The sequence below is a fragment of the Aulonocara stuartgranti genome (genome assembly GCF_965226115.1).
Source record: "Aulonocara stuartgranti genome assembly, chromosome: 12".
Classification (NCBI taxonomy): Eukaryota; Metazoa; Chordata; class Actinopteri; order Cichliformes; family Cichlidae; genus Aulonocara; species Aulonocara stuartgranti.
In genome coordinates, this window is record NC_138948.1 from 19348746 (window position 1) to 19420834 (window position 72089).

Genomic DNA, 72089 nt, shown 5'->3' on the forward strand with positions numbered 1-72089 from the left:
CCCAATCCTCTGCTGTATCATCCATGTGCTCTCTGGCAAACTTCAGACGGGCCTGGACATGCACTGGCTTCAGCAGCGGAACACGTCTGGCGCTGCGGGATTTGATTCCCTGCCGTTGTAGTGTGTTACTGATGGTGACCTTTGTTACTTTGGTCCCAGCTCTCTGCAGGTCATTCACCAGGTCCCCCCGTGTGGTTCTGGGATCTTTGCTCACCGTTCTCATGATCATTTTGACCCCACGGGATGAGATCTTGCGTGGAGCCCCAGATCGAGGGAGATTATCAGTGGTCTTGTATGTCTTCCATTTTCTGATGATTGCTCCCACAGAGTTCAAACAGGTGCCATTCATACAGGTAACAAGTGGGGGACAGAAAAGCTTCTTACAGAAGACGTTACAGGTCTGTGAGAGCCAGAGATTTTCCTTGTTTGAGGTGACCAAATACTTATTTTCCACCCTAATTTAGGAATAAATTCTTTACAAATCCTACCATGTGAATTCATGGATTTTTTTTTTCACATTCTGTCTCTCACAGTTGAAGTGTACCTCTGGTGCAAATTACTGACCTCTGTCATCATTTTAAGTGGGGGAACTTGCACAATCGGTGGCTGACTAAATACTTTTTTGCCCCACTGTATGTATATGGCATGGGCATAAGGCTGCAAGTGGAACCAGGTCACTAGTGTTTATTGATGTGGTTGCTAATAGACGCAGCAGGATGAACTGTGACGTGCACAGGGCTTTACTCTCTGCTTAGACTCACTCCAATTCTGCAGAACTGATCTGATGATGCTACGCTGTGAAAATGGATAATGACCCAAAACATACAGTAAAAACAGCCCAAGAGTTTCTCAAAGCAAAGAAATGGGATATTAATAGATGGTCGAGTCACCTGATAACCCAATAGAGGAGCTTTTCAGTCACTGAAGACAAAAATGAAGGCAGAGAAACCCACAAACAAGGCCTGGCAGAGCATCACAAGGGAGTCCATGGATGTCCATGTTCATGGGTTCTAAACTTCAGGGAGTCATTGACTCCAAAGAACTCTCACCTTTCTCATTTTAAAGAAAGCTTCTGTTGTCTACCCAAGAAAACAGTACATTGAATATGCACTTCATGATTGGAATAAGCAATGATACAAATAATGTTTTATTCACTTTCATAAAAACTGTTTAGAGTGTCATGTTTCATTAGTGGGACATCGACTTTAAACTCAAACATTTCTCTGTTCTGCCAGTTCAACTCATCCTTTGGTCAGAGAAGAAACAAATGAGAAGAGACTGGTATCCAGTGTCAACAATAACAACTTTATTATCTTCTTTTTTCACCGTTTTGTCTTTGCTGTTTAAAGACAGTGTTATACGAGTATAAATTAAGGGAGAAAATACACAATTTTATTTTTTTTAAAAAGGGGGAGGAAAAAAGAAAAACCTCAGCTGAATACGCAGTAACACCTGAATACACCTTTGTGTATTTGGGAGTAAGAGTTATCAAGGCAGGTCAGTCACCTCAATCCTGTGCCAGGTCGCTATTGTGAAACATCTCATAATTTCTACCAATCGTATGGATTGTTAATATCACCATAATCTCACCACAAAGCTGCGAGTCACTGTCGAATAAGAAGCAAGGTTTAGTTTAGACAAGGCAAGAAAAATCTCCCCATCTTCGTCGTCATCATCAGCATCAGCCTGTTTCTGCCTCAAAACTGAGCAGCACTGAAAAGCAGGATATGTAATGCTGCACGTGCACACAAATCAAACTCGCTATGCACACAAATAGTATGAAAACACCAATATAGGAATAATGGCACCCATTGAGAAGGAAGAAATCAGATCAGAAAATAAAAACAAGAAAATTAAAGCCAAGAATCACATCGTAGTGAATTAAGCATCAGGTTCAGATGAGATGAGATAAACAGCGACGGGGAGGGTTTACATTTGAACCCTCTGAGATCGGGAAGGCAGATGAAGAGGATTATTTAGTCTACAACACACTCTTCTCTTACACTTTGGTTGTGTTTTTTCCCCTTTCTAAACGAGGCAGACAACGAGTCTTTGAACGAACAACAGCCACAAACTAACAAATCTACACCTCCACCGCTTTATTGCTACAGCTGTCCGATACTGTACAGGCCCTTAAAAGGGACAACTTCAGTAGGCAAGTCACCATCAAGTACTGAGGTCATCTTTTTGTTTGGAAATATATTGATTTAAACCTAAGATGAGCTCTCCATTATCATTCAAAATATAATATGTATTCTCAAATATAAAATAATCTCAAACACAATTTATTAAAGTAAATCTGCAGGGAACCTCCACATTTTCATCATGTTCAAGTGGCGATGTACAATGACAAGTCTTTGATACACATTTATGAAATAGAAAAGAAGGATAGCAGAAAGAAAATGTAAAGAAAAGGCTCAACACTTTGGGAAATGTGCTTATGTGCCTCCTTCTCTCCAACAGGACACATTGTAAGGCTACAGGCAGCAGTCACTTTTTAGGATTAAGAGGACTGGAAACAGGATATAAGCTACCAGCAGCTGGAGATCTGATAAACTAACATGGATCTTATTTGTTTCATTTTTCAAGACAGATTTTGGTACCAAATTTTGGGTACGTTAGGTTTAACTTCCATCTTTAGTTATGTGCAAGACTTCCTCCTGGCACCAAAGTGGCAAACTTCCAGCAAAGATGGAGGTGAAATTTAGAGGGACTGATGGGTGGTCAGAGCCGAGCTACCCCGTTTCCAGTGTTTTTACAGCTAAGCTAAACTGCCGTCTGTAGCTTCATATTTACAACAAGAGAAGGCTTCATCTTCTCATCCAACTCCAGCAAATTTCAAAACAAAATTAATTTCCAAACACTAAATTATTCCTTTTAACAAGTGACCATGCTCATGACAACCACAACTCCAAACTGTAAGAAAACCTTTTGTGTAAATGAGTAAAATTGCCAGAATTCACTTCTCACTATCATTAGTTCACTGCTAAAGAATCAGACAGGTAAACATTAAGAGCTCATATTATCACACTTAAAATTCACTCTATCGGCTAAATCCTAGCATTTCTTCCTTGTGTGAAGGAATTTCTTTTCCAGTGTGTGTGTGTGTGTGTGTGTGTGTGTGTGTGTGTGTGTGTGTGTGTGTGTGTGTGTGTGTGCGCGCTTTACATTTGCATGACCCACACATCAGAGGAAATAACTGAACCACAGCTAACAACATGTTAGTATTAAGAACTATATAAAAAAAACAACTTTATTTTCAGTGTGTTAACACAGTTTTTGGCCAAATTGAGGACACCTCTGAGTTAGTGTCTATCTTCAGGCTCATTTAGTCCCCCCTCTACCCCCTCCTTAACCTCTGCTGTACAGAGAACTCAATAGTCACATTAGTATAATTCTTCTTTTACAATATCATTGTTTTATCACAAAATATTCACACAAATAGGCTGGATGGTAGATACAATACCTCCAAATTCTACATTCCTAACAATAATTACAAAAAAATATCGACTGTTTTTTTTTTTTTTTCTTCAAAACTCTTGTCACTGTAGACTTGTAGTGCACAGGTCAGGGGACTCGTTCCCTTATTCAGTCAGTTAAAGGCAAAAGACTCAGTGTACCTCTGTGAGCTGATCCCAGATCAGCAAGTCCACAAATGGCAAATGAGCTGCAGAGAGCCTGGAGTGGCCGCTCTGGCTTGTCCTCTGTGGCTACAGCTGACTGCAAAGAGGAGCGCTACAGGAACCAGCCCTGTCTGCTTCTATAACCTTTGACCTCCTATCAACTAAAGCCACTGTGGGTTCCTTGGAGTACCCGCTCCAGTCTCAAATTCAGTAACTCCACTGGAAACATCTGGACTACAAACTAGTGAGGGATGGATGCTGTGGAACTAGTGAGAAGAAACCGGTGTGTTCCCGGGTTAATGTTTACTTGTTAATGCCTCAGTGATCGGGCGCAGACTTAATACTTTGTACGATCACTGAAGATGATACTAGTTAAATCGATCACTGATGATATGGTAAGTGTTGCCACGGGAGAGCACCAGAGGACAAGATAGTGTTCATGTACAGAGTGAGATTTTCTCAACATCAACACAGAGATATGTACTAACCTCTAGTCAACCACAGTGAAAAGTGCTTATTCAGGTCTTTGATGGAAATTACCGTGACAGTGATACAAGTGTTTTAATGTCACCACTGCAGTTGCACTAATGTGTTATAATCAAACTACTACTATATAATTTTTCCTAATCAGAGTCACAAATGGAAAATGTTAAGATGACTGAGATCCAATGAAGCATAGAGACAGCTCATATTTCTAATATAAATAACATGAACAGACTAATGGCACGTCCCTAAAGGGAAAACTTAATATCCAGTCCAAATGGAAAAAGGATTACTGCCTTGATGCATATTTCATTAGTTGACATAAACCAATCTCTAGTGGATCAAACAGCTGTAGATTATGGAGACTCAATGTGTTGAAAATGAAATACAAATATATTTAGAATGAATCCGTCTGACGAACCAATACAGAAAATATATAACAGAACCATAAAAATTTAAAACACACATGAATTTAGAAAAAAAAAGATAATACATCATAAAACCTAATATCTGGTTTTATTTCATTCTAGCAGCTTTTAAGACAAAAACCACTTTAACCAAACCTTTAATTTTTTTTTTAAACTTTTCCCCCCAGAATATCATCTTCTTCCATAACAACACCGAGTCTGTCAGCTAATTCTGACTTCTAGAGCCCGTTATATCACAAATCAATCACATGGGCTCTGCCCCACTTGTCCTCAGACTTCTTGATGAAAATAAACCTATTTATAAATAAAATATTTAACACTGAATAAAGTAAAACCTGTAAGCCGAGATACAGAGGTTAGTCTGATTCTTTTTCTCACTTTATGGTTATATTAGATACATTTTCTGTAGTTAATTATGTGATTATTTGTACGTTCATTTCTCTGTATTTAATTATGGGTTTTTTTATATTTACTGAACACGTTGACTCTCCATAGTTTATAACACATGCAATCAAAGCTGTGACTATTTCAGAGTCTTCATCCATTACTTTCTATACCTCAGTCACAGACATAGTTTGGCAACCCCCTGACAACTGCCGGTTGCTACGGAAAAATGTGTATCCCTCAACCAGCTTGCTTGCTATCGTCGGGTAAAAATCAGAGAATGCTATACCCACAGGCTCCTTGTGCCTGCTTTGGCTGTTAGCGAAACCCTCTCAGAGTTGTACTGAAAAGGGCAAAACAGACCAGAGAAGTGAAAGTAAAAATTGCATCTGGCGGTTGCAACCAATACAAGGTGCAACTTTTACTTTATGGTTTCAGTGAATTTTCACTCGCTACCACTTGGCAAGTAGTTGGCAAAAAAGTCAACACTCCCCCTTGCAAACTGCTGGTGACTGAGGCAAAGTGCTAGCACATGCTAGCAGCAATCACAAAGAGGTTTTCAATGCAGCACCGAAAACCTCTTGCATGAACCAATTTCATGCAAGCGTCTGCAACCTCCTGCAACCACTTGCCAACCGATCTCGTAATATACACGCTTCCTTAGTAACCAGTGGTTCCTGGAGGAGGGGTGACCGACTGGTCTCTAGGCCTGTGAATGGAGTTTTAGCAGTCGATCTCACAGCAACTGTCAGCGATCACTCATCAGCCGGTTGGGAAATAAACACACGTTTTCCCTGTGACCGGTGGTTGCTCTAAGCCCGGCTTTAACATATCAAAAGAGGCAAATAATGAGCACTTAAAATGTTTACCATAAAGAAAATGAGGAGGCTAATTAATAAAGTAGGCCCAGGTTAATCTCTGTTGTACTGAATAAAACTGAGGGTGAAGACATTTTTCTTACAAATATTGAAATACTGTTGTGTGTTCTGTTTTTATGTCCCTCTTTATTCTTTTTAATCAGTTTATAATCATGAGCAGCTTTGATGTGGGTTTCTATCCAATTTGGGAAACTCTGTAGTGGAGTGAACACAGAAAAGTGCATTGTGGGTAGCATTTCCGGCACACCAGAGCATCAGGACTGAGCGGGTTAGCTTTACTGTGTGGTGTTACAACTCTGTTACAACTCTGTCACGGCTGTTTGAGTATAGTGTCAAATAGGACTACTCGGGGAACGCCCATAGAGTGTACATTTGGAGGTACAGTGTAATCTGAGAGTGTGCGAAACATACACATTCTCATGTTCACACACAAAAAAAGAAAAAAAAGGTCCACATGGTGCTCGTTCGCTCCGATGCTTAAGGACCAGAGGTGGAGCGGTTCACTGTCTCATGAGGTTAGGTGTGATCCCAGAGGAGGTTCCTGGGTTAGAAGATGTCAGGACACAGGCTCCAGTCCTGTCTCTCCTTTGCCTCCCAGTAACCCCCCTTGTACACAAAGCTTGTCTCTCCAGTAACTGAGTCCCTCCTCTGGTAAAACCACAATGGCTGGTAGCCTTCATATTCTCTACCTGTGAGGGAGGAAAAAAAAAAAAAATCACAGGTATTAATCCATTGGTTTGATCCGATTATCCTCTAATGGAGAAGCCACACTCGCAGGCTATTCACACTCAGATCATTTCACCATCATACAATGCATATAGTAGTGATAAAGAAACAAATGAGCACACATTGTGCAAATATGTCAAAACCTGAAAGGCTCATGGTGAAGGAGCTATACTCAAACTTTTGGAAGTCCCTGAACTAAAAAATGAATCTGTTTCATAAAAAGAGCAGTCAAAACGAAAAACAAGCATATAAAAAAAAAAACTAGAAAAGTGCACCAGAAAAGTGTCCAATCGAAAAAAAAGAAAAAGCATAATGGCAATGCAGGAAGAAATCCAATCTAATCACTTGCTAATGTGGCTTCACCAGAGCACACTGAGAATACTTGTAATGTTAAATCATTTTCTTAAATGCAACATGTTACCGAGGCCAGTTCTGAATGAAAATGTTGCATGTGTGCAGGAAAAAGTGTTTTTTTTTTCCTGAGTCATTATTTGGAGAAATTGACATGAGAAGGGTTTCATGCAGTTCCCAACACTGAGGCAGACCACACAGAGTAACACAGAGGATGGCGTTTGTGTGTTTGTGTGTGTGTGTGTGTATGTGGGAGTGATGCACAACGGAGGGGTACAGGGCAACCCCCACTCACCAGAGTCATAATCACACTCTGACCATCAATAGAGGGAGGAAAAGAAAGACAAGTCATGGGTACATCAAAAACAATCTAGCCTACGCACAACACACAGACAGGAATGCCACGAGGATGAAAAGTGTCTGCTGAGGTCCCCGTAAGATTTAAACTCTTTATTTATTTATTATAACCATCTCTTCTTAGTTTTCTTAATGAGCCCTGCTTTCTTAACGTGAACTCTTAAAACTCTTACATCTAAATTATAGAGCTCAAGAAGCTTAGGTAAATTATTCAGTTACTGCTTATTAATCATTTGATCTAATACTTGGGTATGAGCTCAGCCTTGATTATGTAGCACAGCATGCCACAGATCCCTTTTAATCAAATATTTCTATTGAGGGATTTTCTAATTCAGTGATTTATCTGTTGTAATGATATTTGTAGTAAAATAATGCTCCAGCTCCCACCTGACATTGTCTAATCTAATAATGATTGGGACTTTTACTACCATACATGCATAAAATAACTTTATGCCCTGACTCTTGCTTTCTTTCTCCTTTCTCATCACTAGACGCAGACAGACACACACTCACTCTCACTGTTCTCAGTCTCATACCTTCATCCAGAGCGTCTGAGGCCTCTGCTTCCCTCCTCCTTCTCACTGCTCTTTGTTTCTCCTCTAGCCTCTGTTTTTCGGAGTTTGCTTCATCCCATCGCCCGTCCTCCATCAGCCTCTGGTCTGGTCTCAGACGGCTGTCGGTCGTTGCCACCCCATCCTCCAGCTCATTTAAGGTCAGTGCCAGAGCTGAGAAGTAGTACATGTTCTCAGCGTTCTCCCTGACAAGGCAAGAAGGAATTGGCATAAGGTACACTGTGGAGTTCCATGACATTTATCACACATCGCAGCTGTTTACTCAGCTATGGCTGTTGGCTTACGGGAGCGGGTATTTCTTCCACAGCAGTTTGGGGGACAGAGTCTGGTAGACCATCTTCTGCTTGCCCTCTGACCCGCTGCCTCCTCGGCTGCTCTGAACGATCTTGGCACTTTCCATTTTCTCATCCCACGTACCAGAGAGGATGTAGTGAGCCTGGCCCCCACTGTCTGCCACCACACCTGTCACCTGGAAAAAAACAGAGAAAACAGAAGCTAGAAACACAAGCACAGAGCTGCTCTTTCCAAGTAATGTTAGGTATGTAAATACCCAGTCCCATCAGTAGAACATGACTACATTTAAATTTGCTCCAAACAAATAAATGTGCTCTTTATTTAAGTAAGTGTTACAACACAAAAGGGTGTTATTGAGATCTGACTTCATACACTAAGCTTATTACACAAAGCAATACATTTGTTGGTATTGTCCAGCAGGAGGCAGCATCACACAAATGAACCCCACACCGCAACGTCACACCCAGGCTGGGTGTCAGCAGAGTGTGGAAAACAAAGAGTTTACCTTGCGTGGAACATCCCTGGAGAAATAACTGTAGGGAGAGAACTTGAGCTGGCAGGTCTCCTTGGTCCTGTGATTCACAATCTCAATGTCTCCCGACTGCACAAACACAGACACGCAAAAAATACAGAATGAGAGCAAGAAAGAGAGAACAATGACATTTGAGCCAGTGAACATATCACAGCGAGTTTCACAGTGAGTCAGGACTTAGAAGATTCAATTTGGAATGACAGTTAAGGTAAATCCACCACTATTTCATTCTACCTGTCCATCTGTCACACACACTAAACAAACTAAAACAATGTGCTTATGTGTAGAATTACTACTCTTGTTACTGCAAACAAGACATGTGGTAAGCAGGTCCTTGCATTGTCCTGCAAGGATGTGCATGCACAGTGCTGGACACTGCAGTGGGATGTACCTTTAAGGTCTCATGCTTAACCCTGTAAAGCCCAAACCATGAAAATGTTTCAGAAAATCCTATTTATTTGTGGTTTATTAAAACTTTTGAAAAAGAAAAAAAAGAAAAGAAAAATCATCAAAAAGATACACTTGGGTGTTACAGGGTTAATCTGATTTTGCAGCATATGACAGCCATGAAAAGAAAATATTAAAAATAGCCACCATGCGGAGAAAATGAAGGTTTATGCTGGTGTGATTGTGATGTAAAAATACATTCTTTGTCAGTGCCTCGCTTGTTTCAGCTGTTTTATTACTGACAATTGTGCTCCGCTATAGCCAACCACAGAGAGTGTAGCTGTAGGTTAATATGAAGCTGTTTGGGTGACCCCGTTCTGCAAAGGAGGACAGCCGAGTGGCAGAACAATGCAAAGAGAATGAAGGTGAATATACTGAAGAGAATAATACAATACAGAGATGACAAAACTACATTTATCTCAACACAGAGCTGGTGATTTTGTTACACTCAAAAGGACAAAAAACTGATAGCATTTGTACATTTGATCAGAAAACAGACACTAATGTGAGTAATTTATTTTTAGATCGTTTCCTTTCCTTGCTTCCAATTTTCACTAAATGCTTGCTCATAGAGGGACATGGGGTTGGTTATGTCTCTATCATGGTAGCGTCTTTAGCTTACAATGTAAAGCACATTAAGGTGAGTGCTGTGATTTGGTGCCATATAAAAAAAAAACTGAATTGAAATTGAATGTATTTCAAGTCTGTAGAGTACCTTTAAGAAACAAATACTACAAATATTCAGTAATTTAGGATATTTGTACTTTTACTTTTTCATGTTAGGAACAGGTTGACGCTTTGTTATTATACACAAGAGCTTATATTCCAGTGGATATAATCTGTGTTTTTCTTCTTCATGGATTCTTTAAAATGAGCATTCAAACACAAATGCACACTGACAGATGGATGTGACACACGAAAGCAGGACAGGGAAAAAAATGTAGGTGGAGGAGGTGGATGGGGTTTTATAGTTCCAAATAGACACATGTGAAGCCTGCCCCTCAAACCTCCCTCCACACTATAACTGGGGCATCTCAAAGAAACAAGAGGTTGTTATTTAGATCAAAGCTAAAGACAAATCCCCGGATACTGTGGAGCTACTTGTTGAACTGTTAAAAAGCTTTACGTTGATTCCCCTCTTCAGTCCTACTCTGCTGGTCTGTGCCACACACTTCTGCTAGAAGAAAATATCTACGGGCTTTTCAGGAAGCTCAGTGGTATTAAGGCATGATGTCGATAAACTAAACATAATAAACAGACCTGGTCAATCCACAGCTTGCCCACAATGATGTTGTGCACTGTGGAGGTGACCTTTCTCCACACATAGTGGTTCCCGCTGGCGTGGAACTGCAGGTGAATGGCACCTGGGGACACACGGCGACAAAAGACAGATTCTCACATCTGCTTTATTGCTAATTTGCAGTTGCGCATTATTGTTTGGTTTTGTGCTTCTGAATCTGTCATCCAGCACATTAATGCTCAGAGCACAGGCAATGCATTTCCACCTCAGAAGATTTATATTTCACTACTTACATGATTTTCTATTGCATAGCACAACACAGCAGGCATATAATTATTATTTACGCATGAAGTTTGTTAGCGGTCTTACCCAGAGGCATTATGGAGAGGTATTTGCCTCGGAACTTGCTGGCGATGGTGATCTCCTGCCATAAGGTCCAGCCTCTTTGGGAAATCACATGATGTGCAGCTGCAGGTGGGTGATGGCTCACCTGAGAGGACACAGAAACACAAAGGCTCTGTTTAACCTTGTGTACCGTCGTGTGTGTGTGTGTGTTGAATAACTGTGCGTGCACATCAGGAAGCATGCAAACAAAATCTCTCTGTAGCTGTGCCATTACCTGCTCACACAGCGAGCGGTAGCCAAATTCCTCCAAGCGATCAAGCTCGTACGTTTCGCCCAGGAGGGGGTTGAAGGGCTTGGCTGTCCGGTGGACCGTTGTTGAGTAGGAAGAGACAGAGAAGGCAGCGACCAGGCACATCTGTTCTAGTGAGGAGTCGCAGCGGGCTGCCTTGTCTAGAAGCTCGTGATACTCCAGGTCCTCGGTGAGGCGCTGCAGCATCGACAGAGGCTCATTAAAGTTTACCTGAAAGGAAGATAACAGAGAGAAACTCATAAGATGCAATCCTTACAGATTTACCTGCCAGCAAGAAGAACCGGGAGCACGCCTACACTTACAGGCATGGGGATTTTAGAAAGCTCCTTGCCGATGCAGTTCTTCATGATGCTCCACAAATTGAGGGAGTAGTTGGGTTTGTCTGGGATATGACTCCGCCTTTGTCTGCGCGGCTGAAGCTCCTTTCCTGACACATCGTTACAGCTTGGAGACATCTGGGATTAGGTGAGGAGAAGAGGGTGGATATACAAGTTTGAGACAATACTTTCAATTTTGTGGACAGCTTGGCAGCATATCTCCAGATGTAGCGACAGAGCAAGAGAAAGACAGGAGAAAAAGAGAGAAAACACAGATGTGTAAGAGAGAGAGAGAGAAAAATATTAGAAAGAGCTGAGGGAGAAGAAGAACAGATGTTTGAGTACTAAATGATTCAAACCACTGGCAAAGTTTGTGTGCGTATCCTTGCATCCTTCTTTAAGCACGGCAGGGAAGGATACTTGTGAAAGCAGCAAGTGAAGATGTTACATAAATAAATCAATGAGGTGTGAGCTTTGCAGCAGCAGCAGAAATGAATCTATTTTGAGATTACAAATATTTGCTCCTTTAACAAATGTCAGTGCCATTATTTAGGCATGTTGGGAAGACACTTACATGGTCGTCCTGGTTCCAGTCACCGGGTTGGCCTCCGCTCGCTCCGCTCAAATTACTCTGAGATCGCCTGGAACAAAATGAAAGTATTTTCTACAGCGACGCAGGACACAATCTCGCCAAAATCCCCTCACGCTCTTGTTTCCCCTTTACACATGCAAACACAATATACACAAGGGAGGGGAGAGATTGCTGAGTATTGCAGATGAATACTGTGAAACTGGAGTTGACGGATATGTCACATGACACAAAAATTGGGTAACTTGTCTGCAGGAAAACCGACCGCTGTGAGAGTCTAAGGCTGGTTTTTATTTGTACAACCGAAAGTGAACACATGACAGAAAAGGACACGCCGCTCTTCGATTTCTCATGCCATCAGCTATCATCAGAGCCCCGCTCAGACGTCACCCAGCGTCAAACTCGCAGTTTTTACAATTTGGAGCGTGCATGGTTAAACTATATTTCTCATATCCATTTTTTCTTACAGTGCATTTTTAATGAATACATAAAAAGAGAGCAGAGACTGCACGGATTCCTGTGTGAGACTGACCTGTGCTGCGTGCTCTCACTGGCAGTCACTGTGATAAACGCAGGGGAATCCTCCATGGCATCAAAGTACTCAGTATCCTCATCTTCATCACTTGCCTCCTCTTTCCGTGACCTCTCACTCCCTTCAAGTGGACATATACATTTATGAGTCCACACAGACATCCCAGTGAAAAACAGTGAGTTTGTATTCTGCAGTGTTCAGGAGAGACAGGCATATAATCACATACCAGTGGTGATTAATCGGGGAATAATTAGCTTAATCGTAAAATTGGCAGTGTTCCTGTTGGGTAACTAGCCTGAATGATGCAAGTACCTCAGGGCATGCTTCTTATATTTAGTACTGACTATTTAGCACTCAGTACGTTCACTGTGTTCAGTGATCCATTATGGGTTTTAACCAGCTTCCAAGTGAGAAGCACAAATGTTTATATAAAGTACAATTAATGGGTAAAAGAGGGAAAGGGGAGGGAGTATGTTTGCTGTGTAGAAGCTCTGTATAATGTATAAATAATAAAAACTCTAAACTAACCATTTACTGTGTTAAAGGTTCAAATTTCATATCTGCCATTATGATAGCAAGTAGTGACAAATGGCAAAAATAGTATAAAAGGTAATGAAAGTTTGAAGAAACTGTGGTTCCCACAGGACCTGGTGTTTCTGATGTTCTGCCTAAGTGGTTAAAATATAATTATCCTCTGTATGAATTAACAATTGCGTTTAAGGTTAAAGGAAGGAAGAGGGACTCAACTATGTTTTAAACCCTCATTATAAACAGCAGAGACAGAGATCACAGGAGGGCTGGAAATGGGTCCCCAGGTTAAGTTCATGGGTGCTCAATTTGTTTTTACAAAATATAAACTGTGGCTTTTTCTGTGTAACTTTTTTAGAGCATAGCTAAAAGTTAGATCACTTCCAGCCAAAAACTCATGAGAATATAAACTAACCAAAGAGACTCTTAAGATAAGTACTATTTACATCTTAACTGCTGTCTAATTAAAATCTTCTGACACAGCTCAAAACTTCTGTCCTCCACATGAGGAGAGTCTATAATACTAAACCCAAGGCTACGTGTGACCTTTAGCTATTGGTATGAGTCCCGTGCTAAGGTCCACAGGAGCTACTAACAGACAGCCAGTCTCACCCTTGTTGGTGGTAGGGGCACTGGGTGCGCTGGAAACAAGCGTGGGTGCTTCCCTCCACGCTCGCTCCAGGCTGTTATGCTGCTTGGCTAGCTGCTCAATGGTCTCCTCTAGATGGGTACGCTGCTCTCGCTCATACTGCAGAGCCCGCTGCCATCTCCTACTGTGAGTCTCGGCTAGGTCCAAAAAGTCTCGACACGCCTTGGGTAACAGAAACACACGAGCAGATAATCAGAAGACAGGAGTGAAAAATAAATCAATGTAAAACACATCGTGAGGGGGGAATTGTTAAAAACAACTTTTTTAACAAAATGGAAACAATCAGTTGGGATAAAAATCCTGTATCACTTTTCCTCACAGTTGGCAACAATACAAGAGAAAGAAGATTTGGATGGAAAGGGCCGTAAATGCATTTGTGTCATGTGTTGTAATCAAGGCTGCTTATCATAAGGTTTTCGAGCAATCATAAATATGTTAATTAGCTGTCTGTCGAGATTTACTCCGTCTCCCCGCTGTGGCAAATGCGCCTTGGAGCAAACTGTAAACATAGAAAACATCAGTGACTGATGAGCTGCGTTTAACACTCTGATTGCATAAGGCTCTATATCTGCGTCAAGAGGGGGTATCATTGTTTCTCTTCTGCTTTTGCTGCTCAGACAGAGAGGTTACTTCAGATCACCACATATTACATGTCAGCACATGCTGCCACTGACGCTCACTGAGCACAGAGGTCAATGAACCCAAGTAACACCTCTCAGCTGACTCCATACATGTTAAAAATGTCATGTGATGCTCCCTGATCTCTCAGCGTGGGGTTATCCAGCTGTTTTTCAAACATGGCTTTAAAAGCAACCACAAATCAAATGTTATGGAAGTCTTGACTTGACTTTATTCTGTGGTACACTGTCATCACAAGAAGAGATTGAGAGGAACTGCTGAGAGGTAGCTTAAGCCACTTAAATAAAATAGTGGCTGAAGGTTAAAAACCTTCGGGGCAAAAGTGTCACACAGTTCAATTCATCTGGGCTCTTAGTATGATGGAACTGCAGTCTGGATTTTGTTTTGTTGGGGAAAAAAAGTTATGACTATATAGCCCTCAACAGAAGTATTATACCACCTGTCATAAAAACAAAAAAAAACAGCTATTTGAAACTAAAAATTTATGGTGTTATTTTTTAGGTAAATTTACGCTTTTAATACCCAATTTAAGCCGGAACACTGGATTTCTCTGAGAAGTTAGATTTAACTAAATTTGACAAATTTTTCTCTTCAGAAATGGATACAAACAACTGCGACTTTGTATCTTTGTTTTTGTTTTTTTAAACCCAACATGCTTTATTATTTATTTCAGCTTTTCTGTAAAACAGTACATTTGGAAATTATGGATAACAACAATTATATCTTAGCATTAATAAATACAATTTCAATTAAAGCGCTTGAGCTTACTGGTGGATTAATCATTACAGAAACACAAAGAATGGTAATTACCAACACTATTAACTTAGGGCAGCTGTGGTATTAACCGTATACCGGGTGGTGGTATAGGTACTGTAAATAGTTTCAAACAACAGATTTTTGTTTTGTATTTTATTTATCAAGTATACCCAGTAAAGCTAAGGGGAGCTGTAACTACCAACTATTACTTTCTCACTGCTCCAATTCATATTTGGACAACAAAGTCTTATAATAGCCAAAGATGTTCATAACTTACATCTTCGGATGTCTGGTTTTGTCAGAGTAACAGGCCGGGACATTAAGACATTTAGCCTAATATTTTAATTCCTTACAAATACACATTTTTAAAATAATTTTTGCTACAAAAAAAGTCAAGTTAATTGTGTTGCAGTTGACTGTGATGCACAATCATTATCATATCATAGAGCCTTTCACATTCCTACTGACCAGAGCAATGTATGCTTTCATGCATTTCATCCTGGTCATATTACTGATTTATGCCCACCTGTGTAAGGATACTCGGTACTCTTGAATAAGGCTAATAACCCCCCCCCCCCAAAACAAAATTATGATTATTTCTTGAGCTTCATTTTAAAAATACTGAAAAACCAGATATTGCCCAAAATTATTAAGACACACTTGTAAATTAAAAAAAAATCCACGCTATTATTAACAGGCTTACAACAAACTATCTTAACAAACTATAGAGCAAGGAAAAACACTTACATTTTTAAAGCTAAATTAAAATAAGTTAAACTAGAAATTGATCATTAAAGACGATCAAATTTCCTAATTACACAGTCATTAATCCAAAATGTTAGTAGAGCAGTATGATCATAACACAAGAAGTGAAATATCAGATCACCTTACCATGCCTGGTTAGTCTCTTACCCTAAACAGCCCTGCACAAATGTTTCAATATTAATGTCTTAGAGTCAGTTAAATGTCCCAAATGCATGTGACGATGTGGGCCACTTCCCCAGACAATAACCATCATATGAAACTCAAACACCCCCTGAAGAAAATATGACAGTTCCACTTTTTTAAACGCTGACTCTCCACTATAAGCATAGACTGCATGTGACTTCTGGTGTTTTAAGTACGGGGTTGATAAAGGCTAAAAAAACTGAATGAACAAGCAGGAGTACATATGTATGTAAGTGAGGGTTGACATTAAACACCAAGAGTCACACAGTCCCGGTGAACTCTGCAGAAGGAACTATGTAGCGCAGATTAAAGTAAACTTGGTTAAAGTTTATGTTCATGTGTAAATTGTATAACCCTGAAAGAGTACGTGTGTAAATGCATGTAAATGTGCCATTAGAGTCAGGCTACTGCTGAACGAACTAGAGTTAAACCCTCTCCCAAGGCCAGATTAATAAGAGCGTGCAGTTGTACCTTTACATCATGGCCTCCAGCTTTCCTCAATCCACCTTCTCTCTCCTCTGTTCCTTATTCACACTTTACATGTCAACACCATTTTAACATGGGTAAAATAAAGTTTTAGGATGCCTCTTTGTAGGCGCCAAAAATGTGGCAGTAGAAATCCTTGCACTAAAGGGAGTTTGGACCAACATTGATTTCTCATTAAAAGCACATTCCTGGCAAGCCAAATGGCATTTTAATGAGTTTGGCAATCCAAGAAGATCTTTTTTTTTTTTTTTTGCTTGTCCAGTCAATTAATAAAAATAAAAAAAAACAATAACGGGCTCATCATTTTGAGCACTGGCCTTTTACACAATGTTAAGTGCGATCCTCGTTACAACTTTTTATTTTTAAATTATAAAACATTAGTTGATAAGTTCAAACTAATTGCAACCAAAAATGCAACTAATCTTAGTAAATTATTTTAACCCCAAACAAACCAAAACGAAACAAAAAAAAAAAGCTTCAACTGAAAGTCATGCATTAGAAGTCAAATAGCAATCAAAACCACAGCCACTCGTAGAAGCGGAAAGAAAGACCAACCTTGTATGATTTGTCTTTAGTCAGACCAGGTCTGTCAGTCTAACTGTAGTCCAGAAGGCTCTAACATTCCTCACCAAGCAGGGAGGGTCAGGGTTTTGAGAAGAGTGGGGAGCTGGGGCTATTCCTGTCACCCCCACCCACTATCATATCCAGTATCACGTTTGCATGACCTCAATTCTATATGAACTGTCATCCATTACTAACAGACAGCTAAAACCACAATATTCACTGTAAAGGAAATGGAAACTGGGCCAGATTACAGTAGAGCATACACGTAATCAGAAAAAACATTTGGCAGTAATGACCAACTTGGTCATATTGGAGCCTGCGTTTTGCTACATGTGATTTTGAACGTTAAATAGCAGCGAACAACAATTTGCTACATAAAGATGCTGTGGTTTCACTGCACAAAAGAGAAAAATTGTGAAACAGAGAACAGAAGAGAACAAAAAAACAAAAACATGCAAACAAACAAAAAAGCAGTTACAGGGAGTGCAGAATTATTAGGCAAGTTGTATTTTGGAGGAATAATTTTATTATTGAACAACAACCATGTTCTCAATGAACCCAAAAAACTCATTAATATCAAAGCTGAATGTTTTTGGAAGTAGTTTTTAGTTTGTTTTTAGTTTTAGCTATTTTAGGGGGATATCTGTGTGTGCAGGTGACTATTACTGTGCATAATTATTAGGCAACTTAACAAAAAACAAATATATACCCATTTCAATTATTTATTTTCACCAGTGAAACCAATATAACATCTCCACATTCACAAATATACATTTCTGACATTCAAAAACAAAACAAAAACAAATCAGCGACCAATATAGCCACCTTTCTTTGCAAGGACACTCAAAAGCCTGCCATCCATGGATTCTGTCAGTGTTTTGATCTGTTCACCATCAACATTGCGTGCAGCAGCAACCACAGCCTCCCAGACACTGTTCAGAGAGGTGTACTGTTTTCCCTCCTTGTAAATCTCACATTTGATGATGGACCACAGGTTCTCAATGGGGTTCAGATCAGGTGAACAAGGTGGCCATGTCATTAGTTTTTCTTCTTTTATACCCTTTCTTGCCAGCCACACTGTGGAGTACTTGGACGCGTGTGATGGAGCATTGTCCTGCATGGAAATCATGTTTTTCTTGAAGGATGCAGACTTCTTCCTGTACCACTGCTTGAAGAAGGTGTCTTCCAGAAACTGGCAGTAGGACTGGGAGTTGAACTTGACTTCATCCTCAACCCGAAAAGGCCCCACAAGCTCATCTTTGATGATACCAGCCCAAACCAGTACTCCACCTCCACCTTGCTGGCGTCTGAGTCGGACTGGAGCTCTCTGCCCTTTACCAATCCAGCCACGGGCCCATCCATCTGGCCCATCAAGACTCCCTCTCATTTCATCAGTCCATAAAACCTTAGAAAAACCAGTCTTGAGATATTTCTTGGCCCAGTCTTGACGTTTCAGCTTGTGTGTCTTGTTCGGTGGTGGTCGTCTTTCAGCCTTTCTTACCTTGGCCATGTCTCTGAGTATTGCACACCTTGTGCTTTTGGGCACTCCAGTGATGTTGCAGCTCTGAAATATGGCCAAACTGGTGGCAAGTGGCATCTTGGCAGCTGCACGCTTGACTTTTCTCAGTTCATGGGCAGTTATTTTGCGCCTTGGTTTTTCCACACGCTTCTTGCGACCCTGTTGACTATTTTGAATGAAACGCTTGATTGTTCGATGATCACGCTTCAGAAGCTTTGCAATTTTGAGACTGCTGCATCCCTCTGCAAGATATCTCACTATTTTTGACTTTTCTGAGCCTGTCAAGTCCTTCTTTTGACCCATTTTGCCAAAGGAAAGGACGTTGCCTAATAATTATGCACACCTGATATAGGGTGTTGATGTCATTAGACCACACCCCTTCTCATTACAGAGTTGCACATCACCTAATATGCTTAATTGGTAGTAGGCTTTCGAGCCTATACAGCTTGGAGTAAGACAACATGCATGAAGAGGATGATGTGGACAAAATACTCATTTGCCTAATAATTCTGCACTCCCTGTAGAGACTCATCAATGGTTGTGGCTAGCTTCTGTTTGCCTCTGTACACAATATTTCTATCTGTTTATGGAGGGAGGAAAGTATGCCAGAGGCACCCATTTGGTTTGAGGTGCTAGTGTTTAAATGATGTATACAACAAATCATCTACCTCAATCTCTCCTTATCTTAACATCCTCTTCTTTCAACAACCCTCTCCTTGTTCTCCTTCCCCTTCATCCATGTCCAGCAGCAACGGAGGCGATGATTTTAAATCCGACCAATCTGGTATGGAAATCTTATTCTTGATGATTTGGCCCTGGATGCTCTTCCTGACATAACCCTCCCCATTTAGGCAGGATTGGAACTGCCACTAGGAGTACCCTGACTTGTGTCCCCCACAAGTCAGGGTATTTTGTATCAGGATCTGGTCGACCTCCATGCCTGCAGCCTTGGTCTCTTTAAACACACTACACTGTGAACTGATCTCATCTCTCATTGCTCACAAACCAGGACTGCCACTCCTGTCATACTGATCATACCAAAGCATGTGGGACACATATCACTCACTGCTAACCCCTGCCGTGTCTTGCAGCGCGGTCTGTCACAGCTACTTACATTGATCATAGCATTGGAAGTGATGCGGAAGAGGGTGGCTCGCTCGTTGACTGCCTTGATTTTTTCTCCTCCCTCCACAGGGACTTTCAGGCCTTCGAGTTCACTCAGGGAGCGCTGCAGGGCCGCCCCGTGCTTGGCGATCAGGTCATTACACGTGCTGAGGTCATCGAGCTTGCTGATAAGTATCTTCAGGGTGCCCTGGATCTCGCTGCGGTCTGACTGGGACGTGGGCTCCTCGTCCCCTGAGTCATCTAAATGGCATGGGTCACATAAAAATAAAGAACAATTAATACCTAATTGAAAATACATTTCTTAAGTTTTCCTAAATATCTAATGAACTTGTGCAATCAAAGAAATATCTGATTTCTCAACTGTTCTGTGAATGTCACTGTCCAACCTATGACACAGTTAACTTTTTATAGACACTGTAGTGTTAACCGAGAAAAGATGTGAGGTTACTGGGCCACAGTTCTTACAGTTATTTTGTTTTCTTAAGGGACAGTCTGAAAACAACTGTCCCTTAAACAGTTAAAGAAATTCTTGCCAGTCTCTTTAAAAAAAAAAAAAAGTGTAGTGTAAGTTTTATAATGCCATTTAATGTGGACAGCTTATCTGTAACCATGAGCTCTGTGAACCTTTGAAGCAGCAGCAGCCTTACCCTGTGATATGTCTAAACAGAGGTTACTCAAGGTTAAAGAAAACATATGAGAACAGTATTGCAGTGTCAGCTGTGTGACACGCATATACACATGCACCGCAAGCAGAAGGACACGCACAGAAAGACGGAAATATACCAAGGGGCAAAAACACGAGTCCACAAACAGCCTAGCAACATCGTTAAAGAAGCAAATCCAAAAAAGGAAGTAGAACCATAAAGCTTTAGGAACAAATATGATTTATACACAAGCTTCATGAAGAACAAACTCTATTATGAAGGATTTTATTGGAGGATTTTAAGTCTACAATCGATTCTGGACAGAGAACTTGATGTATGTCACAGCCAACGTTCCTATTTTTTTTTTCTGTGTGGTACTTTATCTATCAAATAGTTCATCTTGTAGTTTATGCGTTATGTCCCCATAACTTTCTGATCACCAGGACACTCTGCTATAGAGCATTTTTAAAAAACCACCAGGGAACTTTTTAAATCAAGATATATTCACTTCCAAATCTGATTTCACACGAATACTTCCCCACATCTGTGCTGGGCGTTTCTATCATCATAAATCAAAAACAAGCCCATATGGTGGGGATAAATCAAAAAGCACCAGCTTAGGTGGAAGCGTCCTTGTTCTCGACACATTATGGCATGTTGAAAAGCTGTAACATCCCAACAAGCACACCAGAGGAGAGGCATCTAAAATTACTGCTGCCACTGGAGCAAAGAAAACAGATGACAAAATGGAAGGAGGAGGAATGGGAGGGGAAGACAGGCTGAAAAGCAACGAAAATGAGGACGAGAGGGACACTGCTTATCTCGACATAGAAAATATATTCCTGTATTAGTGAGGTTAAAAGTTCGAGTGTGGAGAGAAATTCTTTTCACCCTCTAATCCACCCTGCTGACCCTCTAATGCTCTAATGTCTGTAGAATGCTGTTCTGCGGGCTTCTACACCCGAGCCTGCAGAGTATGCTTTGTCACGTTGAAAAGGTTCATTATGCAGCTGACGGGAAGACTGTCATAGTAGTGGTGAGTGGAAAGAGAAACACTTTCTCATAAGAACATGGCAGCTGGCTGTGACTTCAAAGGAAAGACACTATCACCTCTTTCAAGACCATTTACACTACACAGATGGAACATGGATCTCTGCCTGGGGGCTTTGTTGTAATAGCCTGGTAGACCCAGACATACAGTGGGGCAAAAAAGTATTTAGTCAGCCACCGATTGTGCAAGTTCCCCCACCTAAAATGATGACAGAGGTCAGTAATTTGCACCAGAGGTACACTTCAACTGTGAGAGACAGAATGTGAAAAAGAAAATCCATGAATCCACATGGTAGGATTTGTAAAGAATTTATTCGTAAATCAGGGTGGAAAATAAGTATTTGGTCAATAACAAAAATACAACTCAATACTTTGTAACATAACCTTTGTTGGCAATAACAGAGGTCAAATGTTTACTATAGGTCTTTACCAGGTTTGCACACACAGTAGCTGGTATTTTGGCCCATTCCTCCATGCAGATCTTCTCGAGAGCAGTGATGTTTTGGGGCTGTCGCCGAGCAACATGGACTTTCAACTCCCGCCACAGATTTTCTATGGAGTTGAGGTCTGGAGACTGGCTAGGCCACTCCAGGACTTTCAAATGCTTCTTACGGAGCCACTCCTTTGTTGCCCGGGCGGTGTGTTTTGGATCATTGTCATGTTGGAAGACCCAGCCTCGTTTCATCTTCAAAGTTCTCACTGATGGAAGGAGGTTTTGGCTCAAAATCTCACGATACATGGCCCCATTCATTCTGTCCTTAACACGGATCAGTCGTCCTGTCCCCTTGGCAGAAAAACAGCCCCATAGCATGATGTTTCCACCCCCATGCTTCACAGTAGGTATGGTGTTCTTGGGATGCAACTCAGTATTCTTCATCCTCCAAACACGACGAGTTGAGTTTATACCAAAAAGTTCTACTTTGGTTTCATCTGACCACATGACATTCTCCCAATCCTCTGCTGTATCATCCATGTGCTCTCTGGCAAACTTCAGACGGGCCTGGACATGCACTGGCTTCAGCAGCGGAACACGTCTGGCACTGCGGGATTTGATTCCCTGCCGTTGTAGTGTGTTACTGATGGTGACCTTTGTTACTTTGGTCCCAGCTCTCTGCAGGTCATTCACCAGGTCCCCCCGTGTGGTTCTGGGATCTTTGCTCACCGTTCTCATGATCATTTTGACCCCACGGGATGAGATCTTGCGTGGAGCCCCAGATCGAGGGAGATTATCAGTGGTCTTGTATGTCTTCCATTTTCTGATGATTGCTCCCACAGTTGATTTTTTCACACCAAGCTGCTTGCCTATTGTAGATTCACTCTTCCCAGTCTGGTGCAGGTCTACAATACTTTTCCTGGTGTCCTTCAAAAGCTCTTTGGTCTTGGCCATGGCGGAGTTTGGAGTCTGACTGTTTGAGGCTGTGGACAGGTGTCTTTTATACAGATGATGAGTTCAAACAGGTGCCATTCATACAGGTAACGAGTGGGGGACAGAAAAGCTTCTTACAGAAGAAGTTACAGGTCTGTGAGAGCCAGAGATTTTCCTTGTTTGAGGTGACCAAATACTTATTTTCCACCCTAATTTACGAATAAATTCTTTACAAATCCTACCATGTGAATTCATGGATTTTCTTTTCACATTCTGTCTCTCACAGTTGACGTGTACCTCTGGTGCAAATTATTGACCTCTGTCATCATTTTAAGTGGGGGAACTTGCACAATCGGTGGCTGACTAAATACTTTTTTGCCCCACTGTACATCATTTACTTCAAAAGTTCAAATTTGACTAGCAGCATTGTCCAGAGATTTTAAAAAAAAAAAAGTAAAAAAAAAAAAAAAAAAAGTAGTACAGATGCATATTCAGTGCCTGAAAACTATGCTCCATTTACTGTACTACTGGACTCATTTTTGTGAAATACAGCACTGAGTACTAATAACAATAACTTGTTATATAACAGCAACATTTTTCAGACCTAATAACTTAATGTTATTTTTAATAGAGATTCACCAGTTGACTGGGATCTGTGAATTTTTTTCCTGATAAGCTAGTTAGTTGTGCTAACATGCTAACAGTCACATGCTAACATTTGCGTAGAAACTCATCACTGTGAGCAAAACATTAAGTTCACCAAAGTAGCCAATGAACCACCACAAAAACACTTAAATCACTTTCATCTAGCAGAATATGAGTATTTTAAGGAAGCTAACAAAGACCAAGTGGCTAAAGCTAAAGCTATCCACTACGCAGAGCGAACCACAACCCAGCAGTCTGGAGCAACGGATTAAAGTAGACGAGTTAAAAAAAAAAAAAAAGAAAAAAAAAAGAAGAGTTGTTGAAGTTCATGTTCCTCAGATGAAGTTATCAACATATTTTGTAATAAACATGTTTTCTAGGTTGTATTGTTACTAAAAAACAAAAAACAAAAACAAAGAAGTCTTGATGCATGCTCAATCATCCAGGTAAAGAAATCCCCAAAAGTTGAATTTGTTCATCTGGACGTAGCATTTTCAGTGGGAGAAATGTTTCGTTACTCATCCAAGTAACTTCTTCAGTCTCAGCTGACTGCAGGAGGGAGGGACAAGCAATTAATTAGCAGTTGACTGCAGATTTCCCCAACCTTATAAACAGTACCTTTGATCATATTAATGACCAAGAAACTGTTTCCATCATTGTGCAAAGGTACTGTTTATAAGGTTGGGGAAATCTGCAGTCAACTGCTAATTAATTGCTTGTCCCTCCCGTGACTGCAGTGGTTACGGTTATTAGTAGGGGTGCAACGATACTCGTATCGATATTGAACCGTTCGATACAGTGCTTTCGGTTCGGTACGCATATGTATCGAACAATACAAAATAATTTTTTTATTTATTTTATCAACTTTCCTTCTGACGATGCTGTCTGTGTTGAGCGCTCAGTGGATCTGCGCTCGACAGTGCAGCCTAGGCGGAGTAGTCGAACGCAGATTCACTGAGCGCAGGGCAAGCTAGCGAGACAGAAGTTAAGCTCTCCTTGCAACATGGCAAATTGAACCTCCCCCACCCTCATTCAGATCTGGCGTTTGGAACTATTTTGGTTTTCATGTGACGTATGACCCTGAAGGTAAGCGAGTCATGGACTAAAGTAAAAACAGTATGTTGGATGTGCCACGCAATGCTCAATTACATGGGTGGGAGCTAGTGTGTTAGCGCAGTTAGCTCGTTAACGTGTTGGCCGTCCAGCCCCATGCACGGGCGATCCGTGGTAGCTTGTTAACGGAGATTTGCCGTGTTGTGGCGTTAACGTCATTTCAACGAGATTTATGCTGACAGCATTAGTGGGAACACAACAAATATGACTGCACATTTACACCGACATCATCCTAGTGCAAAGACAAGTGGAAGCAGACAAAAACAACAAGCACGCATGCTACAAACTTTACCTGAGTCATTTAGACAGCCGTTAGCACATGATTCTCCTTATGGTGACCTGATATGTTTAATATGCTGCTGAGAATATAGCCCAGAAGAAGCGTATAGTATAGCTTTTATTTTGGAAAGAGCCATTTCTCTGTAATAAACTCTCTTTTCCAAAGATGAGTGATTCCTCAATCAGATACAGGGCTTGCAAAATCGCCTGCCCGACGTCCCGGGGCTAGAGATTTTTCCAGTCGGGCTACCAAAATCTATCTCTGCCCTGCCCGTCGGCCTATCGTAGGAAGGAAAAATATATGTCAATGCTTTTGCATTCTTTCGGAAATGTAGCTGGGTAATTATGTCATTGGCATCGGTGAGCCACTGTCAATATGTGACATATTGAAATCGCGTTTGAATTTGTGCTTGTTTTTTGCTTTCACTTTGCAATCGCGTGAACTGTGTATAGAGAGCGACAGCACTGATCTGTGAGTGATGATAATTTGCGCACCAATTCCTCTGACATCGTCTTATCAATCGTTAGCTTACTATGCAAACATGACAAGTGAAATCTCCCGCAGCAAGCTTAAACATGTGAGAGGTTGATCGCGCAGAGAATCGCTGAGCGTTATGTGAGTGCGTGTGTAAAAGCAGCAGGATATATATTGTAGCGGGTCAGGGCTGTTCGGGGTTCTGTTTGTACAGTTATGTTTTGTTTATGTTGCCATAGTGACGGGTGACGCCCTCTCGCTGCGACGGTGTGTCCTTCCGGGGTCAGAGGGCGCCCTGTGTGTTGTTGTTGTTGTTGCTGCGCTGAGCAGTTAGCTAGCGGCAGTGTTCTTCTGCAGATGTCAATAAACGGCTGTGCTCCCTGGCTAGCTCACGGGAAGCAAGACCAAATGATACCTCCGTCTCCTCCTTGTCTGAGCTCGCCACAATATTTCAGTTCTGCTGAGCCAAATAAGACAGGTCAGGGTGAAGAAGTGACAGCCAAAGAAAAGCTTACCACAAAACGGAGAAGTTATGACAAATCAGACTATAAGGCAAAAAGAAAGTGCAGCTTTATGGTTTCATGGACAAAAGAATTTCTGTGGCTGCAATATGACGAGCTAAATAACCAGGGCTGCACATAAGTGGTCCGCAGGTGCGCATTCGCTGTCAAAATAAAAAACGGGCACAAGATAAGAAGTTGCAACGCGTGTTTGCATACATAAGATTTTCAGGAGGAGGACAGACATTTGTTTAGAAAGATGTCGAAGAAGCAAGCTCCTTTAAACAATTACTGTGATGTTCCTCCACCTCCAAAGAAATGTCAGAAGGAGTCCGAACCACAAAAGAAGCACGTATTCTCGGAAAAGTAGTTGCAGGAGGTGAGCTGGCTTCAAACAAATGATGAACGCACAGAGATGTGGTGCGGAATGTGCCGTGAAAATTTAATAAATGACAAATTAAAAAGGCATGAACATTTTTTTGTATCGAAAAAATATCGAACCGTGACACCAAAGTATCGAACCGAACCGTGAATTTTGTGTATTGTTGCACCCCTAGTTATTAGTGCTATCATTTTTTTTAACTACTACTGCAGTAGTTAAATAGACAAAATGAAAAATTTCTGTTCTGTTCTAGTTGTAGTACATTACTGTACTACAACTAGAAAAGATGAATACAGAATAAAATAAAAATCTCACCATGTTGGAATTCCTGGGTGTCCATTTTAATCCAAAGGTAACCAAAGTACATCCAGTAAGATGCAGCACACACACACACACACACACACAGGCCACTGATCTCTACCGCGTGTGGGACTTTGTAAACATGTTCAGGAGGATTTCAGAAATTCAGCTGCCTGGTCATTAGAAAGAAAAGAGATAAAACCTAAGCAGTCCTGTCAAAGACCAGCCCAGCACCCCTGCAGCGATAACAAATCCCAATAGAAACCTAGGTTGGAAAATGAAACCAGCATCCTCCCATTACCAGTACAGTAGGTCTCCAATTACACAAAATTTCAGCAAAGTCACTGCAGAGAAACTCAAGAAAAGAAAAGGAAAAGGCTGACGATGTAAAGTCACAAAATCGACTGGACTGTGTGTTAAAACTGCAGAGCAAACAAAACTAGGACAAAGTGAAAAAGGTGAACTGAAAGACCCAAAGAGCAACTTCAGAGAGATATGGACAGACTAATGAAATTAGCCCTAAATTGATAAAGCATGACTATGTCAGTGCAGCTCTAAACTGATTTAAAAAGTTAGTGGCTGAGTTGGTATGGCGTTGAACTCGATCCCACAAGGCAGCAATTCGCCATTTTCAAATATTATGGAATTGGATAATTAAGTTGCTGCATGTTCAAAACTTTTGTTTTTGATTATATAGTTTGAGAGTTTTTTTATTTAACAAAAAAAAAAAACAAACAAACTATATTTCTTAACAGCAATGTTACATTTATGATTTCACTGAACAGAGAATAGTTTGTGGACCGACAGCAACATTCAAGAACGTCTGTTAAAAGCATAGCATGATGAATCTGGGCCTCAAGTTTCTTAATAAATCATTGAGGTTATGCACAAAACATTGGAGACTTTGCCTCAATGAAATCAAATAAAATCATGAAACTTCCTTTCTCATTGAAAATCAGGTTTGCTGGGATGGTAAAGTCTAGGGCAGTGGTTCTTAACCTGGGTTCGCTCGAACCCTAGGGGCTCCGTGAGTCGGTCTCAGGGGTTTGGCAGAACCTCCGCCGTGACATGCACGGCTCATTTTGTGCATCAGTAAAAAAAACATATGTCTTGAATTTGAGAAAGAAAAAAAAAAATCATATTTTTCACTAAAGAGGGGTTCAGTGAATGCACATATGAAACTGGTGGGGTTTGGTACCTCCAACAAGGTTAAGAACCACTGGTGACCAACCGTCCTCTTTTCCCCGGACATGTCCACTTTTCACGTTCTGTCCAGGGCGTCCGGGGGGATTTTCGAGATGGATGAAAATGTCCGGGTTTTCCTATAATCCTACAGAGGACCGATATGTGCAACGTCATCCCTGAACTGCTGTGTTAAGTGTTGTTCCGCGCTTACAGACGGGACAGAGCGCGCAGCGGCGCGCTCAAAAGACGCCAAAGCACAAGTGCATCTTTTCAGACAAACTGCAAAAGAAATTTCCCTCGTACCATTCCGGTCGGAATAAATGGGAGGCGTAGTGCACTGTGTGCAGAGCTGGCACAGACGTTTGTGTGTCTTACAAAGGTTACTTAGACACATAAAAACATAAAAAGGCTGTGCGAGAAATTTCATCTGGTAACTTGATTGAGTTCTTTGTTACACCTGGGAAAAACAAGGATGCTGTTGTATGTATGCTGTTTTTGCAGCAGAGGGTGCACTGGCATTTCATACTATGAAGCATCCCAATAGCTATAGATCCATGGATTGCACTAGTGTGTTACTAAAAATAATAATAATAAAAAAAATTTTTTAAAAATCCATAAAAAAAAATCAGAAGCATTTCCAAACTAAAAAGTTCAGCAGTGCCTGCACTAAGACTGAAGCTATTGTCAATGGTGTGATAGTGTTACACTCAGTGGAAGTCACTCCTGAAGCTCTTTATGAAATCCAGTACGGTGGCATTTCTCAGACTTAAGTAACCATGGAACAGAGAAAATATTCCCAATCATACTTTGACTGGAAGAATGGTGGCGTGCAAACAAAATTAATTGAGGTTAGAAACAGCAGAAACCATTGCACAATACCTCACTGGTAATTTTTCTTATACAGATGAGGCATTATTTCTGTAACATTTTTTCATTCCAGAGGTTTTTAAGGGTTTTTTTTGTTTGTTTGTTTGTTTTTGCACTTGTTGACTTAAAAAAATGTCATAAGCTTTTACATTTCACCATTCATTAACCGCACAGATAATGCATGTTTTAAATATGTTTTTAAAAAAAATTAAGCTAACAGTATTATTAAAATTCTTCATGACTGGGCCAAGTGTCCTCCCTCTCTTTTGGAAATCAAAATATGGTCACCCTAGTAAAGTCACCACTAACTAAGCCAAACACTAATGCTCACGTCCACGTTTAAGAGTGTGAAATTACATAGACTCTGGATAATATCAGGATAACTTGAGAGCTGCTGTGACAAGAAAAAAAAAAAAGAAAAAGAAAAAAAAGAAGCCCATGACCATGGAGAGCACTGAGCAAATTTTAAATAACGGGGGATTTCACTAACTGGTGGTGATCCCATTCCACTGGTAAATTAGATGTACAGCTGGGACCATTTGATATTAAATTCAAATACGTGGCTGGAAAAAGAAACATCCAAAATTGCAGTGATGCCTGGCTCATATTATTTACCCCCATTCTGCCAAAGAGTTCAACAGCTCTCAGTGATGCCACTTAAAAATAAACTGTCACATGTACCAAAGCATATTTGTGCAGAAGAGACTGCTTACAGTACACCGCCTGCAAAATAAATTCTCCAACCAAAAATCATTCTAATTCAGATTTTGGATTTGGGTTCTACTCTGTTGACACCCTGCACCTTTAAGCAGAAACCAGAAAACAAAGTTTGTGTCCCCCAAGTAGTAGAAATGTCCTTTCTGTAATATCCTTTCAGATCTATGCAGCAAAAACAAAACGTTAAGCACAACTTGACAAGACTGAATACTGTAGAAGAAAATCCTTTGGGTTGGCACCAAGTGGGTATCACTTGGACTTCAATTAACAAATTAGTAATGGCTTTTACAATAAACCCACGTCACTAAAATGCTGATCTATGTTGTTTATTTATTGGCGCCACTGCCTAGCCCACCTATTTACATCTCCAACCACTTCCCTTACAACAGCAGATGTTGATAGATGGTTTCTCAGAACAAAGTCATTACCATGCCAGTCATGCTTCAAGGGTGAACTACCTTCAGTACCTCCCCCACAGCCTACTACCTCGAACAACCTTGCATTAACACAAATGTAAGTCTACCTCCAAGTCTACCTACTTCATCCTCCTTCTCAGACCAAATTTAAATAATTATTTGTGTCTAGCATAAACTAAGCTACACACATGTCTGCTGTATAGGTCATAGCTTGTCCAATCACAACATTTCATTACATGGACACAAAGCAGCTAGCTTCTGCATATGTATACGGTTCCTCTGTCCTTCACTCATTCCCCACTGTCAATCTTTGTAGTGAGCACCCAAGTTTTGAGTGATGGAAGAAGTGGAAGGTGGAGAATAGGCAGCAGAAGTATGTAATTGGATGAGCAGTAGTTTGCCATCTCACTGTCAGGGCTCGTCTCTCTGCGAGTCCCTGAGGGTAGGCTGTCAGATCAGTGGAGCCAGGCCTGTGGCTGTCAAGAAGTTACCCTGTGGCATAATATGCAGACGTATATTTAAAAAAAAAAAAAAAAAAAAAAGAAAAGAAAGAAAGAAAATGTGAAAAATGCACTGTCCCTCTGGATTAATGATGGTAACATGCTGCTAATTCAACTAGTTTTTTTGTTTTTGTTTTTAAAATAGCTTTATCGAGGAGAAAAAACAACTTTTTCCCCCATTTTTTTTTTTTTGGGGGGGGGGGGGGGGGGGGGGGTTACGAGTCACAATGACAACTGAGCAGCTGACTGTGGAGGCCGGTTTGAAACCTGCAGCATGTATCGAATTTATTATGACGATAAAAAAGAATGAATTCATCATTTCAACATTAGGAAGTGAAAACTGTTTAATTCCAAAACAGAGTCATGCTGACACATACATGCTCAACAAATGTATTAGATCACCTGTTATGAACACAAGAAAACACAGGAGATTCAGTAAATTCATGATTTTTCTACAAAATTTTACACCAGACTTCTCTGATTAGACAGAAATGAATGAAGTGCAACATTTAACCACCAAGACAATTATTTTCTGTTCAATAATGCAAGCTAATAGCTGTAAACTGGCATTTTGATCAAAAATAATAATGTGCTTTACCATTTTTTCAGCTTTTTTATTAAAACAGTAAATTTGAAAATTCACATAGGAGATGACAAATGGAAATTTTCATTAAAAATATACTTTGGAATATGAAGCTTGCACAAACTGGAGGATTAACTATTGCAGAAACATGAAAAATGATTTAGGTCATTACCAGTACTGTTAATTTAGGGCAGCTGTGGCATTACCTTACATTCAAATAATCATAGCACTTAAAGAATTTGTTGTGTGCTTTAAATGTCAAGTTATATTTCAGGACTCTTTTTCTATTATTCATACTGATCTAATGAAGGTCCAGTCAAAATAGCCATATTTGCTGAAAGAGGGTAATTTCCTGATATCTAATCAGTTGTGTGAGACAATACATTTGGACAACGGGTTATTGTCGGGCCCTGACACAGTCTCTTATTTCAACATAAATGCCCTTTATGTTTCCTGATGTTTCAGATATCCACATAGAGGGAAGATACATTTATTTTTATTTTATTAAAGCTAAACCTGTCACTTTGCAGAAAACATTAGCAAATTGGGATACGAGTCTCTTTTAGAAACATGAACACTCCTTCTTTAGGAACATAGGGAAAAGCACTGAAAGTATGCCTCTTTTACAGATGGTGACTTAAATGAAGAAAAAAAAAAAAAACCATAGTAACAAACATATAGTGATTTTCTGGGGTTTTTTTTAGATTGAGTGTTTTTTGTGGGGTAAGTTGATAGTGCTTTCAAATGATATAAAGCACTTATATTTTTTTAAGACCTTCTCAGGGTTTAAAGGTGAACCAACTAACTGGGCCAACTGAAAAATGAATTAAAGTCCCTGGCAGTGCATCCTTTCTACAAAAAGATATTCCCTCATTTGGAATTTTGATGAAGGTGGTAGAGGTTGTTGCCTAAAAGCTCACATGGGTGTTCAACATCTGCATTAGCATTTGCTTCACATCGTTTTCATACTTGTCACAATATTCAGTGACTCCTTATATCCTATGGATTAGGGCGTTGTCATCCTGGAAGAGTCCACTTCCTTAAGGTTAATGTTTCATCATGGGGCAAAGGTGATCCCTCAGAACAACTTTGTATCGATTTGCAGTCATCCTCTCCTGTACGAGCACGAGAGGACATGAATGATGTCAGCTAGTGGTCATGTTTTTCCCATAATCAGTTACTATGTACAGTATGCAGTAATGCAATTACATGTTATAAGGTTCGTGTTTGTAAATTATTTGTTTTAAATGAAAAGTCCAGATTTTTGTATTATATGTATTGAAAACACGCCCTTTCTTATCACAAGACGTGTAAACTTGAGACCACTCAATTTCCATCATAAAGAGTTTGTTTCAGAACAGACAGCAGAGAAAGGAGGGATGACAGTTTTGCTGTTGGGTATTTTGATGGAGTGTGCATGAGTAAAGAAAGAAATGAGAAACAGTGGAGGGAACAAGCTAGACAAAGAGCCAGGATGAGTCCCAGGGGAGATAACTGTAATCCTGGCCAGTAATTGCCAACTGGCTCCATACCTCCCCTGAGATACATCACAAGGAGATAAACTGAGGAGACAGCAGGTTAAAACCAGTAGCATGGCACTCCACAAGCAAATGAGAAACTGTGCAGTGTAACCCATCACTGTCCCCAGAGCTCTGCAGTACAGCCCTGGCGGTGCATCCGATCGAACCCTCTCAGAAAGCAGCAAACAAAAGAAACGATTAACGCCAAACTGCAGCAACTGTGCACGAGTTTGAAGTTACAAACATAATCTGCTAGGACAAAGAAAGAAAGAAAGAAAGAAAGAAAACAATCAGTCTGCTGACTACTAAACTATAGGTTTATATTGTGGTATGCTGAGTAAATTCAATTGACAAATTCCCAGTTGGTGCATCAGACCTGCGAGAGTTAAATAGCTCCAGCTTTACTGCATGCACAGTCTGAAGGTTGAGGTCATTAATTATCCTACAACCTCAGAATACAAACTGAGCTCTACTACGCAGGTCTAGTCACACATGACATGGATATCAGGGTACTGCAGCAGTTAAAAAAAAAAAAAAAAAAAAAAAAAAAAAATGGCACTCAACAGCAAAATGCAAAGCCTGTGTTTGTCATTTGAAACAGTCTGCAGTGATTTATTTGGAGGCTAATGTGTGCTATATTTGCAAAATTGAAAGGATGTATTCGTGAATAGATGTTCCCACACATAAGGCCTTCATTTATGACAATGCAAAATGCTGCTCAGGCCATTACATGAAGAGAAGGAGGGCGGTCTATGAAAGCTCTTCAGTTTGACCCACAGCTAGTATATATACTTTAAACATAACAGCAACAAACTCACTAGTTGAGATTTTCATGAAATCCAGCATGTTTTCATGTAATGGTCTCGCTAATTAGTCGTGAAGCATCTTCAGATACAAGTGTGATTCACAGGAAATGGTCCACTCAAAATGTAGCCACAATGACATCATGCATTGATTAGTGGAGTTTCTACTACATCTTCGTGTTTTTAAAATATGAAGAGGAAATACTTACTGGGAAACAGAGATGACAGTGTGAGGCAGCCATGCTCTAAAGCTTCATAATCTTATTGGACGACAATCTCTCCTAAATACTGACTGAGTCATTAGACATCTTACAGTCAGGCACTAATGTTACAATTAAAAGGTAAAATAGTTCATGAATATATGGCTCACAAGTGTCGTTACTTTTTTGGAAATGATATGGGCATAAAAGGCATTCTCTGTTATTTCCAATCATCTTCGTGAACATTTAAATTAGATGTATAAGGAGGTCGCTAGATTACACTCAGCATTGTTGGCATTAAAATTCATCCTTACAATAAGGAATACATTTCCTTTCACAACTAAAACCAAAACTGTCCTACAAACAGTGACACTGGCATAGCAGTCAACAAAATATGATTGTCACATGTGGTGTGTTTACAGTGGGTCATGTGGTATATTGGTAAAATACGATCTTATTACTCGGGCTGCCGCATTTGTTGCTTGTTTCAGCAATGCCCTGTTACAGTGAACTGAGTGGTTTCCACAACTATGGCTTAATAATTTTTAGAAAACTTCTAAAAACATGTCTTTATATTGCTCAACTCCAATGGAGGCCAACTTTCTTAATCTTATAATTTCTTGACAACAAAAAACAGACAATTCAGATTATTTTATTTTATATGTTTATTTATATCTATGTGTGTTTTTATATATACACTCACTGGCTACTTTATTGCATACACCTGTTATATTCCTCATTACTGTATCAGCTAATCACATGGCATTGACTGAATGAATTTGGGGCATGGTTAAGATACCCTCAGGGAAGAAGCATGATTTATGTCACTTTAAATGTGGTATGGCTGTTGGAGCCAGATGGAGTGATCTATTTCAGAAACTGTTGATCTGCTGGGATTTTCCCTCAGAACCACCTCTAAACAGTAACTCGATGGACCAACACATCGAATTCACCAGGGATGATATGAAAAATGACAAGCTTCTTAGGTGTGAGATTTCCATCAGTAGTGGTGCACATTTAAAAGTCGAAGTGTACCGTAAATACTGATCCACACGCGTAGGTTTAAGGTTTGACTCTCATCGTCTACTGCAGCACAAACTGGGTGTCATCAGGACACTACAATACAGACCGAACACAGATACAGCGACCAGGGAAGCAGAAGAACATATCAAGAAGGCCCTGAGTAAATGTGGCCTTCTTGATAAATGTGGTTATCCCAGCTGGACATTTGTCAAAGCTTGGAAAACATCTAAAGAAAGATCCAGCTGTTCCAGGAAAGAAGAAGAACAACTATTGCCTAAGCGAAAACCCTTAGTGATTCCTTATGTGTCAGGAATATCGGAACAGTTGCGATGCATTTTCTCCAAACACTGCATATCTGTGGCTTTTAAACACCAAAATACGCTGCGCCAAAAATTGGTCCACCTCAAAGATCTGGTCCCCCAACACAAACAGAGTATTATATTGCATACACTGTTAAGTGCCAGGAGGCACAACACAGAAGAGCTAACTCGTCAGGCCAGGACTCTGCAGTCTATTTACACCTACAGGCCAGTTGACACTCTTTCAATGATAAGGATGTACACATCCTGAACAGGGAGGAAGGCTGGTTTGAGCGGGGAGTCAAAGAGGCCATTTATGTGAAAAGGGAAAGACCATCTCTGAATCGAGGAGGGGGCCTAAGGGTACATCTTTCACCATCTTACAATGCTGTGATTGCGGCCATTCCCCAAATCTCTGTGAATGGTACTCGTGGTCATTGATCAATGATCATGACAATTTGTATATTAATGATCAAGAAACTCGCCTCACAGCCCATTGTTCATTCAATGGTGCTAGTTTCAGTCTTTATGTAAATGTACTGTTTATAAGGTTGGGGAAACCTGCAGTCAGCTGAGAATGAAGAAGTCACTTGGATGTGTAATGAAACATCCAACATTTCTCCCACTGAAAACACCATGTCCCGATGAACAGAATCGACTTTTTGGGATTTCCTTACCTGGATGATTAAGCATGCATCAAGACAACCGCCTCTATAGTTTATAGGTGAATGGTCCGAAAAAGAGAAAACATCCACTGAGCAGCAGCTCTCTGGATTAAAATGCCTTGTTGATGTCAGAGGTCAGACAAATATGACTGGACTGATTCCAACTTATAGAAAGACAACAGTAACTAAAATAATCACAAGTTACAACACATGTGTGCAGAAAAGCATCTCTGAATGCACAACAGGTAGAACCTTGAAGCAGATGGGCTATAGCAGCAGATGACCACACCTGTTCGTGAGCTAAGAACAGGAAACTGAGGCTACCATTTGCATAGGGACACTAAAATTGTACAAAGAAGATTGGGAAAATATTGCGGTCTGCTGAGTTTGAATTTCTGCTACAACTTTTAGATAGTTAGGTCAGAATATGACAAAAACAACCTAAAACCAAGGATCCACCCTGCCTTGCATCAAGAGTTCAGGCTGCTGTTGCTGGTGTAATTGTTTGGAGGATATTTTTTGGCACCCTTTGGGCATCTTCGTACTGACTGAGCATCATTTAAACCCCACTGTCCGAGTATTCTTGTTGACCATGTCCATCACTTGACCACAGTGTACCTATCCTATCTTCTAATGGCCGCTTCAAGCACAGTGTCACGAATAATCTCAAACTGGGTTCTTCAACATAAAGAGGAGTCCATTGGGCTCAAAGGGTCTCCATAGTCACTGGATACCAATCCAAAAGAGCACCTTTGGGATGTAGTGGAACAGCAGGTTCACATCATGGATGGTCAGCCAACAAATCTGCAGCAACTGTGCAATGCGATCATGTTAATATGGATCAAAATCTCAGAGGAATGTTTCCAGCACTGTATTGAATCTGTACCCTGAAGAATTAAAACAGTTCTGAAGGCAAAAAGGAATCCAACCTGGTACCAGCAACATGTACCTAATAAAGAGTCATGAGTGCATGTGCTGGTAAGCTCACTGGCATAATTAAGAAGTGCATCTAGAAAAAAAAAGGAGGGATGAACATGCCTTTGCAACACAAATGAATAAATATCAGAGTCTCTGTGATGCTCAGATTTCAGGACAGTTTCAGCTTTATGGTTTCTCTTTCTGTCAACATGGGTCAAATAAGTTTACTGAAGTACAGTACATTGTTTTTAGTGTCCAACACTTTGTCATCTCAGAGGTAATTTCACAAAAAAAAAAAGAAAGAAAAAAAAAAGGTGGGTGTATATTAGTAACTACATTTAATTAAATATTACATCAAAACAGACAATCCCAGACATTACATTACATCAACCTTCATTTCTTTAATATCCCCGTTTCAAATTTCAAAATATCAGTGAACACCGTCTCTTCTGAGGCTTTGGGAGATATGACACTAATAGTACACACCCATATATTTAAAGTACAATGCAACAAGCATTTTATATTTGTATTTTAAAATTAATTTAGTTTCTGATGTAGGGTTTTGATTTATTCCATTAAACACTTTTCAGTACTGTTAGCACTATTAGTTTGTCCTTGAAGGAATCCAATTTATTGCTTTTGGACCAGATATTTGTGATGCATTGATCCAGACTCTTGTTCTTTATGCAGTTTCATCACTTGCATTCACATTACAGAAAATGTGTGGAAGTCTAGTATGAAAAGGACTGCACTGTATTAGATCATAAAACACCAGGAGCTACACTACTTATGCCAACCTCATTTGAGTGAACAAACAGACAAAGCGCGGGGACTGGGAGCCCAGGGCTTAAGAGCACAGCTGTTCAACTCCACACTGTCCAACTCTGCCGTGGGCAGGAAAGCAATAGATGAAGTGAGAGACCTGGAAGAGACAGTATAAAATGGATAGACACATTTTATACTGAGGGGAGATGCGATGGCTGAGAAATTTAGCATTGTTGCTCCAAAGATAACCATGTAGTCATTTACACATGCATTTGTTCTGCAAGAAATCTGTTACCAGTATATTATAGCTATAATTTCCTATAAGTGTTAAATGGGGGAAACAAAGTTATACTGATCTGTAGACATAACAGAGACTTATTATCCACCATCCTACTACAATATGTAAATAACAGGTTCTAGGACCCTGGGATACACAGGACCTCCCAGTTTACAGTTTGTGATGGTGCAGTGAACTCTACACACATAATATGTGTACACAGACACACACTGCCAATACGCAGGCCTGGCATGCTCTGTCTCATCCATATGCAAATGTAAGGTGGAGCAGGCGCAAAGAAGAGAGAGGAAATGAATGTGAGTAAGAGCAGCACAGGAGAAAGAAGGGTAAGAGAAGAAAGGACTGCATGCAGCTAAGAGGGCAAGAAAGATGACACACCGCTCTTTCTACAGCATGAGGTGCTGCATTGTTAAAGTAGGCTGCGGGAGCGTAGGGAGCCGAGACAGCAGATAGGAGACACAGAGAGAGGGAGAGATGGATGGAGGAATGACAGCTATCTTTCAAACGTAAGATGACGAGCAGATGGCGGAATGAGGAAGCTTTCGCTGTTGGACCGCGAGGAGTGTGACGGCTCTATGTTGCCGTGCTGTAGTTTTAGCCAAAACTGTACTGACCCTGGTTGAGTGAACTCAGGCAGCCTGAGTTGCAGAGGGAGCGGATGGTCCCCGGCTCCCAGCAGCGCCGGCCCTTCATCCCACTCTGCGGGCCCGATCCCACGCCACGCTTCCCGAGACGCAGTGTTGCCCTCAGATGCTACATAATCCCAGAGAAGGGTGGGCTGAAGCAGCAACTTTTCCTGTTCAGCATTGCAGCGTGCACACAGTTACATGCATACTCACGCACATGCAGCACACAATTACAATAATGCCAGGAGCGAAGCGGGCACCCCGCTTGTAATTCCTCTTTCTTATACCTTGTCCCTGTCTCTCAGAAACACTCGTGCACTCTGCATACACACTTTCCCATAGCTCGGCACATTTACAATTCCCCTCCACATACTTCTCTCTGTGCAGTGCAGACTGAAGATGGAGGGAGGGAGAGAGGGAGTGAGTGAAGCAGAGAGGAGATAGGACTCGGCAGCCAGCAGTCATCTACACAACTGAGCCCAATATACACCGTTTCCTCTCTGTTATTGCCTGCCTGATGCTTTGGCAGCTTGATGACAGAAGGCAACAATTATTCACAAATTGTAATGGCAGAGATTGCAAAACACAGTGTTGGGTTTGTAAATAAAAAGCATATGATCAGACACAAGGACGTGTCATAGTTGTGGAAACCACTCAAGGGCATAAAGGTCAAAAGCAATAACCCCAATAAAATGTCCATTTCCACTTCTACTGATTGATGTATCCCTCCAGTGTTAATGTCATAATCCTTTATCAGAATCATTAAAGTGCTCATCTTGCAGCTGACTATGAAGTCACTCTAAAATCTAACCTCCTATCAGTGTCACTATACAACACAGAGGAATTCATGCTGTAGGATGATTTCGGCTACTATAACTGTCCTCAGTCCATGACTTTTCAAAATAAAGTGAAGGTTGCAATATTACTGCCAGTGTGAGCGTCACAGTGTGCTGTACATCAAAGTCACCTACATGAAGCAGTTTCGACATCCTGCTTCTGCATTCATCAATTTACTTTTACCATAATTACATCATGACATTGTTGATCCTAGATTGCGGCTCACTGGACAATAGAATCAAACAGATTTCAAACGTTTCTTTATTCAGATATCTTTATAATATAATTTAGCAATATTAATAGTCATTTAGAACAAAAGGGAAATTACACCCCAACACCATCTGACTTCCAAAACAACAGACATTTTTAACACCAAACTATACAGGTAAAGATTCAATAAGGAAAACTCAGGATTCAGAGCCTCTTTACCAGTGACATACACGTACCCAGTGCTCTTTTTGCATGCCTACTTGTTCTCAGTACTGCTTGTCTTTTTAATTTAATTCCAGTTTAATTATCAAGCCATTCTATTAACAACGGCTCCAGACTGTAGTGGTTAACATATTTATCTAACAGGCAAATGATCCCAATAAAACTCTGAGAGGGTTGGGTCAGGAAACACAAAAAAAAGCTGTCCCAATCAAATATTCAGAGCCCTGTGTTGTGGCGAGCCCTCAGTGAAACTTCAGATGTTGCATCAATAATCCCATTAAAGCGATGCACTTGGGTCCAAATTTATCCTTTTGATACATACAGGATACATTCATTAATTATAGTGTAATTGTTTCAAAGATTATTTGCATAAAACCACTCCCAAATAAAGTATTTATATCATATTTTATGCAATTTTACGATCAGCTGAAACTCCAGTCCACAAGTTCAAAATCTTTTACAGCCCAAACTGTTATTAATGACTCACAAAGAGTTTACTTTTCCAGGCTAGTATTGGAAAAATGTGCATTGTTTCTATAGAATAGCATAGGTCCATTTCAGGGCCTAAGTTATTCCTTTGATTAAAACCACTACTAGTCCCTACTGTAAAACCTTTGTTGTAGATGTTCTGCAGAAATATCTGGTAACAGCACAAACAGTGAACAGGAGAGAGGCTGTAAGTGAGGTGAGAGAAGTGCTGACGAGGAAAGACTGTTGGACTGTAAATAAAAAATGTCATCTAAGTGTCTTGGGGCATGTTCAGGGGGGAATGAAGCATGAAACTACAATTAATTTCACACTTAACCTTCATCATTTCTTTACTTCACTGCAGTTCAGTTTAGCCATGCAAAAAGAGCACAACCCTCTGCTGGCTTGGAGTGATATGCATCAGCTTCATAAACGCATTTTTTCCTTAGTATTAAGCTTTCTGACATCACCCTTGATGTAAATCAATCTAAGATCCAATTTATCCACGATAATAAATACATATTTTAATATAGGCACCTGAATCGAACTAATAGCTGCTAAATATTACAATTATTAACAGATTTTTTACATTCAGAAATTCAGTGCAAATATCAAATGATCTTCTTTTGAGAAAGTTTATTTTCTCCTGGAGGACACACAGATGAAGGGCAAGGCATCTGAGAGACAAACTAAAGCGAACGATGGTGTTTAAAGAGCATAAGTAACAGTCTCATTAGTCTAATTGCTGCATTAGGAAGCAGTAACCCAAACACACACAGCCTCCACGGCCTGGACGCGCAGAGCTCATTAAAACCAGTAAAACATTTCAAGAGCGAGAGTCGTTTCAACGTGGGAAAAATGTAAGATGGCATTTTAAAAGTCTCATGCTGAATATGAGATTATTTGAAGCACTAGAAGCCACATAAATGTTATTGAGCCACATAAAGGACCACATTGTGCGATACACTGTACCTCCTCGCCATCGCCGGGGAAACAAGACCACTTACATTTAAGAACCGGAAATACAAAATTTGACTTTAGTGAAATATAAGCCAAAAGAAGACCTCTTAATGCACCGAGGCTCCTGTAGCAATGATAACGCACTCATCCGAAGGAGGTGGAAGATCTTTAATTAACCACAAATGTAAGAGTTAAGACTAATTGCTTCCTGTCTCAGCCTGCACTGCCTTATAGTAAGACGGCCAAACGTCACTTTAACGATTTAACGGTTGCAAACAGACGCTATGAATGGCCCACGCAGAAGAGTGAAATTAAAGCAGATTCTCGGTACGCTGGGGCAATGAATCATCCAGCCCCACTGACAATAAACTCCAGGTATGATCTCTGCATGGCAGATGCTAGTGTTGACACTGCAAGTACATCTATGGTGTGCCTTTAAACTTTTAGGCACGGTTTATTTCAAGAATATCTTGACACGTGTCTTGAAATGCATTCAAAATTTTGAAGAGATAATCTTATCCAAAGAGGACTAACCTTCTGTCAGAGGCTACGTAATTATCTCAGTGTGTCTATCACACACACACGCGATAGTCTCTGTGTGTAAAGTCTGAAATACTCTGGAGTTTTAGGATCTTATTTTAGACTTAAGTGTTTGATTTAATCTATATGTAAATATTTTTTATACTCCTGCCCAGGATCTTCCTCCAGCACAGACACAGAGAATAAATAATGAACCATCTTAATAAGCATAGCGCTCAGTCAAACGACTATTGACCAGGGCTACTGACAGGTCAGGTTTTTGAAACCACAGCTCATTAGAAGCCAAGTTTCAGTTCAGCGTTATCCGTGGGTTGTCTTGTGTGTACACTTTAATCAGCTTAAGGTCAGGACTCTTTCTAAACCGGCAACATTTCAGCAATCAAAAGATTCTTTGAATGGTTGATTTCAGAGCTTGAGTGACTTATTATCACATTGAATGACCTGACATCTCTTTAAACAGATACCTTTATTTCCCAGTAGAACAGAAAAAATGAAAGAAGAGAAATCAGAGGTCGCAAGCTGTCAAAAACTGAGTCAGCGTGTGTGCAATGAATAATACACTTGTGCTAAAATTCCTCTTTTTGTTTCGTGACTGCAAATTGCTGAAGGTCTATGTTGTTGTCATGGTGTCCTGTGGTGCTACAACATGTTGCTGCAATACATAACTCATTATAGCGCTTGCTGTAATGGGAGTTCATGTCGAATGCAGAGATGTCTTTCCATTCAGATCGCTTACCTTCACATTCATAAAAACGATAATCATGTAGGTTTAGGATTGAAGCTTGAAAATGAAACTCCAAATCAATAAATAAAGAAATCAAAGACTTAAAAAAATGTATTTACCGTTCTGCTTTATGTCACCCCTGCTCAGCTGTAATCTGTAAGTGGCCACAAAGAACAAGGTTTTTATTACTGGGTTAGATTAAACTGATGGTTGACAGCGCATAATCGTACTCTAGCAACTGGAATGATTAGGTATTAGTTTTGGATATATCAGCTTCAGTTTAATAGTAAAAATAATGTGTCATGGCACTGAAGAGTCAAATTTGGGAAGAAAGGTCAATTAAGTCACTGTGAATGTGCCGTGGTTATTGGTGCCAGATAGGTTGGTCTAAGGATTTCATAAAGTGCTGATTTCCTGCGACTTTCCCACATGACAGAGAATGATAAGAAAAAAATAGAAACCAGTGAGCGGAAGTTCTCTGGGCAAAAATGCTTGGAAGGCAACATTAACTCAAGTAACCACTTGTTACAACCAAGGTATACAGATGTGTCAAATTAACACTTACAAGACTTAGGTTGCTTCAGTTTAACAGCAGCAATTTCAAACACCAAGCGTGCTGATTTAGCATCAGGACCCAAAGCAACGTGTTTGCCCAGTAAAAGTTATCTTTACTGCTGACTAAGAGAAGAGTAAATTGCCATCTCTGTTCTTTCCAGACAGCAGTCACCTACAGGCAGGGTGATTCAGAGTTCGTTCAGCATGATTATCCTAAAAAGGAGACTGTTTACCACAAACTGTTTCAAAATACAGTGGCAGAGGAAGACGGGAAGGAAAAAGAGACAATGCCATGCATTTTTAAGTCAACGCATGACAATGGATTCGTTCAGTTTAGGTTGTTTACAGTGAAAAAAAACAAACAAAAACATCACAAAGTGGGGGCTTAAAGAGAATGTCACATCAGTGGGAGAAAAGACAGGTGGCGTCTAACTCCAAAATCAATGTGTCAGCATGGCCGGCATTATGTAGGCCATGCTGGAAAGGAAGCCAGAGTGCAGAAAGGTTAAATCCACCGTGAGGCAGTAAAAGATTTGATTTCATACTGTTACCTTTACAAATGATTACAGACAGAAAAGGAAACAGGAAGTTAAATATGGCAGAAAACACAGAGGAGAAAAGAAAAAGACTATCAGACTCGTATCATTTCTGCCTGGTTGACTGTTTGGACAACCACAGCTTTTAGGCTCGCTGTGAAGCCTGGCTTCAGTTGTGTTTGTTATGTCACACGCCTGAAAGTAGCTCTGATCTCTCCGTCTCCATCTCCCTTGTCTTTGGGGACTGAGCTGATCTTGCAAATCAACCTCAGCCAGCACACCCGTCTACATCCAAGGCAAACAAGGGGAAGCAATTCAGTGCACAGCCACAGGAGAACTTAATTGATGAAGATAATAGGCACACCATCTGTCATTTCATAACATCCTTCACAGGCTCAGAAAGTAGCATTTCATGGCTAGAGCTCATTGCAGATGAAGCAGCTGCAGCATAATTGGGAAATTGTTTTGTTGTTTTTGTGTTTTGTTCACCAAATATGTCAAGGTGTAGTTTTTGGCTCTATGGTGATAACACCAAATGTGAATGTTTAACATAAGAGCTAAAAGAAAAAAAGAAAAAAAAAAGAAAAAAGAAAAAAAAGAAAAACACTTTTTCCCAATAAAAAAATAATAATAAAAATCATATACTAGACAAAATCATCAAGTTATTGATGCAAAGACACATTACTAGTCCAGATTTACTGCCATGTAGGCTGATGTTGCACACATTATGACTGTCCTCTAATCAGTCTCCTTCCCTGCCCTAAAAGGTTCATTTACCCTAAACGTCAAATGATGCACAGCTTTCTATTCAATTTCTATATATTATATATTAATCATTTCCCCATTCTGCTTAAACACCTTCAATGTCACCTACTAAGCACAGAAATAACACTTAAACCACCACTAGTTCCACACTGATGAGTTATCACTTCAAATGATCAAAAAACAAACAAAAACACAAATACAATAGCTGACACATGATAAATACACAGCAAGATCTAAATCATCCTAACCAGATATCCAAGTCTGAGTGTGCACACACACAGATTCCTGAGGACAACACAAATGGAAGAAAAGCCATTTACTTACAGGAGGGAGACCTTATGCTGCTTGTATCATCACCCACTACTTGGCAGGACAATCACAATTATTTAAGCAACAGAGAGCAGGTGGAGAGGGGAGAGTTGAAGAAAGATGATGATGGTTATTCCATTCCGACCTAAACCCTGGATGCAAAGCAGCACAACCGGCTCAGTGAGAGAGCCGGGAAAGACGGAGAGAGGGAGAGAGAGGGAGAGGGGGTGGGGCGGGAAAATCAGACAGCGCGAGGGATGGTGAGAATATAAGAGGGTTAAAAATTTAAAAAAAAAAAAAACAATGTAGTCAGTTCACACCAAGAGGTGGGGAGCAGGGAGAGGTGATCTTGATGAAAATAAATAACTGAGAGAAGCATGTTTAAAAGGCAATACTTGATCAGTGCTCTCTTCACCTTTGAAAATATGCTGAAGGCTTCAGGACCTTGGACAGAGCTCTCTCTTTGCAACTAAAGATAATGCAACAGGGGACAGAAAGAAAAATAACTGATCCACTTCCAGTTTATGTGTCACCAGAGTCAGTAAGTTGTACTGCTTATAGATTAGACACCCAGTGCAGATCAATGCACTGCTTTTTGAAAACTCCAGACTCACATCTTCTTGCACGCCTGATGGATTGGTGTCTGATACCGATGCCAACCTGATCTGCATCTGTCTGAGTTCACTCAGAGAAACACCCGAGTAGATGACTACTACAAGAGTGAATTCCTCTTCTTCTTTTTAAACTTCCAGTAAACCATTTTACTATCCACTAAAATTTATCAAGAAAAAAAAATAATAGCTTGTGCTAAATTTACAGGCTCGGCAGTGTCAGGCTGTGATCCCACTTTCACAAGCCGTGAAGACAAGGCAGAGCAACCCAGGAGAGAGGTCACAGTGAAGTGAGGGAAACACTGCCACCTGCTGAGCTCATATGCCTTAGATTTCAGCAAGTAGTCTCAGTTAGAAAGCCAATCTCAGCCTAAATTAAGACAATACGCACACGAGAAAAGTCAGCCAAATGGAAAAGCAGCAGAAGTGACACCAGCATTCATTAAGGCAACTGACTGAAAGATCAGGTCAGGTCTACACAAGATCAATCTTATTGCCGGCTGACAGCGAGAGACTTGAAATCCAGTAAATTATACAGAAGACCTAAAGAATAAGGGCCTAAAAATTACACTGCACTGCATGTCTAAGCAAAGTAACAGTAGGCAACGTCAAGGATTTCACTTTGTCAGTTCTGCTCTGTATTGACACGCAAGTCATGTTGTGCTCGTGGCTCCCCCGAGGAGACAGAGAGGGAAGAGCGAGTTAGTAAATGCAGGCGCCTGGTCACTGATCCATGTTTGCTCATGGATAAAGAACAATATGCTCTGCATTACGCTGGAAACAAAACTCACCACAAATATAATGTTGACACTTTTTCCTGACTGACATGCAGCAAGTTAAGACGATATGAATACACTCAGCAGAAGTTGACAGATATTTAAATTTAAACAAACTCACTGCATCATCGAGTTACAAAGTCTAATGTTTGGCAGGTAATAACAGCATTTATGCAGCAAATATTGATTTCAGGCTCTACGATTGTATATGAACCATTTAACAAAGTCTCAGACTGACAGTTTCACTCTCTATCATGTGCTATGAAAGCAACAGCATACCCTGAGTGACTACTGCAGCGCACACAGGTGCTTTTTTTCCTGTGACTTCCTGTTTTAAAACGAGCATACATTCTGAATTATTACACAGCCTATTTAAACACCTTCTATGGGCCTTGACTTAAAGTATAACCGCTAACGGGATCTTTGTGGTGATGTCAGCTTGGACCTGAGACTTTTAAAGCCTGCCTGTGAAAACAAGACGTGTTGTTAAAGTGGTGGTTAAAACGTTTCTACAGTAGGAAACAAACGTCTTTAAAAACTTCTTTGGGGCAAAGTCAGCAAACTTTTTAAGTGGACTATATGCAGTTTTTGTATCCTAATGTGCGTTGAAATTAAAGTTAATTCAAAAATAACTGGCCAAATAAATGACCAGAGCTGTTTGGCTGCTTGAATTTAAAAGGACTTTGCTGAAGAGGCACAAAAAGAATGCTGTGTTGCACTATGGGAGCTGTAGGATGCAGCATTTTAGGAGTTTGGGACACACTATGGATTAAAAAGTCGCAGTGTGTGCCTCTTTGATTTTGTGCGTGTGTATATAAATGGACTGGCAATATATGGCACTTTCTTAGTCTTAGACTACTCAAAACATTTTACAACACTGTAAGCCACTCATGGCATTTATGCACATAATCATACAGTGAGTGCTTCATCGCTCACACACTGATGGATGCATGGGGGCAGTTTGGGGTTCAGGATCTTGATCTTGTGAGAACCAGTCCATGTGCCATCACTGTCATTTTGATTGCCTCCATTTTAAATGAGAAAATCTACTATTTGTATAATTACATTAGAGTAAAATATGTAGTAAAATGCTTCAGGGTTACATGGATGTTTTTATAATACCTTTCATATTCCTCTATAAATAAAAACATTGCTAGTGTTTTACAAATATCTCTTTAAAACAACCTTTACACTGCAATTGTAAATGTGTCACACCTATCGAAGCTTGTCTCAACTTCATATATAAAAAAATAAAAATCACATTGTGTCTTACAAACCTTTCCTGCATAGTATTTTTTCAAAAATCCCCATTAAATGGAAACTGCTTTGTGTCTATGTCACCCGCTCTGGATTATGAACTACCAATGAGACACCAGGGAAACCAAGCTGAGCAAAACTGGTTAAATACACAAAGAAGGTCATGTTCTGTGAAGAAAATAAAGGACATCAAACTGCAGTGGCACAAAAGCTTTAGCTGGACATCAGCATAATGGAACTGGTCACCAAAAATGCACGCACACGCAAACACACACAGCCAAGCTGTTCAATAGCCTAACCTTTTCAAAATACAAATATACAAGCATTCCTGTCCTGCTTACTGGAAGTGATGAGCTGAAAAGCTCTCACATCCCCCTCCTGCCCAAGTCTATATTTAGTGATCTGACTTTCAAATGGAGGCCAGAGCAATATATAGCCTGTCTCAGTCTCTCTAGGCCCTGTCTGCAAAACAAAACATCCAGGCAGAGAGGCTCTGGGACAATGCCAGGGTGAAACGTGAAGAAAAACGGCTCTCCTCGACTTTTCCCACAGCCTTTGACCAGAAACCTTTAATACAAGCACACAAGAATAAGTCCCCTTGGAAAGGAGAGTGTTCTGCTGACAGGAGGTTGAATGGAAGCTTGGTTCTCACAGTCTTATTAGCATACTCCAGTTTGTTGAGTGAGCAGACAGCGCTGCCCTCTCCTGGCTCATAACGGAATGTGAATGACATTAAAGAAGCAGGACAGCTGTGATGAATATCAAATAGCACTGGACACCGGGGACCAGGAACAAAAACAGATATATCCAAATTTCTAGACTGGCCTAAAAACTGTGCAGAACTCTGCTTAACCAGTAGTGAAATCACCTGAGATAAACAAGACAAAGGCACACTGTTCTTTTTGCTCAAACTGACTCAGTCCAGCTTGTTATTTATCGGATTCTGACCAGTAACACCTTGCACCACCAGCTCACAGCCATCTTGCCCACAATTTATGTGTTGCAGAGCTATTTTTCTATTTAGGCAGCCGGTTACTACATCTGTCCTTACCAGACTGATCGTTCATCATCCGGATTGCTTTAGCTTTGGCCAACTCCAGTGCCGTGACCCATCTCTGCCGCTCCACTTCTGTGCTGGCCTTCAGATGGTAAGTGCGGCCGCCGCTGCTCAGCACAATATTGCAGGCGTCCTCTGTGTCGATGTGTGCAGTTGCAAGGTTTATAGTTCCTCGGCACGTGTGGGCCATCTCTGCCTGTGTCCTGCAAACAAAACGCCAAGTAGAAAAAGCTGAAAACTTGTTTTGTTTTATTTTTCCCCTGTCTTACAATCACATCATTCAATCCTAACACTGTAAATTCATGTTCATATCCATTACAGCAGGGGTGCAAGTAGGAGAGTGGAAGAGGCATGTGGCCACTAAGAACAAGCAGGGAGGTATCCACGGTGATCGTGTCAGTCAGTTTTCAGGACTGTTCACATTATTTCACTCAATAAACACAACCTTATACATGAAATTACACCTGCATACAAATGGAGCTCCTGATTCACTCAGCGTGACCTGACTGCCCCTGCTGCGAGTGTGTTGAATTGTGGGTATCTGAGTAGCCTGTAAGTCCAACTGTTGCGCATAACAAGGCCTTTGTCTGAGCGAACACAGGCAAACAATGAAGAACAGTGTGAACAAAGAGAGAACAGAGTGTGAGAGGAGGTAAAAATGACAGAGCGATAGTAGGGAGACAGAACCAAAGCAGCAGGACGAGAGATTAGAACAAAGGGTAAAGGGAACAGTGGGTTGTATGAGTTGATGACTATATGTATTGTGTAAATCTTTGACAAAAGTGTACTCCAGGGCTGTTTCTAGCTCAAAATGGGCCTTTGCGGATGGGAGGGGCACATCAACGCAATTGCTCTGCATATAAGTAAAGCAAAAACAAAAAAAAAAAAAAAAAAAAACTGTACTTAATAGAAATCTATGCAAACATTAGTTATTTCAGTAGTTTTATGCTGAAAAACATACATCCTTTACATGTTTTGATACTTTCCTTTAATGTGGCTGAATGAAAATATGTAACAGGCAAATACAGAAAATACCCCCAGCTGACCACAGCAGATGTCTGCCCCTCCCTGAGTCTGGTTCTGCCAGAGGTTTCTTCCTGTTAAAGGGAGTTTTTCCTTCCCACTGTTGCCAAGTGTTTGCTAATAGGGGGGTCATCTGATTGTTGGCGTTTTCTCTGGGGTCTTTACCTTACAATATAAAGTGTCTTCAGATGACTGTTGTTGTGATTTGGTGCTATATAAATGAAATCAAATTGAACTGAATTAAAAGGAAAATCCATTTCAATGAGGTTCGTTTAAATACAACTAGTTTTTTTTAATAACTGAAAAGAAAAAAACTCTACAAAAACTATGCACTTAACATTCTGCATTTGAAAACTGTCTGCCTGACATTTTGTCACAGTTAAGTGAACTGAACTGCAGGGCATGGGTAGACCCTCGTGGCCTTTTGAAGCAGGTTTTCAGCCCGACCACAGACTGCTGATTTTGCCGATTAACAGCCTCAACCGGGGAGCAGCAACTAATCAGCAAAATCATATGCTCCACTCGCTCTTGTGAAGTGCAGAGGTTGTGTCAAATGAAACAAAGAGATGCTCAGCCCTCCATGTCACATGTCTGCCTGCTCATACCCTTGGAAACGGCCCCTTTGACGCACCCGTGCAATCATGTGAATTTGTCTGTGGGTCCTAACATCCTTTCATCCATCCTCAGTGAGCTCTCCCTGCCACAAGCAGCTGCCTCTCAGCAGCACTAAGCTCCCCAACAGTTCCGGCCTCAGCTGACAGTAACAAGGTGGTTGCCGCCTTGTTGAGGGAGAGTTTGAAGTGTATTTAAAAGTTCTGCCAGGCAGTGGCTTCCCCTATACAGCTTCTCCAGGCTGAAGTCAAGTCTTGTTATAATGCCAGTCCAGAACAAGCGGTTCAGTGTACCCTTCCTCTGGCACTCGGTGCACATCAGTTGCGCAGACAACACCGCACTGTGGCCATGCGAAGCAGCGCGGAGGGGCAGCCGGCAATCCTGAACAGCCCAGATTTCAGCCGAGCTCAGCTGCAGAGTGCCGGATTTAAGTGGGTCAACAAAGGGAATGTGCTGCTGATGAGTAAGATGAGAAGCCACACTGATCGCTTCTGCCCTATGGGGAGGTGAGGCCATGCAAAGGCCATGAAATCATACAGTCAAGGAAACTAAAAAAGAAGCTGGGAAAGAGCGAAAAGAACCACGGAGGCATTAAGGCACTAGCAGAGGGGATAGGGGGAAGGTGAATGTGGGCTGCTGCTGCGGGTAAGCGAGGGGTCCTGCATGTTGCGCTCAGCCAGGAGAGAAATGCAGTGCTTTACCTGTCGGTCCCCTGCGCACAAATCCTCATAAAACACAAATCCACCGATCTGGAGCATGTAATGACAAAACAACAACCAGTGAAGAACACAGAACAGACGGCCGTAAGCATGAAGAGGCACACAGAAGAAGGCAAGGGAGTACCCTGAGCATGAGAACGCACAGTACACAAGTTTGTTATTCTGGCTGCGGGCCCATCACAAGACAGGGAAGAAGCCGGCGACTATGTCATGCTAATGAAAGAAAAGAAAGATAAGGAAACCAAAAGCAATGACACTGCAGCACGGATGGTGTGACATGACCTGCTGAAAAACCAAAACAATGAGATAATGAAAATGTGGCCAGAGCCCCTGATCTCTTCAACATCGCTGTGCTGCCCTCAGCTTGACATAAACACACAAACAAACACACACACTAAGAGATGTACACTCTTTAGCCTGGTGCAAATACCAGAAAACGAGCCCATTAACAAGATTAGATCAGCGCAGCAACATCTCTTGTTCCAGCCACTCTGCTGATGTGTCGGAATAGTAAACAGGATTCAGGCCAGGCTTTACCCTCCAGCTGGGCCGAAGGTTGGCCAGTTTCCCCGCTCCCTCCCCGCCTCCCAGGAGCTGAGAGGTGTGAGCTGTAACGCCAAAACCTGACTTTCCAAAGGGACGCAAGAGGTGCCGCCCCCCCACCGAGCATTTAAATTGATACTATCTAGTTACTCTCCCGCAGCTGAGAAGGAAACATGGAAGGCCTGGTCTAGTATGAAGAGCAAGGCTGGATTTACTGATACAGCAGCTCCAATAGCACTCAAAGCTTTAATACCCTGTAATCTTCCCTAACACACCAAGCTGGATATACTATAAGAGGTGAGAGTATTAAAACTGTGAGGAATAGTCAATTATGCATCTTTTTTTTTTTTAAAGAAGTTCATTGAGAAAAGAAGGGAAATATCTCCTGATATTTCTGAGGCTGAAATAAAAGCCAGACAGAGCCGCAGTGTCACAGCCTTAACCAATCAATAACTACCGCCCTGTTGAATCTCTATAAAACTCATTGTAATTTACCAGGAGCAAGTACTGAGTGCGTCAGTCAGCCCACGAACCGTTTCTTATAACCCAGCAGTTGTGTCGCAGCACCAGCTCAAAGAACCAACCCGCTGCTTTATCAACAGCAGGCCTGAATGAAAGGAAACCTTTGGGGGCATTGACTAGTCTTAATTGCCACGTCTGTCAGTACTGATTTATCACAAATACAAAGTACCCTTTTTAAAGGGGGCGGGTGGACCCTGCGAATTATTAAACAAAGCAAAAATGATTAAATGCAGGACAGGCTACATGAGGTTTGATGAAAGTTGTCTTTGCTTTAAAGTGTGTGACACGGTTTAATGTGTTGTGAATTGTATTTCCATTAAATCAGATAACACGCTGATGCAAAGTGACATCGTCTTTCTTCTGATGCTTCAACCTAAAGACAAAAAAACAGTCAGAAAACACTTTAACCTAACACGTTGTCACATTTGACTGACTGTTTCCCCTTTACTTCACTCACAAAAGAAGCGCAGACAGTCAGCCAGAGAAGGCGCAACACAAAGCCTGAAGTCAGACACGCACAGTGTGGTCTGCCAGGAAGACAGCAGTGGAGGGGACAGCTCGTTCGCTTCGCTGCCTCTGTGCTCAGATGTCGACGGGCTACCTTTACTCCGGGGACAGCAGTCACCTTACAACATAATGGACTATTAATAGAGGGTAGAGGCAACAGGCATCTTTCCTTTCACCACAAGCACGGGCAGGTGTGGGGCCGCATCTACCACACCTCTGTCAAATAACCCCGCTGGCACGAAAAGACAAAGAGTCTGTTTCAGAAAGTGTGGCATGAAATGGTCTGAAAAGAGATTTGATTGTGTTTCTGCCAGCACACAGAGTAGAGAAAGCTCCCTATTCAATCTCCATTTTTAGTTTTGGAGCTGCAGGAAAACATCGTGAGTCAGAAGTTTGCTTCACAGCCCGGGGAGGCAAAATCGTACTGATGAGCATTCGCCGCGTTATTTGATGTACACAGACGGTTCGCAGGGGACCCTTTAAACAAGCACTCTAACCTCCCAATTAAAGATGACATTTGAAAAAGACATTAACCCAGAGGGATCAACTTATGATTTGCATTATTTTATGGCTGCAAGCAATTACAGAGTGCATTAACACATCATGCTAGAGCCATCTAAACTGTGAAAGCATTTAAACTTCACAGTCAAGGCTTTGACTCGCAGCATGGTGAGCAGAGGAAGGTTAATGCCATTAGGTGCACCTTCACTCTTTAATTAGGGAAACTGGGTCAGAGACAGGGCGAACATCTGTTGCTGGAAAACACTATGACCAAAAGATCCCACTGATATAAATGCTTTGGTAACATGACAGGCCTCAGTATGACGTACAAACTGCTGAAACCGTCTGTGTACATCAAATAATGCAGGGTGTTTCAGTGTTGACAAAAGCAGCAGCAATAGCAAACAAACAGGTTAAACATGCAACAGCCAAGCAGTGAAAGTGAAAATCAACTAATTTTGCATGACCAAACAGCAGCTCAAGATCTGGCTTTCTGCCTCTGTCCCACCATCTTTGTCAGTATATCAAAGAGGTTTAGGGGGAAAGCTGTGAAGATTATGTCACACAAAGCAGGTACAGCTTTGTTCCAGAGTCTGGTTCTGCCTGATGTTCCTTCCTGCCAAAAGGAGGTTTTTCCTTCTCACTGTCACCAAGTGTTTGCTCATAAAAGGTCATATGATTGGGGCGTTTCTCTATTATTGTAGGGTCTTTAGCTTATGATATAAAGTGATTTGAGGCGACTGTTCTTTTGATTTGGCTTTATATAAAATAACATAAACTTAATTGAAGCAAGGCTGTAATTCTCATTGCTGTTGCCAAGGAGATTTGTTGATTCTGACTGGCTTTAAATTGAAGTGCTATAGTATAAATCCACGTTACTAACTGAAATAAGCCTAGGAGCTGGCGTGCTTTACGATCCATTCAGAGAGCTCATGTATGAGCTTGAACACCTGCACCTGCGGAAACATGACTCCCGCGGAGAAAGCACCTGATCCACAGGTGCTACTACAGCTAACACTAGCTCGCAGCTACCTGGCTGTGCGATAGGAGCGAGGACAGACGGATAAACGATAGCGACCTTCTCTCGCACAGTATCCCGTTACGGCGATCATACTAAGTGGCTGGGCTCAGTAACGTGACCGTGATGCAATGAATGAATGCACTCTGAAAAGTAACGTGGCGGTCATGTGGCGAAGGTATTTGAGACGGTGAAAGTCACATAAAAAGAAGTATTCAGGGCGAAGGGTTATTAAATGTGTGTTAAAAGCGGCCGGGCACCCTGTCGTGTCGGTCTCCCCGGGCGGACAGCTGGATCTGCAGCCGCCTGACAGCTGATGACAGGAGGCTATCGTGCTAGCTTGGTGTGCTGGCTAACGTCTGCGCCTGCCGTGACATGATTTCCCACTTATTTAAAGGACTAGCTGCCCTATATGTCCCCGTCTGTGTCACTGTCTCTCCGCGCCCAGCTGTCTTTTAAAGAAAATCCTGACTTTCTCCTCCGTCACAGCTCCGGTAGCTAGCTCTAGCCTGCTGCTAAACAGCTGAGGCAGCCAGCTGTAGTGATGCGCCTACACAGAAATGTGAGCACAAGTGGCGTTTACATTTTCCAGGGGGAGGGAGGAGGAAACATACACGCCATGCGTGCGATATTTACCTGTAATATGACAGCAGGCCATTGCTGAGGACAAACCACCGCCGCTGGTAGCCTTTCAGATAATTGGTCCATTTAAAAAGCCAGCCTTTGTAAGTATCCGACCCAGGTGCCGGGGCCGCGGCAGAGGCGGATGCCGAGCCCTTCCCTTGCTCGCTCATCCTCGGCTCCGCCGCACGCCACAGAGTGCTGGATAAACCGGGAGCAGCGGAGACAGGGACACTAGCCCCAGATGGTCCACCAGGGCGAGGACCTTGTCACTGACAAATGAGATCGACGGAAGAGGGTCCGGTGTAGGACGAGAGAAACCACCGTAAACCCCCTTCACATGACGCCGGAATGGACACCGGAGGAAGAACGAGAAGTGATGCCAAGACACTTTGCTGATGCAGACTGCAGAGGATTCAGCGCACAGAGCTGGGCTGGATAGAAGGGAGAGCCCTTACATGGTCTCAGCGTAACCTGACAAGGCTGCCATCAAACTAAATTACTTACATTACGACAGCGATAAACAGTTTGTGGCACCAATTTTAGGGAGAGGGCGGCCGCTACCCCGGCCACTCATTGAGGGGGTTGCACTGAGGGGGAGTGTCCGCTCTATCAATTCAAGTCTATAATTCAGCCCCGCACCACGTGACGTTGTTATCTAAACATTCCTAAACATTTGACATGCGGTTTTGGCTCCTGAATTCTGATCTGATGCTGTCAGATTGAGTAGGGCAGACAAACCAAGTTAATCATCAGTGTTATTAATCCAGCCTGTGCCTTTGCTTATAATCCAGGTCCTAATAAATCAGTGGTACCGGTGCACATCAGGGTGAGACACTTTTGGCACCCTTTTACACATTGAGTGTAGGGCAATCTGCATTTGAAGTAACAAATAAACCACATGACTAAGAAAGCCTGCCCCAGAGCTACTGCCTGCTCTTTGGGGGTTTGCTGTGTTATTACTTAATCTTAAATCCCCGGACTGCCCAGGGTAACCTGTGTCATTTTATTCTTTTAGTTTGTATTATGCTGTCACCTAAATGGGATCGTGATATATATGCACAATAAACAGGGCCACAGATAGAACCAAATAATCATTTTTTCCACCCACCATCACCAGTACAACGAGCATAAGTCTACGCTTTCACAATGTTATACAAATGTTTGTCCCCAGAGTCCGAATGGAATAAAGGGGAAAGGCTTGTAAAGCTGTGGCCTCTGTTTCCTGGAATAATATCCTACAGAAGGAGATGACAATGTCCACTTTAAAGGAGCGAGAGAATAGCTCTTTTGGTCAGTGTGACTGCTTTTGTAATGATCTGTTATTTATCTGTTATATGATTTGCATGTTTGTGTTCAACTGTGTGTACTGAATGTCAGGTGTATGTCTTTCTTTACTTGTCATATTGTTATGTGTTGTATTTAGTCAGGTCCCTCTTGGAAAACGCATGTCTTTCAGTACAGCAGGCCTCCTTTTACAGTACAGAAACATTTATTCAGTTAATTTTCAGTCCATCTAGACTGGATATATCATCACAATGCCACCTTAAATGAACTGAGTTGGTTAAAACTAGTGTGTGTGTGGGGGGGGGGGGGGCGTCAGACACATGTTCGAGCAAAAATCCAGTAACTGGAAGTGTGTTTGATGCTTCTGATGTGGTTCCTGATAACATCGCTTTACCACAAGATGGCAATGTTGTAGAATTGATCCTAATGTGGTGAAGCCATGAAAAACACAAGGAGAAAAAAAAGGGGGACTATGCGCTTACCTGCTGCTCTCTGGCAGGTAGCTCCATGCCCTCCTGGGTTTTAATTGCACCTTAGAACACACATGCATCAACACTACAATGAGCGGGTGGAGGGAGGTTTGGAGTCTTCTCTCACCCCCGTTCTCTGCGGCCTGCTGGAGCGGGGGGGCTAGGAGGAGGAGTTGGCCGTCCAGCTGCGGTCTGGAGTGTGGGGCCTCCCTGCTGCTGCGGAGTCGGGGCGGTCTGCCTCTCCCCACCGCAGGGAAAAGGGTAACACCACCTGGGTCTGGGTGCAGTTCCCCCCTCCAGGGGCAAGGGTACCTAGACCCGGTTCGTAGAGTACGCTTGGGGAGTGTGATCGTGTGTACAGCGTCTCTTTATGTCTGTCTCCACGTTGGTTGAGTGTGGAGTAAGTGCATATGAGAGCATGAGGGTGGGGATGGATGTTTGTGTCTGTGTGCCTGTATGTCTGTGTCTATATGTCAGGTTGGGTATCAGACGCCACCTCTCTGGGGACATCTCAGGCCCTCCAAGGTTTGGAGGCCTATCTCCACCCGCCACTTCCCCTGCCAGTGGCGGACTCCCTCAGGTGTCGGTGCGTTGGTGGTTCTTTGTGTCTGGGGGTGGGCGTCCGGGTACACACCGGCTCACTCCTTGGCGGCCGCTTATCGGGGCCTGGAGCCTGGGGCTCGCTCGGGCCACTTCGGAGGTGGGGTGCCCCCGGCCTCTCGGCCTGGGGCTCGGTCACTCAGGCACGGCTGGCTGCCGGCGGAGCTCACGGGCGCGTCACTGCAACTCCCCCTGGCTTCTGCTCCGCGGCTGCTGAGTGAACCCTCATCTGGGACTCTCCTCAGCTCTTACTGGGACAGTGGCGCGGCTGCCCCTCTGTTGGTCTTCCTTGGTCTCTTGTGTTCTGGGGGCCTCTGGATGTCTGGATTTTTGATCTCCTCCATACCTGCTTCATACCTTGGAGGACGGGGCTGTGGCCCCCCACACTCTCTAGCAGATCGTTACATGGAGAAACCTTTGGAATACAAGCATGCTGATCCACACAGGTATGCACACAGGTGTACACACGGGTATTCACAGACGCGGACTACAGCTTTCTTGGCTGCTGCCTCAAAGCACATTGTGCGCTGTCTATCTTGCGTGCTGCACAATATCGTTTATTATTTAGTATCTACTGATATCTACTGCTAGCTAGTTTATTGTGATGGTGCCGTTTTTTTTATTATGTTGCTCTTTGTTGTTTGCTTTCTCTTCTGTTTTTTTTCTCCATACAGGTGACCCAGGTGTTTTGTTTTTTTTGTTTTTTTTTCTTTCTTTCTTCCCCCCCTTCTCACCGTCTCTTCTCCCCTTTGGTTTTCTCTCTCTCCCTCTCTTTCTTTCATTCTTTCTCCCTGTCCTATCCCCCAGTCATGTCTGTCCCGTTTGTAGCAACTGAAAATAAAATAAATTCATAATTATAATAAAGGTCAATCAAATGGACCAATATGGCAAGGCCATGATGATCCACTTGGTAAAATAAATCCGCTTGGCATCTTTCTTGGCCTCAAGACAACAATTCTGATGGCTAAAGATCCAAACGGGACACAAAAGGAAAAAAAAAAAAAAAAGGAGAAAAAAAAGGGACCAGAGCAAGGTTGTTGTTCTCAAATGCTTTTAATAATCATGTGTCAGAAAGAACAAACAAAACAAAAAGCAACCAAAAGCCAAACAAAATTACTTACAGTACCGTCACTGTAAAAATAACACAACACAAGTGATGTATGTGATAAAAAACAGTAGCCCTTTTTATTTGAAAATGCACACAAACGAAATGATGAGAACTCATGCTACACGCAGTTGCTTTCTAGTTTATCTCTGCTACATATTTCTCTTTTTTTTCCAACTAGAAAAACAAACAAACAAACAAAAAATCTAACACAGACATTTGGCCCGACTGAAGGGTTCAACAATACACCTTGGTAGAGTATCGTGAGCTTGTGCTCTCACATGCCGGTGAAAAACGACCACATTCACTCCACTCAGTTGCTCATTACAGCGTCAAAAAACCATGTATTACAAAAATTAAACACAGTATCACATTTTCACATCAGTGCAATTAAACCCTGAACCGTTGCCTCTACCAACAAAAGCATGCAACTCAATTAGTCTATGAATCAGTCGTGTATATACAATAGATCTGCTTGCTTTCAGTGCTGGCATATTCACATACCTCGGCCTAATGAAATGAAAAGAGTTGCTGTTAATTTCACGATATGACCAATTAGATAGTATTCACATATTGATATGGAAGCCACCGAGTTCTGCGTGTGTATTTCTGCTGGAGCGCAAGTGGATTACATTGACTGTGTGTAGCGAGGCATTTTTAATATAATAATGTGGCACATATAGTCAGTCTGGACATCCCCGTGTGTGTTTATTGCTCCTTTCTAATCCAGTGCTTCAACATCTGTCTGTTATCTTGCCGCGTCTGTCCTTTGCTTGCCTGAATGTCAACTATAAACCTGCCTCTCCCTCTCTCCATCTCTTTCTCTCTCTCTCACACACACACACACACACACACACACACACACACACACACACACACACACACACGCACTCCACACACAGGTTCTTGTTTCAGGCTCCGGAGCCTCCTGCTGGTTCCCCGTTCCCTGGATTTAATGTATTCATCAGAAACAGACACTGAGTGAGGGGAGGGAGCAGATTAAAGTCCTACAGTACATGATAAGGGACTGCAGCATTTTCTGCTGCAAGACAACCTTAAAACAGCCTTTCTGTGAATAAGCAGCTTTTACTGTCGGCCAAGATTCTAATAGAGGATGGGGCAGAGAACAAAAATGCATGGCTACTTCTCAGAATCTAAAATTAAACACCACCTAACCATATCTATCTATGTACTTTTTGAGATAACTGGCGCAGAAAATGAGCGCTCTCACTTTTTATCGTTTCCATCTTTTTGCCTGTCGGTCTCATGCACAAATCCCAATAAATCCAGTGATGTTAGATGTGAGCTTCTGCTTTTGACCTTACAGAGTGTGGCAAATTCAAAAGGAAGACTGGATGATATTGCTGCCTGTCCGCTTTGACTCTCACAAACACAGCTTCTGCCCTGTCAGGCCCAGCGACAGACCTTTCATATTGGGAAGCGCAGCCTGAAATGTTGACCTGTGATGTGAGAAACATATCTGTGCTATGCTTTTTGTATTGTTTGTCACCTGCTTTCTTTTTCCCATTTCCTTCCTTGTTTCTACACAGTTGACTAGGAAGTGGTTGGATGACCATGTGTGTAATTTGAGTGTCTTTTACAGCGCACGAATCTAATAAACCTCATTAAGAAAAATCAGCTCAGTAAAGCAGGAGGCCACGGGGTTATTTTTCCCAGCCATTTTGATAGAAAGTCCTTCTCTCTGCTGCCGCTCCACTCCTGAGTTGGCAGGGGTGGAGGGAGCTCTGAGGGTCACATGATGGTGCAGCGATTCCTCTGTAGCGCCCCCTGCAAACGAATGGAGGTGTGGTTCTGGCGCATCCCCCGTGCCACAGCAATCCCCAGCAGCTCCTTGAAGAGCAGGACTACGTGCCAGTTAAACTTGGCAGAGCACTCCACATAACCGCACTTCCATGTCTTCTTCACCAGAACCGACACGGCCCTGCGAGGCATGAAGCGCTGACGCTGCAGATCTCTCTTGTTACCCACCACCAGGATTGGCACCTCGCTGCTGCTACCTTCCCTGCAGGAGTATGAGAAAAGAAGGTTGTGTTATTTATTTTTATTTTTTTAAACCCAGCAAAGCCATCGTGTTGGCGTTTGTCACAGCTGTTGTCTCTGCATAGTTTTCCCTTCCTTCTGAGGTGTGTGGGGGTGGACTGGAGGATTAAAACTCACAGGCTCAAGGGGCCTCCCACCGCATGCTGCAGTGAGGGCTTTACAGCATTATTGAGTGGGAAAATGTACGGCAAGCCGGAGGGATGTGTTATAAAATTCTAACTCAGAAGCAAAATCAGAATACTTTATTAATCCCAATGGAATTTATGTGGTCACAGTTGCGCGAAGGCAGTAACGAACAAGTTAAAGTACCAATAATAAATAATAAAATATATTACAAAACTACTCTAATATATAAATACCCCCAATATGTTACACTAACAACCTAGGCGCCCCTCTCGTCATACTGACAGTTTTCTTCTCTGTAGAGGACGTGCAGATTATTAAAAGTAAGACCTGCAAATATAAAGATTAGTCCTGCAGCACTAATGAAAAACATACAGCACCTCTTCAAGTCGACCACAATTAACCGTGATTAGTGATGGTTTAGAAGTGTTTAAATGAAAAGAAGTTTAGTGCAGCAGTGTGGGAAATTAAGCTGCAGGAGTTTAGAGTAAAATGAAGTGTTGATGATAACAATAATATTCATTTTGCTGCTTATTTAGGAGGCAAGGTCATTGGGTTAATGATTTGTAATAATAATTTTAAAAAGCCTTAGAATATAAACTATTTAGGAAAAGCTGTAACAACCGATGTTGAACTCAGAACATCTAGAAAAGACAAGTGTATAAACTGTTTAAACAGCTGCCTTAACAACTTAGCTCTTTCTCTCAGAACGAATGATGGCTTATTTTGTATGACAAAGACTTTTGCATACTTTTGCATATTTGCACGTCTGCCTCGACAGATGGATAAAATGGCTCGCCGAAGAGAAGGCGATGCAGCCTGAGAGAGATGAGCGGTGCAATTTTCAAGCCCCGAGGCGAAGTTCTCAAAACTTGGGAGCTGAACAACCACACGGCAGCAATCATCTCACTTTTCTCCTTTTCACAGGTTGTGCTCACATAACAGCCTTAAAAATATCTCCTTGCATATCTGCTCGGGCTTGACTACTTGTGCACAATGAGGTGTACTGAATGTGGGAGGCGGTGTGCGTGCATCCCTTCATGAGAATGGGGGGGGCGGGGGGGGGGGGGGGGGGGGGGGTAGGAATGATGGAAGGACAACACTGTCACAAGCCTCACTGAACTGAAGGTAGGCTCCTCGCTAGTGGGAACCAGAATAATAAAAGATTTCTGAGGAACATTTCAACAATAGACTTTTTTTTTTTCGACAGCTGACACACAGAGTAAAAAAAACTCCTCCAAAACTCGATTATTGATGATTCCTCTTACAGTATCTGCCCCCTTCTCCTCCCCTTCCTTTCCTTTCCTTCTCCAGTCTGATGTTAGACTCTCCATGATTGCACATTTTCCCCCTATTGCCTATTCCTCTCACGTTCACCATTTCTTCCATAGTTGCTGGGGATAATAGGTTTCTGTCTTAGATCATAAACATTCGTGGTTACACGTTCAGAGCTGCGAGAAAGTGGGCATCAACTGTGGAGAGGCAGTTTGGTGTTGTACAACATGGCAAACAAATGAAGCCACCCAATGCACCTTTCTATATGTAAATATATGCATGCAGCTGACGACTGGAGAGCGAGGGATTTCTGGCCCCATATGCAGCAGGTGCAAAGCAAATCCAGGAAGCATTTACTGTATGTTATCTGTGGGCCTTCTGTACACTAAATGTACGACTGTCCCAAGAATAGCCTTTAAATTACTAGTGTGGGTTTAGGCATCACACAAGAATCAAATGTCATCAGACAGTGAACTGTCATCACGACGAGCGCGCACGCTAAATTGAAAGATACCACCACAAGAAGCCTAAAAATCACTGTCACCATCATGTAATTGTACAGCTTTGTGACAGGCTGTGAAATTGTGTGCTGTCTTCAGACGGGTGACGGGATGATTTCATTACAAATCATCAGTGAAGGATAACAAGCTGTGTGTCAGCGGTTTAACAAAAAAAAGCAGGATTGTTGTATTACATTTAGTTAAAAATGAAATGCAAATCATTCAAACTTATATTCAAATGAAAACAGCACAAAAACAACACATGAATTGTTGAAATAATTTTTTTTATTGAATTTGATTTCAGCAACATATTTTTTAAAAGGTTGAGACATGTTTAATACTTTGTTGCCTCTATCTTTCTATGCAGCCATGTTGCCGTAATACAAGTGGAATTTGGTTTCGCACTCTTTAAGAAATAAACAAGGCCTTTCCTGAGAAACACCCCCTCTGGATGGCAGCACACGTTGCTCCAAAACGTGCATACGGAGCCTTCAAAGGTGTAAGTTACTTATGGCATGTGCACTAATGATCTTCTATACGATTACAGTATGGATGTTGGCTTTTTAAGCTGTGCACTGATAACAATCTGAATAGTCCAATCCTATGCATGACTCGACTACACTAGAATTTCTGTGAAAAACTAAACATCATTACTGCTTCCACTGGAAATAAGATGGTAAGAAACAGCCAGGTGCTGCTAGTCAAATGTAGCTGTTTGTTAAGACAATGTCACAGTCTTTCCAGGAGTGTATGTCCGACCAATTTCACTCCAAGGTCAGACTGTGCAATGCTCAGGGAAACCTTGACAAATTCTAGTTAGTACAACCGTCAAGTGTCACCTTGGGCTTGTTTTACCTTGCAATCAATGACTCAGTATTCAGTAGAAAAGTATTCTAGATGCCGTCTTCCAACAGCTAATTGGGAATTGGGCCATGCAACAGGACAACGATCCCAAGCAAAGCAGCAAATTTACAACAGAATGTCTGAAAAAGAACAGAAACAAAGTTCTGCAATGTTCCAGGCAAAGCGTAGACCTCAACCTGCTTGAACTGCTGTGGTGGACTCTTGACAGAGCTAATGCTAACAAACCTCAATGAACTGAAGCAAAGTTGTAAAGAAGAGTGGAGCTAAAGTTAAAAAAAAAGTCAAAGTGAGAGCCTGCTGGGCTCTGTATAAAAATCCCACAGAAAACTATTACTTTACGTTATTGCTGCTAAAGGTGGCTCTACAAGCTAAAACTTTCTTTTCCACATTTTCACATGCTGGGCCTTTATTTTTTGGTATTTTGTACTTTGATGATAAAATCCCCCAAACGTGTTGTAATTTTTATGTTCTAAACATTATTCTTATGCATTTATTTGTTTAAAAAAAAAGGGTGGTAAACCCACCGTCCTCTTAATTCTCAGTTCTGAAAGGCTCAGCCTCTGTGGGATGCTCTTTTATGTTACTGACCTGTTGCTAATTAACCTAATTAGCTCTGAGATGTTCCAACAGCTTTTTTTTTTCAGCATTACGTAATATTTCTGGTCTTTTGTTGTCCCTGTCCTAGATTTTTTTTTTTTTAAATTAGAAAACAGTAATGCCTGTGAGTCTTGACAGCGTCATTGTGGTTCAGTTTTCAATTAAATATAGGGTTTAAAGCACGGGTGTCAAACACAAGGCCCAGGACGAAGAATTTCCAATGGAAAAAAATACCCCCCTCCTCCCCCCCAATAGATAAATGCTTAATTTACAGGAAAATCTCTGTTTTGTAAATTAACAAAAGCTTAATATTTTAAAATAACACAAAACTTTAATATTTTAAAATAAAAAAAATCGAAGGAGTGTCTGGTAAATTAACTACCACTAAACATTTTTCTGTAATTTCATATATTTATCATGTAGTTTCACTGGTCTGGCCCACTTAAGATCAAAGCAGGCTGTATGTATGTGATGCATGATGTCCAATGAGTTTGACAGTCCTGGTTTGAAGCTTTTGGACGGTATGTTGAACATCTGCGTTGTCAGCAGAGAGTGTTTGTGACCATACCTGTTCTCTACTATCTGCTGTCGGATCATTTTGACGTATTCAAAGCTCTCCACGCAGCAGATGTCATACACCAGGATGTATGCGTTGGCATTACGAACACCTCTGCAGCGCAAATCCAGCCATTCCTGAAAGGACAGATATGTAGAGAAACACATAAATATGCAAACATATGAGTACGTCCAAGACCCGTTTTAGTCAAGCTTAAGAACTGACATGGTCTCTTGGGTATGCTGACGTATTAGATGGAAGACTTTGCAGATGTGTAAGGTTCCCAGGTAGTGTGTCCTAATGGCTTTGTCAAAGTCTGACATTTCCTCAAATGCCACAATGAGGTTATTTGTGGTTCTGAGTGAAATGGCTCATCGGCTCATGAATACGTTCTTGTGAAATTGGGTGCGGACATTAATTTCCCCTTCAGGACAAACTGATGACTTTGCCACCAGCGTCATCATCAAAGAGAAATTTCAATCCAATACTTTGATTCATGACAGATTAAAAGACTAACGATAATCCCATCAGCCTCGGTTAATTTTTTTCCCCTCTTTATGTAACAGAACTTTGCTCTGTCACAGTTTGCTTCCCTTTGCAGTTACAAAGTGCAGTGTATGAATTCCTCGAGTAGACATGGTTCTGGGAATCTTACAGCTTTGAACAAAGTCATAAAACACGATGACCCCGCAGTAAAACACTGCACGCTGTTCAAGAACAAAGACGGAGGCTGGGGGAAAGAAAACGCACAACCTTCTGTCAGGAGAGGAAAAAAGGGAACGCGGTGCTCTGATGTGGCAAAAAAGCAACATTTTGTTCATGCTAATGGTTTTCAAAGCATAATTCAAAATGTAATCAAAGCACACAGTGCACATGGGTCTATTTGCACCTTACTGAGGGCCATTCGTTTTAATAGAAACGTGAGGAACCATCCTTCTATCCAAATGTGTATCACTGGGCTCACCACTGCCGACCTGCTGCCTGTAACAGCATGAAATTAATGTACAAACATTTGATCTGATAAAAGAGGGAGAGGCAAATAGAGGAAGTTCAGGGGCTGGGGGAAAAAGATATACTGAGGGAAGGAAATGAGAACACAAACGCAGGCCTGGGAGAATGTTGAAAAGATGAAAAAGGCAACAGCGGATCAAGGGATGAGCAGACATAACCTCTGGTGTTCCCACACACTGCTAATGAAGGGCCAAGACTCTGTGAGACCGCCTCAGTTCAGTTCAGTGAAACATAATTCAATCCAATTTAATATAATTTAACAGACAAACATTGGAAATTAACTTTGCAATAAACAGGGTTGTTCTTATTAGATGCAGACTGCTGTAATGCACAAACGGCATTGCACTTTAGACAACGGTGTGATGAGGATCTTTCAAATGTAGTCTAACATCTGGGGAAATACAGTTTAGTAGCTGGGGATGAGAATGACTAATAATGACTATGAAGCTGGAACTAGAAACTGCTTAGTTTGGCTTAACATGAATGCTGGAAGCGTGGAAAGCTGGGCTCTGTATAAAAACCCAAATCTGTTTTCTGCCACATTTGGAGCTCACCGGTCAACACATTACATTCAGGTTTATTATATTCCTTTAAATGAAATGAAAAGCGGCACAGGTTGTGATCTTAAAAGGGGCTTGTGTGGCCCAAGACCTCTTTTCTTGTGATCACTTTGAAGTTTCTGGTGTTGTGCCAAAAGATGGTCACCCACATTTAAGCTGTTGTAAATGACTTGTCGGCCTATAATCTGTGAAGCACATGTCAAACCAATGTCATCAAATCATTCTGAGCCACAAATAACCTTCCTGTCACAAGGTAGAAAGTGAGTTTTATATATCCTTTATTTATCCAGCTAAAAAGTGTCATTGATGTTAAAAATATATAACTTTTAAAGAGTGATATGAAGTTGGTAAAATAATGTCATAAAGATAATTTTATATATAATCCTTTAATAAATTCTGTTGACTAAAGTCTATTTACCAATATAAGCAAAGATATACATTTGGGAAAATGAATATAAACATCAGAAATCAGTTTTGGCACATTCACCAGCAAAGATTTTCAGGAAGTTGGACTTGTCTCATGCTTGGAAAGTACCGGCATATTTCCCAAAGCTCAAAAGTGTCATCAGGTAGTGCAATGATATCAGCTTCCGGCTATTTGGATTATTGGTGTCATCTTTGAACAACAACTGAATTTTAAAACTCTAAGCTCATCCAACCTTGTTTCCTTCACCTCAGAAATGTGGCAAAAGTCAAACCTTTACGGATGATCTGATATCGTCGTGTTGGTGTCGTTGCAAGTGACCAATCACATTGTTGTGACGTTATTCTTTGGCGCGCCAAGCCATTCGTGCATTTATGAAATTCCAATGTTGCAAGGACAATATCAATTCTGCTTAGCGTTTATTAAAGGGTTAGGGTCAGGGTCTGGGTCCGTTGATCGGCGGACAGAGGCGGTTTCTCGCAGCTTAAGTACAGTTTTTTGTTTTACGGCGTTTTTTCCTGAAGTCGCAAAGGTATGACGCCACAACATTCTGATTGGTCACTTGCAATGTTGATCCTGGAACAACATTTACTATGTTGATCTGGGAACAACACCAACACGACGATATCAGATCGTGCAACCTTTACTGTCATTCAGTCCTCTGGATCTTTTACTACACAGTTTACTTTTCTAACCCACTTTTCACTCTTCACTGCATCTGACCTGCTCTGACCTCTGGCATCGACAAGAGATTTTCACCCAGAGACCTGCAGCTTATTGGGTAGTTTCTCTTTTTTGACCATTCTCTGTAAACCCCAGAGATCCCAGTAGATCAGCATTTTCTGAGATACTCAGACTACCCTGACAGCAACAACCATGCCACATTCAAAGTCACTTCAATCACCTTTCTTCCCCATCCGACGCTCGGTTTGAACATGTTTTCATGCATAGACACACTTCCATGTGATTGGCCGATAGAGATTTGAGAGCGCTTGAAAAGGTATACCTAATGAAATGGCCAGTGAGTTTATATTATGTTGTTAAGCTCACTGATTTAACCTTGGAACATTTCCACAGACTCAGTGTAGATTTACTTCACACAGTGGCTGCTGTTCGATTTGCTCCTCCTGAGCTCTTTTTTAAAACAGTTTTTTTAAATCCCTGTGAACACATTTTTAAAAGAATTTACATACAAATCAATTTCCCCATGTGATCACTGCCTCTCCTGAAGCTGTTTATTATGTTATGCTTCAATGATTTTCAGTGAAATTCCGTTCTGATGTATTTGATGCTTTTTGACTGACGCACCTGAACCTCGGGGCTCTGATGATGTTGTGCCCATATTGCTTTGAAAGCTCACATATCAAAGTGCTGATTGTCAGGCCCCATTTTAATTTGCATGCTTATAATTAGCATGCAATCTAATGTGACCCCGTAGTGGAGCAGTGCAATGTTGATGGATTTGCTACAGCATTTTGTACAGCGTTAAGTCATTTGTTCCATGTGGTGTTTACTCTACACTTTTTCCAGCACTTACACAGCTTGTGTAACCTAAAATAGAAACGTGAATAGAAAAAAAATTAATTACACTGCTGTCAAGGTTTGGGGGGGGGATTTGCATCCAAATTAAACATGCTGTACAGCTAATCTGTACAATGAAGATGAACTGATAATTTGTGACAGGTGAGGCTGAGGGAACAGGCGAGGATCAGCCTAACTTGTAATGATAAAACGCAGTGAGGGACGCTTTGCCTCTATTCATTTTGGAGGGGGTGTTTGTGTCAAGGAGCAGAAACAGCCTCACAGATCAGCAGGAAGATAATGAAGCCAATCAGGCGCAGAGATGGCAATAAGATCACTGCCATCAAAAGTAAAAAGCGTAAGTGGGACGATGTGTTGTGAAAACTGGTGTAAAGTGCAGTTTTCTCTGGTCTTTCACAGTGTTTTCAGCAAGAGTGGGTTTTTTTTCTTTATGATTTCTAATTTCTTCCATCAATTCATTTTCTTACTGGAGTCTATCCTAAAGTGTCCAGTACAGCTCCAGTGCAAGATTTGTTGTGTTTCCCGAACAAACCAGAGATGTTCGCTGTCATCACAGCTCATGATAACTGAGGCAGCTGACGACGCAAGGCGAGCACGGTGGCTTGTGGTTGCAGCCTCACATCCCGCGGGGCTAAAAATAGCAGCTTGTGTTTTCATCTCGTATCTCTTTGTCGTCCAAGTCCTGTTTTTAAATGTGGAGGAGGAGCCGGCACAGAAGCAGCAATACTACTTCTCCAAACCCCAAACACGAGGCCCAGGCCAAAACAGAGCAGTAAAGAAAAGGCAGCGCACTGATACGCGGTAACCAAATGAATGCAAACGGCATGTGTGGGCATGTTTATTTGTGTGTGCTCGCCGGGATGTGAGAATGTGCTTGCGGGAGCGTGACTGTGAAGTGTGGTGCCACTGTCTGTGTCCTCCAGTCGGTCGCCTTACCACAGCGTGGAAAAAGAGCAGCTCGTCCTTTGCTCCTCAAGACCCAAACAGAGCGTGTTTCCCTGACAACTGCAGGGCCGTGGTCAGTTTTCAGCAGGCTATGGCAAAGCCGCCATGACTCCGATATTAGTGGAGGCAGCTTGAACGTAATGAGTGGTTGCGATGGATCAATACTCCATCCAGTGCAGGAGGGCGGCCGGTGTAACCTGGCTGGGGCCAATGCTGAGCTATTACAGATATGTCAAACACAGGTCACGCTGGTTGAGTTGGAATTAAAATCCATTACATCCCTTAGGGATGGAAGTCCCCTTTTCAAAGTAATGACCTGGACCAGCAAAACCATTTATTGCCCTTTGTTGTAAGTCTCCAGTGTTCAGGTGACAAGGAGACTCTGGCTGATGCTGGCGAGGGGTCAAAAATGGATATTCTCAAGAATTAGACTGGATTGGGAAACTGAGAGATATGTAACGTTGCTCTATGTCTTTCTTGTCCTTACAGATATCCTTGCAGATATCCTTGAATGCTGCCAGAGAGTTAGATGAGAAGATTGCCTACTTTGTTAAATACTAATAAGATAAAGCCAGGAGCTGGAAGCTTAACATCAAGACCAATTGCTGGGTCTGACCCGAGGCACAACCTCCATGGCTGAAAAATGAAACCAGTTGAAGTGCACCTTGAAGTGCAGTTACTCGAAGGCCCACTGAGGCGGCCTCGAGAAGCAAGTTAATCTGCTTAGACTCACAATTTAAAGGCCTAACTGTACAATGGAAATATGAATACAATTTTAAATAAAATGGTTTACAGTCTCAGTAGCTGATGTTTCACATCCTTTGGGGTGACTGTGTCTCAGGAGGTGGAGCAGGTTATCTACTAATCAAGAGGTCAGTGGTTGGATTTCCTCACGCATCGGAGAGCAACTCAGCTCCAGCTACTTGCCCAATGATTCTTAGGCATGCAGCCAGGTATGGAGTCACCAACCTTTCCAAATCTTCCAGAGCTACAAACACCACCACCCCTAGTGTGAATGTTTAACTAGCTCTCATTGCACTTGCATGAATGAGGCTTGTAGTAAGAAAGCGCTTTGAGCGAAAAAGTGCTACATTAGTACAGGTTCATAATAAGTGCACCAGAGGTGATTTTTAATATAACTCACCAACTGTGTTGTTATTACCACTTGAACTTTGCATTTTTAAGGGAATAGTTGAATGAGGGGGAAACGCCAACTGGTTGTTAGCTAGCTGTCTAGCATGCTAGGCTACTTCTAATTCAAATCACTGATCTAGAACAAATAACATGGCTTGCGAGTACTTAACAATTAATTAAATCTAACTGTACTAAGAGCCCATTCAAGGAATCTTTGCTTCAGCTTTGTTGAGTGAAATGTCAGAATTTTATTCAGATTTGACTTGGCAGTAATTAGCACTGAGGATGAGGGTGTGTTTTGCTGATCACGCTTGTTAGAGTCATCTCTACAAGGCTTGTCTGGTCCATATTTTGTTGGGCACAGTTTTACACTACTGTACACAACCATAATGGATTAAATTTTATTCTTATATAAGTGCAAATACAAGGGTTGCCAGCTTGTTTAATTCTTTGCAGCCTGAAGTCTGGAACCCATAGACATCAGGTAATGCTGTCTTTCTTTGCTTGAGATGCAGGGCCTTTTTTACAGCTGCCTTTGGCTGCTGCTTGTGTGTGAGTATCTCTGCTCTGAGTTTTGTATTTAATACCTGAAAAGCTGCACTATTGAGATCAGGCGAAGACTTGCCATTCAAGGATATCTCATTTCTTTGCTTTGACAAACTCTCGGTTGCTTTTACAGTTTGCTTTGGGTCATTTTCCGTTTGTGCTGTGAAACTCTGCCCGATGGGTTTTGTAGCATCTGTCTGAATCTGAGCAGAGAGTGTAGCCCCGTACACTTCACAGTCAATCCTGCAGCTTCACTCAGCAATCACATCACCAACAAAGTGTCCTGGTTCCCCTGCCAGGCATATGTTTCTACGTGGTATTCTTTGGATCATGACCTTTTCTCTAATGCTCAATACTTTTGTCTTCTATTAGTAAGTAAAGTTACATTTTATTTATATAGCACCTTTTCAGATTAAATCACAAAGTGCTTCACAGAGGCTCAAAATATACATCATCCAATGTCAACCAAAACCAATTTTAAAAAGATAAGTCTTTAACTGCTTCTTAAAAGAAATGACTGAGTCCACAGATCTCAAACTCAATGGCAGAGAGTTCCAGAGTCTGGGAGCCACAGATACAAACGCTCTGTCACCTTTAGTTTTTAACCTTGTATGCTGGACAGCCAGCAGGCCTTGGTCACAAGACCTCAAGACCTTTTTTCTTCTATTATGTTAGTACAGGTTAATCTTGGTTTCATCTTTTATCATCTAGATGTTTTCTGTCAAACTCTAATCCGGCCTTCCTGTTCCTCAGTGTAACTGTGTGAACCTTATTGTAAATTCTCTGTATTTCCATTCATGAAGGTGTTTCTTGATTGTAGTCCTCGATAACAATACTCCTACCTCCTTAAGAGTATCCTTAATTTTGTTAGGTGCTATAAAGTTGTTTCTTTAGCCATGGAAATAATTCTGCAATCATCCTCTGTGTTTTTTCTGAGCATTTATTCTTTTTTAACGGCATAAAAGATTGCTGATTTAACCGATCCTGGCGTTTTGCTCTCTCTCTGAGAGGATAATTTTGCTGTTTCAGTGACAATGTCTTTCACTTGCACCGACATCTATTTGAGACTCATATTTAAAATTTCGGTGAAAAGCTACGAAATACAAATTCAACACTTCAGATATTCTATCTGCTTCATTTATTATGAAATAACAAGTGAACGTGCCTCACCCAGCCATGAAACCGCTCGTCAATCAAATGTAGAACTAACTGTGAGCCACTGAAAATGAGGGACTGTGTATAAACCGTAACTGCTGAACTGTTAATGCAACATTTTTGTTAAACCCTTTGAATTAAGGCTAAAAGTCTGCACTTCTATCACCTCTGGATGTTTCATTTAAAATCAACTGTGAAGGTGTGCACAGGGAAAACTACAAAAACTGTGCCTTTGCAGATAGTATAATGATATTTGTGTATATATCAGCAAAAACAGATTAAATGCAATTCAAAATGAATGATCCACTATGATTATTATACATTTGTGCTCAGTTTCACTTCCAGATCCTGTCAGCACTTAACGCTTCACCGATATGTGCACTTCACAGACGCACACATCTTTCTTGCTGCATCTGCAAGCGTGAAATACGATAGTTTCCTCGCTGTTATATATGAAAGTATTGACAGAGATAGCTGAGAAAAATGCCCAAAGAGAGCAGGAGACGGAGCATTTTGTGTGGGAGGAAGTCATGGAGATACATTATGGCAAGAACAAAAAGGGAAAAGAAGAGAAAGTGAAAAGAAAAGAACAAGAAAAAATCATGCTGAATCTTCCGTCACGCTTAAATCCATCTGTCATCACATCGTATTGACACACCAGGACAGATGCTCTCTCAATGCAATACTCTCAGAAACAGACACACACGCCACAAAGCAAACAAATCATTACACCAACCCAGCTTCACGGGAAAAATGATACAAATCTTGCCTCTTTCCAGCATTAAAAAAAGATTTTTTAATGTCTCTGTATGTTGTTGAAATGAGGTCACAAGTCGCCTGCTAGAACGCCACTGCTGTTTTTATAAAATAATCTGAACTGATGAGAAATTGCCGGGCTACATCAGCGCGGAGGCGTACTGACTCACTCTATTCTGCAGCTTATTCATCACAAATTTTACAGGACAATATAAAACCTCATTTGGTCACCCCGGCTTCAACGGTGTCCATTAAACTTTCTAATTGACCAAAACAAATTCCCGCTCTCTCCCTCCCCTCTCTCCTTTCTTCCTCTCTTATTCCCCGACTGTATTCTAACAGTGAAGTGTGCTTTTATTTAATTTGCTGTCTTCAGCAAGTAAAATTCAATCAGGATTCTTTGTGCTGGCTCAACTCACCCCTCATTACATCCAACTGCCCCTGATCCACGTTACATTTCTGTGGTCGCAGGGTTAAACGCAGATGAGGGCAGTGACTCGAAAATGCCCCGTGTCTCTCGCTGTGAATAGAGGATGAAGCACCAGAGGAAGCAAGAACGAGCGAGACAAAGCACAGCGGGCCTTCCAGGTGTTGTTCCTTAGCAAATGAGTAACCGTAAATCTGTCAGATGGAAATGTTGTGGCAACACTCAGCTAATGGATTTCTCTGCTGGTATACCTTCGACAAAGAGCCTGCACCACCACTCTGACATTAGCATGAAATGTTTAACCAAAGACAATCAAATGAGGAGGAAACCCCTCAAATGTGACTCAACCTTTGAGACACTTGAACTCATCAGATGCACCTCGTCCCCTGTTCCTGCAGCTGCTCCTGCTTATTGCTTAATGGGAGTTCAAAGCACTTTAGCTGGAAAAAAGGAAACTCAGTGCCTTCCCAGCAGGAATCTGTAGCGTAAGCAGTCTG

At 41.5% G+C, this 72089-nt stretch overlaps 2 protein-coding genes across 2 annotated transcripts in view; both read right to left on the minus strand.

Annotated features, from left to right (window-relative positions):
• Positions 1-3120: 3120 nt before the first annotated feature.
• On the minus strand, positions 3121-54235 carry osbp2b (oxysterol binding protein 2b). The gene is made up of 14 exons (XM_082553842.1): positions 53670-54235; positions 47583-47791; positions 19612-19862; positions 13549-13747; positions 12409-12529; positions 11862-11928; positions 11273-11425; positions 10935-11180; positions 10685-10805; positions 10336-10439; positions 8602-8697; positions 8087-8271; positions 7767-7987; positions 3121-6485 (listed from the first exon to the last, which is right to left on the minus strand). Exons 1-14 carry the CDS (start codon positions 53825-53827, stop codon positions 6343-6345), a joined length of 2274 nt encoding a protein of 757 aa, XP_082409968.1. The 5' UTR covers positions 53828-54235; the 3' UTR covers positions 3121-6342.
• Positions 54236-57045: 2810 nt separating this feature from the next.
• rasl10a (RAS-like, family 10, member A) overlaps positions 57046-72089 on the minus strand; it is a 17839-nt gene continuing 2795 nt past the window's right edge. The window contains exons 2-3 of the mRNA XM_082554425.1: positions 63105-63229; positions 57046-59139 (exon numbers count right to left, since the gene is read on the minus strand). Coding sequence (XP_082410551.1) covers positions 58869-59139; positions 63105-63229 — 396 coding nt within the window. The 3' untranslated portion in view covers positions 57046-58868. The remainder of the gene's footprint in view (positions 59140-63104; positions 63230-72089) is intronic.

Coding starts and splice junctions, on each gene's coding strand:
- osbp2b (XM_082553842.1), bottom strand. CDS start 53,827: ATGAGCGAGCAAGGGAAGGGCTCGGCATCCGCCTCTGCCGCGGCCCCG. Junction 19,863..47,582: donor GATGATGAACGATCAGTCTG/GTAAGGACAGAT, acceptor CATGCCATTTAG/ATGACTCAGGGGACGAGGAG. Junction 8,272..8,601: donor CCAGGGATGTTCCACGCAAG/GTAAACTCTTTG, acceptor GTTTTTTTCCAG/GTGACAGGTGTGGTGGCAGA.